At 38.0% G+C, this 53,481-nt stretch overlaps 1 protein-coding gene across 2 annotated transcripts; it reads right to left on the bottom strand.

The window, feature by feature from the left end:
* Positions 1 to 1,188: 1,188 nt before the first annotated feature.
* CEP120 (centrosomal protein 120) lies at positions 1,189 to 53,144 on the bottom strand. Of its 2 annotated transcripts, none has more exons than XM_080372650.1 (21): positions 45,923 to 53,144; positions 44,244 to 44,400; positions 43,228 to 43,342; positions 40,487 to 40,628; positions 38,255 to 38,403; positions 36,857 to 37,054; positions 34,634 to 34,855; positions 34,165 to 34,369; positions 33,038 to 33,148; positions 31,606 to 31,780; positions 26,211 to 26,360; positions 25,176 to 25,358; positions 22,727 to 22,823; positions 22,485 to 22,637; positions 21,725 to 21,814; positions 21,136 to 21,228; positions 19,339 to 19,500; positions 15,689 to 15,811; positions 14,167 to 14,265; positions 4,057 to 4,202; positions 1,189 to 3,314 (listed from the first exon to the last, which is right to left on the bottom strand). In XM_080372650.1, the coding sequence occupies exons 1-21, from the start codon at positions 45,972 to 45,974 to the stop codon at positions 3,077 to 3,079; spliced, it is 3,060 nt and encodes a 1,019-aa protein (XP_080228776.1). In that variant the 5' UTR covers positions 45,975 to 53,144; the 3' UTR covers positions 1,189 to 3,076. The 2 variants fall into 2 exon arrangements, with proteins under 2 accessions (XP_080228776.1, XP_080228775.1); XM_080372649.1 differs by lacking the exon at positions 45,923 to 53,144 and adding an exon at positions 45,303 to 45,910.
* Positions 53,145 to 53,481: the final 337 nt, after the last annotated feature.

Genomic DNA, 53,481 nt, shown 5'->3' with positions numbered 1-53,481 from the left:
TCAGAAAAAAAGTGTTTCTAACCTTGTCTGCAGATGGGCTAAGTGCCTTTGAAAAGACAGAATTGGACAAATACAGGATATAATCAAAGTTTCCTTATCCAAAGCCAACTGCAAGTTCTGGGCCTGAATCAGAAGGCAGATGAAAGCTGGAACTGATTTGGCACTGACATAGAACAGCCCCCACCAGCACCCCCTGCCTCTCATTTACTAATTTTCATTGGCATTGGAGTTCACAGAAACATTGGTAAGAGTACTTGTTCTGAAATAATTCCATCAATTTTCCTAGTGAAATCTGGGTACACTATAATCAATAGCAGGAGTTTGCCAGAATGCCAGGAGGGTCTAGCTGTTGCTTATCTTCCCACTCTAAGGCATATGGGAACAGGACTGAACCTGTAAACACAGGTTTCGTTTCCAAGAGTTTTTATGCTGGGTAAATTAAAATAAGCTTGTTATCTCATGCGTCTGTTTCAAATGGCATTTCTTTTGCCATGAAAAGAGATTAGAATACAAGTTTTATGAGATTTTTGATTAAAAATGGTATTTGGTCTTTCCACTGAATAGCTATAAGCTTTAAAATGGTTTTGAGGCAATAAAAAGGAAAATGGAACCCAACATAAAAATATTTTTTTAAAAAGATAAGCTCATCTCTGCTCTGGGTATCTACTACAACTACAGACTTTATTTCTAGAGTACTTCAGACTGAAGTGCATAAACTGCTGGAAAAAACGAAAGTGAAACATTAAGCTTAAAGTATGATTAATTTTCTCATTTGAATACAAACAATGAACACTAGGAAGCAATGACTATACAACGGAACAAAAAAGCAACAGTATTTTTTTTAATAAACACAAAATTCATGCTTCTTACCTTCTAAACAAAGGACAAAATGGACCCACATAGCTTAAATTATCAAGGCTGTAACTGTTTAAATATACCTTTTTACTCAATAGTTGATTTATTAGAAAAACCTCACCCAAGTAGTTTCTTTTTAAGCCCCACAGCAAGATGACTGTTATTTTCTTTAAAAACCATGGAAGAGACTCAATTAGAAATTGAAAAATGAAATTAACTTTGAAAGTGAACTTGTCAATTTTATGGATTCAAGCACTGAAGACTGTCATATTACCAGAAATAACAACTTTTTTGTTCAAATACATACATTAAAAATAAACACAAAGTCCTTAATACTCAAAACTTGAATTTTATTAAAGACACACCTGAAAAGTCACAGAACGCTAGTTCAAAAAAAAAAAAAAAAATCACCAGTTATGAAAACTCAGTCTTTGTGATCTCTAAGTCTAAGGCACCCTCCAGCGTTTGAAGAAGAAGTTACACTTCTGGCAAGCAAGCATTAGAAGAAAAACAGCATGAGTGTCTTCCTGTCAAGATAGAAGCTCCCTGATTTATTTACAATAATTGCATATGATCTTGCATCGGTGATATGATAAATCCATGATGCAAAAACAAAAAACCCACCTTGTAAAATTACTCTTCATGGATTTGTATTGGATTTATGAAGGTGTTATTTGCTAGTGCAGAGGGATCTCTTTAACAACACTAATTTGAAAAATACAGTAGAGTGTGCAAAGTATTACAAAAGCATTTCTTACAAAGTCTGGTATTGATAAGTTTTAATTCTTCACAGAAAATGATCTCTATGTTTATACAGCTTGTTTAAAATGTTACTGAGGAGTCTAAACAAAGTTTATTTAACAGGAGATATGCCCATGGAAAGGAGGAGGAAAACAATGTACATAGAAGCAAAGCCAGAAAAAATATAAAAAACCCCAAGATTTTCTAATTAATTCCATACAAAACAGGAAGGTCACATGTATACAGCCATGTCTACGAAAGTTCACTGATTTTATGCAAAAATAAAAATAAAGGAATTTTTGCATTGGTATTTGTTCATTCTAGAAGTAACAAATCTTAAGATGTTTTTAGTATTTGACATTCAAATAGAGAAACATTTGTGCCTACAGGACAGAAAACATGCCTATTGAAAGAACAGTGTTTTAAGGTAATGTTAATAGCTAGATCCACAAAAATGATTTTAAAATTACAGAAATGGAATGAAGGCTGGAAACCAAAACTTTTTCAACTGTAAATATGCACAAACTTAACATTTCTAGTGGATTTCTCTTCTGGCATTTAACACCTTGAGACTATGCCATGTTCATACCTTCACAATCAAACAAACTTACATAAAATTTAAGTGGTAATGAGATAACATGCTTACAAAATACATTAAGTAACTGCAAAGTAATTAGGTCTTGATTAAGGACATAATCTTTACTTAGAAAAGCTCTTGGGTTTTGTGTGTTCTGAATTTAAAGTGTATACACTCTGAATTAGTGCTTTCCTTATTAGGGATGGATGTAAGAATGCATGTATGCTTCTGAACTAGGTCTTTACACTCCTGGGTTCAACCTTATAGGCCTATGTGCAAAACTGCTAGGGCAACAAAGGGATCTTCATCCTGTACAATCAGGCTAGTTACTTAATAATTGATTTTAGTTTCATAAGGTTGGAGAGTTTCACACACAAAATTCTTGTCTCCTATTTACTGCAGAACTTAGTTATGTTAGCTACAGTTGGAGAAACAAAAATTGATTACCTTATGATTCAGTAAAGAAGTGGTATTTGGTTGGTGTTGCACTTTGGTTCAGAACTAAGAGTTCTGTCAGGGAAAACAGCCGATGTCACTTTTCCCTAGTATATCTGAAGACATCTTTTTAAAAACTGAAAGACATTATAATGAATGAGTAAAAAAATTACAAATAAACCTAGACAGGGTGATGCAAAAAGAGGTAGAAAACCTTTCAGAAGAAAGTACACAAGATAAATACATTTACATATCTGTATCTACAAATGAGTATAAAAACATATAAAAAACAGCCACTGTACCCGTAAAACCTGCAACTGTGCACAACTTCACATTGCAGACATTTACACTGACTTCAAAAAGAGCTAACGGTGTGCAAAATTAAGCATGACCTTACATATTTTGTAAACTAGTACAGGTTTATAAATATCACTGTTCAAATTTTGGCTCTTAACTTTTTGCAGGCTTTTATCTAGTGATGTTCCTTTTTGCAATAGCTTCTCTGATTTGACGATCAAGTTCACTTACAATATGGTCTTCATGATTATATACCCCTGTTCTCAAAAGGGTATCCCTTTCTTCTATCAGACGAGAGAGATAATCATCCATGTTCTCATTTAATTTTGTAGAATGAAGGGCATCCACTCTACCACCAGAATTATCCTTAACATCTTGAAATTGCTTTTCCTCTTCTTGTTGCTTTAGCCTGATGTTGATAAAATGGAAAGAGTCAGAGGATGAGCCATATTAAAACCCACTCTAATTATTTTCACACTAAGTCTTCAAGTTATTTATCTACTGAAGTACTCAGTAAAATAAAGAAATCCAGAAAAAGTAATAAATTATCTTCTCTCTATGGAAAAAACACTGTAAGTAAAAGAAATTAGTATAATAGTTAAATTATTAATTAAGTATTAATACTCAATTAAGTATAAATATAATTAAGTATTAATACTTAAATTAAATAATACTTAAATTAAACCTTTTCTGTATGCATATGCAACTATAACACTTGCCACCAAGGCTATTTTGGTAACACAAACAGTACTCAAAAGGGTTCAACACACAACCTATGACAGACAGTTTTTGGAGGACAACATTAGGCAAATTTAAAATTTTAGTGGATTCAAAATATGAACAGAACTGCTGCATTAAGAAAGGCATGTAATCCTTAGAAGTGAAGGTTTAAAATAGAAAAAAGCCTGGCGCTGTATAATGACTAACAGAAAAAACGGCTACAGTGGCCTTAAACACAGATTTTCTATACTTCAGTACAGCTGCTTTTGAAAGTGTGCAATCTTTACCTAAGAGACACTAAACTGCACTCCTTCACTGGAGTGACGCCTAATTATAATCTTGATTTAATGGAACTTTCTCCTATTTTGAGGCAGACAGCAAGAAAGGGGTGGGGCAGGGGTGGAGAGAGAAATCTTACAAGTGGTTTATACCTGTTAAGTTCATTTCTGATATCCTCCAGCTCTTGTCGGTCTGTTTTCCCCAGCTCTTTTTCTTCTGCTGCCAGATAGCGTAACCTCATGTGCTCCAGCTCTTGTTGCTGTTTTTTAAGGTGAGCCATTGCATTATCTTGTTCACGCTAATGTGGGAACAGGTAAAGACATAACTCAGTTGACTACATGATTACATGTAAAAGTTATAGTGACATGAACAAAATGTCAGGAATGAAGTAATGACAATGAAGTCTCCAGCAGTACTGGAAATGCAGGCGTTGAACAGAATGTCTTCGCTGTTGTTATCCATAATGCAGTAAGACCAGTCACTATGATAGTTGCAGTAAACCTGCCCAGGCTGCATCAGCTGAAGCCCAGTCACAGGTATCTTCCCATTAATAAAATGGTGAAAATGTTGCAAACACTTTCACAAACTCTGGCTTAAGCTGGTAAACATAAAACTTACACCTGTGGAACTGCTCAAGATACTGAGATTTATTCCTTTGCTACACAGTATTTTAAATGATTTTTTTTTTTAAGAGAGAAACCCCATAAAAATGCTAAGTATCTGAAGGAAACTTCCATCATCAGCCCCACAGTGCCTAGTGTCAAAGCTTCAATAACTACTTTTAGAACTTGCAATTTGTAGTTAAAAAAGCCTTGAAAACAAAACTCTGGTGAGGTTTCCTTTTACATTTGTCTAGTTCTATGCGAAACTTTAGGTAACTTATTCTGTGGATTTAATCCAATTAATCTATCCACTTTAAAGAAAATAGAACAAAGTAAAGCTTTAAAGTTCTAACCAGACACTGTAATAAAACTAATGTTTGAGTCCACTACCACTTTGTGAATTTAAAGTATCTTAATGAGAAGCGTCATCCTTTGTCCACTTGTTTTCCTCCCAGTCATTTTTAATATGACCTTACACACTAACTGAATACAGTTGGTCTTTGACTCTGAATGCGACTGAAGACTTGATATCAAATAACATTTCTTCCTAAAGTTAAAAAAATAAGGCAGGAGTTTACACAGCCATCCTGGATCCAGACATATTGTAAAGTGCAAGGTTACCTTTGTAATTTTGACATTGCTTTCACCTGAAGTATTTGATTGTTAATACAATAGGTTTTATATTTATTATAGGAATTAAAAAAAGATAACTGTTTGATATGTGTGACCATGCTCATTATATAGTCAACCTAATATATATCTGGAAGGATGTAGTCAAGCATCTCCCTGAATCTCAGTTCCAGATTTTAAGCACTCCCTGTTGTTGATCAAGAAGGGATAAGAAAACTGGAATTTCACAAGAAATTGGTATAAACAAAGACCCCAATTGTTAATGTGAACAGGTAATGCAACAGCAAAGTACTTGACAAGAAGTTATAGCATGTACATAACCCCAAAATACTTAATTTTTTATACTAAATCCAATATACTAGCCAGGCATATTAAATGTTATAACTGCAGTGAGTTAAAAGCCTGAAGAACAATTTTTTAAAGCGATACATACTAACAATAAAACCCAAAGCAGGAATCCTGCCAAAGAGCATACAGCTGATACAGGATTGAAGCATAAAAAAGGCACTTGAAGAATGTAAGGCCATAGTCCTTCCTTCCACAATCAACATTCATTGCAGAAGGACATGTCCATGTGAGAGGCATCATGTCATTACAGGGGACAGGTTTAAAGAACAGTCTCAGACTGAAGCAGAATAGGTTTTAGAACAGAAATCTACAAATACATGTAGGAAATATTAACAAGTCTCTGCAGCCAGCTGATATTTATCGAAGAGTTTTCAAAAGTTCTAGCAAAACTCAAACACAAAATTGCAAGACTAACTGCAATTGTAATCAGTCACTAACATCAGTGCTGACACCACAGGAATAACTGTTTCCCCCTTTTTTATTTTATTCTTTCTTTAAAGTAGACACCTTTGAAACATCCAGGAACTACCAGCAGGACTTACTTCCACAGTGGCTAAACTGGTTAAAACCATAACTAAACCCAAAACTAACAGGATGTATGGGTACACCAGGAAGAATGAAGCCAGCTTTTGTAGAAAAGTCACACTTCCAATTATTCTTCAAAAAATCCACCAAAACATCATACCAAAGAAACCACCTACAACCAAACACAAAACTAAACTGTCACAGAGAAGGACCTCTCAGATTACTCAGGGTTTAGAGTATCAGAGAAAGGACAGAAACTGATCAATTCCACAACAGCAAGAAGGTAACAGTGGACTCTACAAGAATCTACTCTTTTGATATATTTATAAACAAGGGAGTCATTCTGGAATAAACAGTTTGCTGCCAATACAAAATTACTCAGTGGGGAAAAAGTGGATGTGAAAAAGTGATATATTGTGGGGACAAAAATATGAAATAGCTTGAAAAGGAAACAAATTAAGAATACTGATGTCTGTTAAACACAACCACCTGAATGCAACCGCTGGCTCATGATATACTTAACTAATTGACTGAGGGTACCTGGAGGATATTCGAAGATACCCAAGCCAGGTTTCTAGATCTTGTGCACCTTCTGCTGGCCTCTGTATGGGGCTAGATTGATATTACACATCAGTTAGCTAGTTTGGTTTTTTTTTTTCCTAGCCAATGAAAAGTTTTGGCTGAAAGTTTAATTTACCTAGTTTGGTAAATTATAACTACAGACATGATCCAAGTTACTAAAACAATGAGATTCATCACGCAATACACCAAATGCATTAAGAGCTTCTTAATCACAGAATGTTTTGAATTAAGATAGACCTTTGTATTTTAACGCTGCAGATCAAGCATTACTGTTGAAGTACATAATAAAGAAAAGACAGGACGATTTTCTTTTTTCTTTATGAAGTCCCAGTGCATATCACAATGGTATTCTCTGGTTTCCCAACAGCTGAATAGGCAACAACATCCAGAGAAAGCCAGATTTCAAATATACAACAGGCTACAAGGAGAAATGGAATTATATTAACTATATTGCTAGTTGTACTTAGCCTGAGTTGTTTGCTAAATGCAGTAGTAAGATGAAATGCTGAGCATGATCTAGCCTCAGATAGCTTGGTATAAAACCAGTACAACTTATACTACAAGTTATAGTACAAGTGAAAAAGTGAACAGCAGATCTGATCAATTACCCAAAATCTGGAAGTATGAAGACAAGCTAACATTTACATCTTTTCAAGACCACCAGTATTTTTGGTGCTCCCATTCAGTCTCCTAAGTTAAATCCTTTTCAAAATGAAGCAAATTAGAATATTGCTCTTTTTCAGAAAGTTGATACTAATACCTTAAAGGCAAACATGAGACCTACAATTTTGAGTATACTGTCTCCTTTGTAGTCTTCTATTTAGTCGCAGGAGAGGAGTTGCTGCCCTGCACATGTAGAACAAATCTAGAAATTTCTACTTCCCTATAGGTAAAGAATCCAGTAATTCAGTCTGGTGACTAGCTACTTTTCCTGATTAGACAAGTCTAAACAAATTTGCTATACATATCCCTGTAGTACGTGCAGTACGCCCTGCATTTCCAAGTTCTGTTTTCAGAATTAATTTGTCTAGTACAACCTGGTCTTCCTGTTGACATTATCTAACAGTTGTAAGAGTCTGTGGCCACACAATAAGCTATGTAAGAATGCTATTTACAAGCAAGCTGCCTCAATCTGTAGGAAAGATACCTCATTACCATGCAGGATGAGGCTGACATCTTCCTCAGATGATGAAAAAATTAAATCTTTTACAGAACAGAGGACTTCTAATTGCCATTATCTGCTTTTCTAGCCTTTCTACATATGCTGATTTGTAAATTATGATTAGCTTCAGTCCAGTGCATTGTTGCAGAGTGATGAAAGGATTAATATTGGAAAAATAATAATATGTTTTTGCTCTGCAGTTCAGTTTCATGCTCTAATTGTTCCATTTTAAACTATGGCTATCATGGGAAACTAGGATACTAATGTTCAAATCTGTATTTCAGTAATTCTATGAGAAAATTTTTTGAAGGCATGTTGGACAAACTTCACCTGAAAACTAAAGCAAAACAGAGTAGCACTTATTACTAGCACAGCAAGACTGTAACACACCAGCAGCAAATTACACCCCTGCCTACTAGTGAAACATTATAATGCGACATGTAATACACATAAATCATCAAATAGCTGTGACTACACTGAATAGAAGTAGTCTAATCCAGTCCTTCAGTTTGTGGAGTGTATTACTCCAATCTATAAGGAAAGAGTTTGAGTGTTCACACAGCTGCAGCTTCAGAGGAAAGACCTGTGTGCCGGCCATAAACAGCACATGGGACTACAAGTTTCATGATAAGTTCATATTTTACTATTTGAGGCAGGAAAGCAGAGTTTCTGTTGTTCAGCAACATGCTCACAGTGGCAATCTGATAACAAAAAAGGCATTTTAAACTCAGAGAAATAGCATACATTAGAAGAAATACATATACTGAACGTTAATAGAATAAAGCCTGAAACTCAGACCAGGAAGAAGACCGAATATTCCTAATGCTTTCCTATTGATCAGAAGGCATTTCATTTAATACCTTGGTCCTCTATGCCCTCACTGAACTAGTTTCGGATTTTTTTTTTTCAATCCAGAAACACCTTTATAGTGAGGTTTAATAAAACCAAGAAAAGGACAAAAGAGAATGATGCAAAAGCCAAAGAGATGTAGGAAAGAATTCCTGAAGAATCCTTTGTTCAGTTCCTATTCCTTTTGAGGTTTTTCTCTGGAAAAAAATCTGTCACTAGCGAGCATGCTCATTGCTCAGGATAATGTCCCTACATTTGTAGGGAATTAAGTTTGAATACTGGTTGCCGGCCAGGGTTAAACCATGACAAGTGCTAAGTTCTTTTCTTCATAGAAGAGAAAAAATCATATTAGTACATTTTGACTCCAAGTTAGCATTGGATAGGATGTCCTTTCAGATAAACCTGATTAGAAATTTAATTTGATTACTAATACAGTTGTGGTGTAAACATAACAAATATTTGGCATTTCCTTACTTGGGAGGTGTAAGGGAACAGATAAGATTACTTTCGTTGTTACGCAACTAAAATTAAAGAATTTCTGTAACATGCCATGCCCCTCAGTAATTACATTTAAGCACAGTAGTATTAATTGAAAAACAAAAATCAACATTTTATGAGGCAAGAGTTCCCTAGCATTCAGTTTAAGACAGTCCAACTTGGAAAAAAGACATGAAAGCAAGTGAGAAGGGATTTTGCACATTCTTTTCTGGTGGATGCTGTCTGCAATCTCAGTTACACACTTCATGCTCTGTGATTTTCAAATGTTTTTCTGAACAACAGACTTTGACTACTTTAAAAGTCTGTCAGAACAATTGGTAGGATGCATAACAGAAATTTGCTCTATTTAAACTCTTCATAGCAGAGCAACAGAAACCCATTTCCTAATAATCCATCAATACAAGAAGATGGCAAAGAATTTAAAACAGTTTGATAAGAAGTGAGACATGCTGATTTTGAATTAATTTATATACAGTTTTGTTATGATATGTTGAGAGACCATAAAAAGACTGTCTTTTGTTAGTATGAGTGAAAAGGATGGATTTCTTCTTCAGAGTGATGAAACTGGTGCCACTAACAGAGACATTCAGGTATTAAGTCCATTTTTTTCTAATCACAGTTTAACAACCCATTGGGCAATAAGCACTTTTTATTTTTTAAAACCAGAGAAGGAACCAAAATCTATTGCACAGTAGTACTTGAAATGTAGCAGAATTTACTGTGACATCTTTGAAAATGAAAAAAGATTTTTTAATAAAACATTTCTGCACATTTACAGTACCAGTAAGGCAAAGTCCAGCATTTCTAAACCCACTTGTTACATGTTCATTTTATTCTGTGTATACTTAAAAAGTATACTTCAGTGCTCACAAGTTTATATATAGTCACACGCTTAAAATTCTCGGTCAAGACTTTCTGATATACTTTACATTTCTAGAGAGAATATGCTCCTTTGATATATCATGAAATAAGGAACATTTCAGGTCTATTCTCAACTGCTTATTGTAGCCAGTCATGCTGTTTTAAGCCTCAGTAAGAACTTCTAGAATTTTAAATATATTATTTTTAGAATATTGCATTTTTAAATTTTAGGTAAGGGAACACTGAAACCATCAGCTGCTGGCCTTAAGGCAACTTTGTGGGTAGAAGATAAGACCCTCTAGAAACTCAGAACACAGAAACTTCACTCTTGCATCACCACCTACTTACTATCAGCCACTATCCCACAGTGCAGCAGGTACAGATAAACCAAGAGTATCATAAAAAATTACTCTGAAAATTTTTGCAATATCCTCCTAGTTGGCCCATGTACCTTCACTACTTTCCCAGCACTGCTAGTCACTATTTCTTTTGCTTATTTTCTTTCCTCCCACCCCTCTCTGTAAAACTTATCAATATTGTTTTATCTTATTAATTTGATATTTTGCCATCCTTCTCTTAAACCCCCATAAACAAAACAAATCCAATCCAAACAAAGCCATATACTAGTTATCAGATCATTTGCTTCAATGTATTATTACTTTTCTTCATTAGTTTGCATCTCTAACATAGTGTTTGAGACATGGAATACTGTTTTAGGAGCTTGCATGGTGGGAACTTCAATGACATTTTGAAACCTACGGTACTACAGGAGTATCAGCGTTAAATAAAAATTAACCACTCTCAAAAATAAAACACTCTCAAAACTTCAATTATAATCAGATCATAAAAGAATCCCTGTATGCCACCAGGTGCTCTAGTTAAGAGGCTCTCAATCAAAGAAGCACAATCTTTATTTTGCCATAGCTGCCTATAAATCCAAAAGGAAGATGTAAACATACATACACTAGACTAAACAATGGCTAAATAGCAGCCACTATTCACTCTCCCACTCACACATACCATGCAAGTCTGTGGGAAAAACTTACAATTGAAGCTAAGGAACTCAAGTAAAGTTTTCTGAAAATAACCCAGAGCTGACAAGTCAGTAGGAGGGCCTGGATGGTTTCAAGACACAGTTTTTAACCAAGATGTAGACCTCCAACTGGTTTTTTGTTTTGTTTTGCAGCATTCTTGGTTGTGGGTTTTTTTTTTTTGTTTGGGAGGGCAGATGGGTTGTGTTTTGTGTTTTTTCAAAAAAAAATATTTACATCCTCTCCTGGGCTAAATTACTTACGAATTAATCAAGTTAATTACTGAGTGGATAAGCGAGACACTGGGCAAGACATGAGTAAATGTCAGCCAGCCAATACAGTCCATGTTGTTTTAAACAGATCTGTAGGGCACAAACACATTAAAAGACTTAAATATTTCTCCCAGAACATTGAATAATTGATGCATGTACATTTTGAGGTTTTGACTTTCTAGATTGTAACAGAGATTATCAACTGCTGGAAGTGACACTTCTGCCAGCTTTGATTTTTGTTGATACATTGTTTCTTGCACCCAAACAAATACTGAATTTAGCATCCAAGGTACCTATAAGCACATATGCAATTCTGTCTAAATGGTTTGATTGCTCTCAGAAATAATGTTCACATACGTAAAGACCATGGAGGTCTCATTTGCATAGCACTAAGATTTCCCAGTTAGAAAACTCTGAGAGACAGTTTTTGAAACCTCTGGAGGTGATAAAATCTACCTGGGTGCATAGATAAGTAGCTAACTTACCGACACTTTTGTCTTCCTAAGGCTAAACCAGGCACAGTGAATGAAGCATTAATACAGACCTGCACTGAGTAACAAAGAGGGAAGAAGTGGTGAAGTCTATTTTCAATCACCTTTACAAACTGTGTTTAAATTCAACTTCTGTATTTTGTTAAGCACAGGTAAGCACGATGTATACATGTCCTCATGTACTTTAGATCTTTTTCAAAATCCTAGATATTGAGAAGTTTAAAACATTTTCTATTAACAGTCCCATACTTTAATTATATACTACATATCTCATTCTGCAAAACAAGAAAACCATCACAGATGTGTGCTAAGAACTTGTTCCAAAGTAAAAAGAAATTTTTTAATTAAGGAAACATTGACTTTTATGGTTGCAAATCAGAAGAACATTTTACTAAATGCTTAGCCTGTAGATTACGCTTTAATTCACAAATTGACTGTACTAGGTCACCTTTGAGTAATGGAAATCTCTGTTTAAACATTTTTTGGCAATGGGCACAAAGCATTAGATCTCATTTCCAAGACTTACCAGCTGGGTTTTGTCATTAACATTTATTAACAATCTAAGATATGGCTTTCAGCGTCTAATCCTCACTACACAAATGTTTTGTATAGTTCTCTAGAGAGCTTTGGTGTGACAAATTACTGGCAAAGATTACAGCCCTGTGGCTATTCACCAGAGGCAATGCAAAATTAACATGGTACTAATCCAATTTAAACAAGAAATTGGTCAAACTATGCACAATTGCACAAATCATCTGAACTAAAGCAAATCTAGAATTCCTGAAGCAACAGTTTCCAAATTTATATTTAAAACACAGTAAATGGTTTTTGATCAGCTCTGCTTCAACTTTTATTTGGCTTTTTAAAGTCACTTAAATCCTTTATCAATAGACTAAAGCACAAGATGAAGCACATGAGTATAAAAAACACAAGAAACTACTTTGAAAGGGTTTGTTCTGTAGTAGAAGTTTTAGGTAGCATAATTCATGTACTTGCCAACTTATTTTATGGTTCAGACTTTCAGCAAGAGGGTCAGCTGAAACCATCCACATATATTACTAAATTCAGATCATCAGGTCTATGGTAATGAAATCTAAAATAAAAACTTGACAGTGATATACACTAGTGTTGATCTGGCAAGCAAAATTCTTCTGTTTTATTCTACAGGAATTTTTAAATATAGCAGTAAGAAAAAACAGCCTGGACATTCAATGGCTCCTGAATAATTATTAATCAGAGAGGTAAGATTTATATTCTTTCCTCTATCATCTTGTCAAGCATAGATGTTTCAGAAGTTGGAGATGAGGATTCATCACTCCTTTTACCACTAGGCAAAAGAGAACCAATTTGAAGACAGCAAATAAAGATGAGGGTTTTATTATTAATAGTGATTATATAGTACATTCACTTTCTTCAAAGAAAAATACAGAGTAAGAAAGGTAATTATCAATTAGGAGAGGGTGGACATAGCTTCTTACTCTCCCAAAACTTAATACTCTAGCAGTAGGAATGAGGTAGGAACTATAATCCTCAAAAAAAACCCTTTTCCTAAAGCAGGAAGTAGGTGTAAATACAGGTAATAAAAACCTTTCACTAAACTTGGAAATCTGAAGTTTTATCTGTGTCAACGTTTGTTCAACAACATGGATTAATGATTTACTAATTTGTTTGTCAAGGCTAATGAAGATGCTTGCCATTCTTAAGTATACTGCTTAGCTAATGTTTACTGTAATTCATGAGACAGGCAATGACAAAAAGCACAGAGGCATATGGATTCAGTGAGGATGAAGCTGCTACTCCTGTTAAGTTTGAACAGAGTATTTTCAAGTCATATACATATGACTATACACACACAGGCTCTGTTAAAACACAGCAGTAAAGGCATACCACATTAGTATAAGATTAGGATTTCCAAAAGCAGATTGAAGTTTCACTTCCCATTTAAATTTTCTGCAAGCTTACTTTACAACATTCAGCAAACCTTAAACAGTTATTTTGAAAAGCTAAGATTTGTTTCTCACCTTTACTCTTCATTCATTTTACAGTTAAAACAGAGAACAGTTAGGACTAACCAACCAAGATGGTTGGGACAGAAACAAAACATTTTCTCTGGAAGTGCTGCCTGAGCTTTATCGGGGATGAAATTAACAAAACTTCCATTTTTTGTATCATGCCTGCTTTTCATTACACCAATCTTTTTTGCAGATCTGAGCCTTGGTCTTTCCTGAGTTCAGTGTCAAATTAAAATGAGTTTTGCTGTACTCATTTTTGTAAAATGTATAGCTCAGCTTAAATTTGGCAAAGGCAAACACTAATAAAATGAAAATTGCCAGTATTTAACAGTAATTGTAAGTAGCTTCCAACACTGCGTTAACTTGGCTGTCTCATATGACAAAAGAAAACCTGCATACCTGTTTTAACCTTGCAAGTTCTTTCAAAGCTCTTGTCCATTGTTGTTTGTAGTGGAGCTTTGACTTGGTAGCTGATTCTAACTTTCTTTCAAGTTCAGCCTAAAAGCAATTAAAATCATATCAGCTGAAGCAATAACAGCAGTAACAATCACTGAAAGATGTATATATACAAAGGGTCTGGTTTAAGAAAAGTGTTTATGTAGTGTAACATACAACATCATCTAAAGCTGTTATACAATATAACATAAATATTATGGCACATGAACATTTTCTTGTTTAAAATATAGCCTTATTTTTATTGGATAGCTGTCTATACAGAAGGATTGGTTTCTAGCACTAAATCTGCTGACATAACGTTTAAATTTAAGATTCTCAAATTAGCAACCCCTGCCTTTTTTTTCTAAAGTAAGATTATAGACACTAATTTAATAGAAACATTGATAGATAAATCTTGCTTTTAAAAGGTGTGTAGTTTTTTTTCTTTCCTGCAGCTGATTGAAGATATGTACTACATTCTTTTCTCTGAAATAGACATCTGTTCAAACCATTCTTTAAAATCTACATATTGAGTGTGAATCTTTGATCTTATCTAAATCAATCTTTAAAAAAGTTATACACCCAAAAAATTCATTGCTTTCAATGAAAAAAAATTAAAAGGCAAACAGTTATGAAGCACACTGAGTACAGTAACCTCAAAACCCAAACATTTTTAATTAACAGCTATGAGGCGTATTTTCTTTCAAACAGACAAAAATTAGGTACCACTGAATATGCGAAGATCTTAAAGCACTGATTTTTTAAAAGTAACAAAAATAAGAAATCTAGAAATATTTTAAATAAAGGTTTTATTTATAGACAGAAACATATTTTGAATAATTAGCTGGCATTAGAAGTTATTCAAACACACAGTAACAAGCAGACTGGCCATATAACTGTGTACATTTTGTGCCAAGAAGCCTGGTCCATTTTTTCAGCTTATTCAGTTAACAGTTTAACTCAAACCTCACAATAATTTGAGTATAAAATGCCTGTAACTGTGGTTTTAATTAAGAAAAATATCCTCTGCTGAAGGCATGCATGGTTTCTAAGAAATCAACTTATGACAGTGATTCCATCCCTCTGAGAATAACACAGTCTTTTCTGACTTACTTTAAAAAAAACAAACAATGCACATGATGGAATACCACTCTGGATTAATCCTCATAAGAAAATCTTCATCTTTATTTAGTTTGATAAACTGAATGCTCAGCCTCCCTAGCTTAAATCATAATGGTAGCGATTTAAATATATAGGTCAGGGTTTTTCCTGCCTTATCCTCTAACACTACTGCTTCCTCTACAGATATAAGGCAACTACTGGCCTTATTTGTGTCTAAATACTTAAAGTCTGAGGGAACCGTCTGAAAAAATAGAACAGAATGGACAAATTACCCAGTTTATCATGCAAGATTATTCCACGTGTCCCTTATCAGTAAGTGGACCATTGTGACAGTTTTTAAAGACTAGAAAAAAATCCAAGGTACCTTTTCTAAAGTAAGAAGATTTATTTCTGATTGTAGCTGGATTTCTGGTTTGCTACTTTGCTGTTCTTTGTATTGGTGGAACTCCTTCTCCAAAATTTTGTGTTTATTTTCTGCTTCATAAAGCTACATGAAAGAGATCAAAAAATAATGCATGTTAGCAGAAAAATACACTCACCGACAAAGAATTAGGTTACAGAACTCAAGTTACTCCTTAGTCCCTGGAACAAACATCTTAGTGTCAATTACCCGATATAAAACAGACACTGAAAGCTACACATTCATAATTAATCATTTCTTGACGATGGCATACAGCAATGTTTTAATAGGAAGAGTTTTAAAGAGGATCTTTGCTCCGTACTGGAGAGAAAAAACAAGTCTGTCCTCATATATGGAAACTCAAGATTTATAAACTTTGCTGTCCACATTTCTAAAAAGACTTGCAAAAGAAATACAGAAAACAAAACTATTAAGATTTATACACATATTTTAAAGAAAGCCAACAGTGTTATCTACTATATGAAGTTTTATTACTTACTCAATTCCACCAGCATAACTTGTTTAGGAATGTCTGGAAGAGGAAATAACTAGTACTTTGTATAGCCAAATGATTTAGAAGAAAGGCTAAAGTAGAAAGACCTCAGTGACTAATGACTTAACTCTACATACCCCTGCCCTCACTGCGTACTTCCAGTTTCACAAAGATTTTATAAAGAAACTTTGCTTTTCATCTTAAAATGGGTAATTTGAGAAATTATGCCAATAAATTCTTTGTAGCAAAATGATTGTGTAGTGTCAAACATTTAACAGTTTTTTATTACAACATATAAAATATTAAGAATTTTGTTTTCTAAAATTAACTTATGTTCTTCTTTTGTTACTTATTATTCAACTATAAATACCTTATACACACCTGATACAAGTGATGCATTCCTTCACAGAATAGGATCCCAAATGCTGCACTCTTATTTATGTCAACTAGTTAATGCAACTATTTTCATGAGATTTATCCAACAGTTTAGAACACTGATGAAAATGGTTAAGAGAATACATTTGTGTTTCAAAGCCTACAGCTTCTACTGGTACATCAATATTTTAGTTCTTTGAATGTCCCAACTGGGTCACATCTATTTTTCTTCCAAAGTTTCACTCTCTGCACCTATTATTTTTATGGAATTTATGTAAGAAAGTAAAGATGCTTCCTAAGGAGCCATGCAAAAGCATAGTTCACTGCAGTTACTTATCACATATAACCACAATAGCCAACTTTGACAAAAGATAATGGATACCGTTTATGACAATCCTATTTTTACCGATTTCTTTTTAAAGCAGACATACAGACATGATGCCGATGACAAAGGCAGTAACTAACCAACTTCAGCAATGAGAAATGCCAGCTCTCCCTAGAGCTTCTATAATAATGTTTAATTTCTTGTTTGGTTCTGAAAACACTTTCAAATATTGAATTTCAGGTTCAGGTTGTGAACTGTTAGGGAGCTGCATGAATCACAAAGCACAACCTCCTTATTCAGGAAGTAAAAGTGATGTTCTTCAAGATGGATGCTTCAAGGACATTCTCTGGAATATAGTGGGGCTTACCTCCCAACAAAGTTACGCATTTAGAGAACTCTACAATACAAATGTGAAAATTGTGTATTGACACATCTCCTTAAAGGTAAGGAGTAAGGCAAAGCCTATTGTTTAGAACAATTATGATTTGCTGTAGAACATTCCTTGTTAAACAAAACAAAACAAAAACCCCACACCCAGGGAAGGTAAGAAGAAAGACTCATCAAAACTAATGGCAACAGAAACTTTCTGCTCATACACTTTACAAAGGGAACCATCCTACAGTGAGACTCCAAAGCAAAAAACCAGAAACCCATCCCACCCCCAGTAAAGCAAAGAAAAATGCTTGTCTTATGTGCAATACTCCAACAACCACCTCACACTGAACCATGAGACTCAAAATAACAGGAACAGCACAAAGAAAGACAGCAGGGATGATCACCTTGAAGGAATGGCCTTCATACAAAGCAAGACAAAACATAGCCATGTTCGGAAGACACAGTATGACAGACACCTAAGCAACTAGGAACGGTATGTAGGTAGTACAGGCACTAAAGGCCTCCTCATAATTATTAAGCAACAAGCTTAAAATGAACAAAAAGAAGTTTTAAAATATACAACACATTTTAGAACTCACTGCCACAGGAAGTTGTGATGCTAAAAATAGAAATACTTTTTAAAAAGGATCAGATGAATTCATGAAGAATACTTTCACCAATGGAGTCATAAATATGAAATGCTGCCTGTGGCTGAGGGTACATGTAACTTTTGATGGTTTTGTTGGATACACCAAAACTGTATTTTCTCATTGTCCCATTTCATATTTTCTTGCCCTTTAAATCCATCCACTGCTGCAACAGAATGCTGAGCTAACTGGATCTCTGGTCTGATACAGTATGTCTGTTCTGAACAGAAAAGAAAGTCATTGTGATACTATTGCAATCTAACTAAAAGTCAGTGGGACTCAAAACAATGAAAATGGAAGTAACTCCTAGATGGGGAAATTTGGCCACTTGAGCCTGAAGAACCATTGGTTATCTTGTCTGGACTGATACAGCATTGGTAGCTGCCAACAACACATCTACGATGCAGAGAAGTGATGCACTTAGCAGTTTGAAGAGAATTGTGTTCTGCAATCTCAGTTCAAGGAGTGTTCGCTATAATAGTGATGATTAGCAGCTTTTTTATATTTGCTATATTTAAAGAGTTCACTGTACTGTGGTTAACATGCTGACATAAAAATAAGTAGGTTAATATCAGTGTTTAATATTAAACTAAAAAACCCACAAAATCTCAGCACAACTCTTCATACAAAAATACGCATTTGACTGATACAGTTCAACTAGTCAAAGCTATGGTGGCATTATCACTATCACGTATCACAAATGAAAAGCACCAAAGCAAGTAATCCATCTACATAAAATAAGCACTTTGAAAAAAAAACTTACATATTACTAAGATTTCACTTACTTAACAAATTGAGTATCTAATATTGTAACTGCTCAAAAAAGCTAGTATTAACTTGAAATTTTACAGTATGCTTTAACAGTCAAGAAAAATAGCTAGACTAACCTTATTGTTAGTGCAAAAGCTAACTTACAGGACCACAGAATGTAGTCTAATTTTCTTGGTTTAATGAAATGCTACTTTCAGAAGATCATTAACAATAAAATTCTCCCCCCATTCTGCCCCTATTAAGATAGAAGAAATAACTCTTCTGCAATGCAAGAATAAAACAAACTGCATAGTCAAGCTGCTTAGGTGTTTTCCTAGATGTTAAAGTGCTAGTAATTTGTTAAGTCACTGAAATGTATACTGCTCATCAGGTTCTACATGTAACATGCACTTGTAATAGCTGTTTGATTTTCAGTGTTGGAAAAAAATTATAGCCACCGGCCCTACTACTGACCAAGACTGACAGAGTGATCCCAGCATGTAGCTCACCAAACAAGGGAGATAAAATGTTTAATGACAAAGTTGCCAGAACACGCTTGCCTCAAAACTATTGCTCAACTTAGTATACTTATTTCAAAAATGCTTCCTTAAGTAAAAAATGTTGAGGCAGAAAATCTAAGTGTACTTACCTGCTGCTGTAAGCGAAGCTTGTCTTCTTCCAACTGTTTCATTTTTGACCTTTCTAGCTCAACCTGGTGCAAACATTCTTCTCTGGCTCGCCGTACAGAATCCTGTAGCTCCTGCAGATTTCGTTCATGCTCTGCTTGCACCTCCTTCTTTACTCTTTGCAGCTTAGAAGTGAGACATTTATATTAATCCATAGGTGCAATAGCTTTAAGAGCCTTTCTTACAACTGTTACTACTACTCATGACAGAAAAAAATTGTTATCCACTTTATAAATTAAACAATAGAAATTCCATTGTTATCTATATGTTTGCTATATATTTTTAATTGGCTTTCAGTTTAACAAATGACAGTGATTTGCAGGTATCTGGGCTACAAATATACTCTTGCTTGACTATAGTAAAAAAGGAGCTATATATCTATCTCTCTACTGTACTTTCTACGTGGGCTTGCTACAGGCAAATTTTATATCTGCCTTTCAACTACAAACGAAAAAAGCTAATTATACCCCTTCACTGCAGAAACAGTGAAGCCACAGCTACAGCCAAGAGGCCTTTAGGTCAGTAGCATCACACTTTCCAAACTGAGTATACTGAGAGAATTTCTAATTGAGCTAAACATGAAAACAGTCCTTGACATGTTTGAACTTTGTAGAAAGATTTTACCAGCCCAGATAACTGCTAGCTGAATAGAAACCTCTCCGAACAGCCCATTTCTCAAACTAAGTAATTGCTAAATGAACCTTACATAGTTTTGTCAAGATTTTTTGGAAACTACCAGCTTTCATTATTTCTATACACTCAGGTCAGAATCTCACTAATTTGAGAGCAAGTTTTGAGACAAACATGTATGAGATTCAAAATACTTTTACTCAGACTGAAATGTTTGCCAAACAACACCATTTCTTTTGCATAGATGCTAGAAGTAAAGTCAGGCATTATTTACAGCATAAACTACAACATGAGGGGTATAGACAGCCTGAGTACAGGACAGGATGCAGACTCAACCAGCCAGTCCCTGTGCTGGGAGCTTTCTTAGCTTTGTTCACAAGCACAGGAGGGATTGTTAGGATAACAAGATTAATCTCAGCTACAAGTGGAATGTGAGTTTGTTGGTCAGCTAAGTCACCACAGCTGTTCACCTATATAATTTTGAGTTTGTCATAAAGTACAAAAATAGGCAATTTATTTTCCTTCTTTCTCTTTTCATACTACTAGCTTCCCTGAGGTCTCCCACACCATTTTCTCATCTTGAGGGTGCTCAGTGAGATCTAGAAACAGTGGTAGCTACTGGTTTCTCCCACATCTTTGGCCCTGTCACTATGAAAAAAGTAAGACTGGAACTCTTATCAAATTGCTGGATAACAAAACCTGGACAACTGCAATTTCTCCCAGCTCTCCTTGTCACCTTCTCCTATTGCAATGGTTAATCTAGCGACTACTTTTTTAAGTAAAGCACTCTTGCATACATGTACAATGTTCAGTTGACCATACCAAATTTAAAATGGAGATATAATAATGTTATATAATGTCTCCATGACACCAATACTGTTAAAAATAGAAAACTTAAAGGTTCTGTAAATGTAGTAAGCCATTTAAGAGATCATTCAATTTCCATTTCAATAAAAATGTGGAGTTGTAACAACACTTGGCTTAATTTTTTAGAGCTCCTCTGTATCAATATCAATGCAGCTACTTCAGTTCTTATACACGGGTCACAATTGTCTCTATGCGAAAATTCAACACCCCCTATAGAAATAGCTCGTGCAATTGCACTGTTTAAAATGACCAAACACTTTTACCTCTGATTCAGCACTAAAAAGCTGCCGTTCTCGTTTATCTAGATCTCTCAGAGTTTTCTGAAGTTTTTCTTCCAAAACAGTATACTCTGCTACCTAAAAGAACAAAAAAGGCAGTTTTTTCTTGCAATGAAAACTGGTTTAGGCAGGCAAAAAAATTTACTCTTGCTGTGGTATAAAACATTGACAATATTTGTTTGTAAATTTACATGTAAAACAAATCTACAGCTCTTAATGAAGAAATCGCAGTGGAGAGCCTTTTTTTCCTAATGCAATAAAGGCTAACAGGTTACCATGAACAGTGGGGCTGTAGAAGTAGTTTTTGACTATGCAAATGAAAAGCAGTTGAAGTTAAAAAAGCCCCCAAAGAAAGTAAGCTAACCTAAAGGATTGCTAACAAGTATTCTATGATTAGGGGCTACTTTTAATTTTCTGCACCGTTGTAGACTAGATGCATGTATACCAGTAGATGTGAAGACTAATCACAGACCCTTTGTTCCATGTTAGAATCATGAAATATTTTGTCAAATTTTTACAGTGATATGAGATTTATAATGAGATCTTTAGCAAGTATATGTATGAATTTCCTTACCTTTTTCTTCACTAATGCTTCTCTCTCTCTATCTCTTTTCTTCCATTCTTCTGCAAGTGCTTGCATATGGACTGTTTCCTTCTTCTTAAGCTTGTAAGAGCAAGAAAAGGAACAAAACCCCCAAACCAGAAAACCAAATCAAGATTGTTGGAAGCACCATTTAAAGGCAAGAGTACTAACAGAACTACGCCTTGAAACAAAATAACTGAAAATTAGGTTTTGTACACTGACATGTATAACTCAAGGTATGATTCTGATAGCGAAAGATATTTCTTACCCTTAAGTACAAAATGCAAAGTAAGCCCAAGTTTGAGAAAGATATCTTAACATATAGACACTAGAGTCTTAGTATTTTTTAGAAAGAAGCATGTAACTAACACCTAGAACGACATCAAGAATAGAAACACAGCAATGGATTTTGACTCAGAATAAAAAAACACGGTGTTAATATTTAACACCAATAATTTGAATCTTGAGTATCTCCCGTACTTCATAAACAGTAAGGGGAAATTCTGAAAGGGGTACTCTGTAACTCACTACCTAGCACCTACTTCGGTCACTTAACAGAAAACAATTAGCCTTCTTCCCTATGAGTACAGAATATATTTGTGCACATCTGAAGTTTGAATGTTCTGTATGAGAAAAATTTAGTTCTTATTCAAAACAGTGGTGAAGTTTAAGAAAAACAGCAGTTAATATTCCTCTCATCAACTTCCCTGGCAGTCATGCCATCTAGGAAATAAACTAAAAGTGTAAAAACCTGATTTTCAAAAATGTCCTCTTGCATTTCCTTCCACATTTCTAACTCCAGTGCTGCTTTGTATTCAAGAGTTTCTCGAGGTTCTGGGTGGTTTTCTGGAGGACAACGAGGCTGAGCGTGAGGGACATGCCGTTGCTGACCACCACCTACACACTGATGTAACAACAGTGGATTTTTAACTGGAAACCCAACTTGTCAAAGTAGTATTCAGGGAAGGAGGATAAAATTTATTTAAAATTTACCTGAGAAGAATCTGACACCAGAACTTCTTGCATTTTCACAAGCCCGTAGTCTTCCAAAGTGATAGCATATGAAAGCTCTGCTATTCTGTTGCCTGCCCTATAAACAGCATTAGAATGCTTTTAGTGAAACCTGTCTTAAAAATACAGGAAGTGAATTGTAAGACAACAGCAAAGTTTTGTGCTAAAAGGTTCTACATATGCTCCGGGACTCTAGTTAGTTGCCTACATGACAGCTCAAACATGTTTCCCATGTATATTGTTTTAACTTCGGGATCAATTTACACATCTACAATAAGCTTTCTGACTTTAACAGCTTACTATAATCAACACATCCCTGTAACAAATGATCCACAACTGCACCTGCAGTGTGAAATCTTGCTAACAAACATACCTGTTGAATACAGGTATTGTTGCCAACTTTGTTCCAAGATACTCAATGAATTTCATTAGTCTTGCTTTTTTAAATGTTAAACACTAATGTTCTAGTTATCCACAGTACAGTAAGTCATGTAGCATATCATGTGTCACAAGCTGCCCCTGGATTACTAAGAACACATTTCTGGAAGCTTTAGCACAGGGAACTGACAAATTCAAATCCACCTACAGGTCAGATATCTACCTGCTCCTGTACAGTGAAAAAAATCTCTAGATAACAGATACTTTAATAAACTAATTTGAAATCAGTTTCAGTTTCTACTTAAGGGGAGCAGTTTGTCTCTGGCCATCTCTAATCATAGACAAAACGTAGTAAACAAAGGAAGGCTTTGGTTTTATTTTGATTTTGGGTGGCTTTTTGTTTGCTTGGTTTTTACCCAGAAAGATATTAACAGAAGGAATAGACACAAGTCATGTAACAAAGTTATCACTAGTCTAACATTAAAGTATACTGTGGTCTACACCAGTACAGAATTGCGTATCAAGCAATTTGCAGCAAAGGGCTGCAAGAATTAACCAAGGCTGTAGTTTTCATAGAAATTCTCTTCCAGCAAATACAAAAAACCAACACTAAAATATTTTTAAAGGTGCAATCTTCTGCACTTATTTGCAAGGGAAAAAAACGAAATATTTGTACTTCACTTAAGTTAAAATGAATTACTATATTAAATTCTTACAACTTTCTATCAGTCACTGATTAAAAAAGAAAACAAGATTCAAAGTAATGGACATCAGAAATCTGATTAATTAAGTCAGTTTAACATATCGGCATAAAAAGGACATTAGATCAACTACAGCAAAGCTAGAGAGGTATCAACACAGCAAAACAGAGTGACCTGATTACATTTTGAGAATGCCATCTAGTGGTTATTAAGTTTTACGCAAAACCAGGTTTCATTTTAACAAACTTACTATGGGTGAAAACGTGAACCTTAATTTACAGTGAGATCATAAAGTAACTCCCCACAGACTTTCACACAAAAAAGTTTAAATGAAGTCAGAGATCAGTTTTCTGTCAGTTGTGTCAATAACCTGAAGTTTCCTGTGTGTCAAATATAGCGTGTTTTACTTATCTGTAGGATTAGACCAGGGGTCCTCAAACTGTTTAACCAGGGGCCGGCGGCGGATGCAGTGGCAGGCAGCCATCTGCGGCTGCTTGGTTTCCCCCCCCCAAACCCTGGCGGGGGGGTCTTTAAATACCGGGGGCCGGATTGAGGACCCTGGGGGGCCGTATCCAGCCTGTGGGCCGTAGTTTGAGGACCCCTGGATTAGAGGTTTAAAACTGCTCTCAATTTTAATAGCAATTGTATTTATTTCTAAAGGCATAATCAAGGTCCATTATCACACACAAAACGATGAGGGTCCAGACACTGATTGCTAGCACAGTTCACATTCACATCTTCAACAAGACAGAATTATAAATTAAGTTTCTTCATATATAAAAAAAGAAATCACTCCTCTATGCAAGTTAATTCAGACAGAACAGTATAATAACAGTGCTCTTTCTGATGTACACAAGCTCAAACTCCTGCTACTATCACAGCACATAGGCCTGAAACATAAAACCTCTCCACTCTACAGATATATCTGTCCTAAATTTCACTGAAGTCTGTTGCATCTAAAAGCATACTGTGGACAAACGGTCTTAACTATTGGCTGCAACATCAACAACTTTTTGTAACTGTTAAATAACTCAGACTGGAAAATGCCTCGGTAACATTTTTTCCAATTATTTCTGTCTTTTGTCTGTCTGTGAAGCTTACCCAGTATCATTATTATACAAATGTTTAGTACAATGATTCTGGTAGTGGTGTGGGGTTGCACAATATACCTGTGGCAATTTAACTTTTAGTCTTTTGGATGCCTATTCCCACCCCCATACTGCAGTACATTGCAGCCTGTTTACTTACTTCAAAAAAGTAAACAGGAAGAGCTTGCCCTCTTCCAGGGAAATGTTAAACAAACAATTCTACAAAACTTGCTACAGAGTAAGTAATTTTCAAAATAGTTTTACCCTTGTGCTGCTGTGACACTGACTGTTTCATTAGAAGTCTGACGCCAGCATTGCTCACCATTACCACCCAAGAATCGTGTTTTTTCTGAAGACAAAACGTTTGAAAGCTGCAGTCTTGCCACCCCTAGAAGTAAATCTTTAGCCGTTTTATCCTTGTGCCACAATTCAACCAGCAGAGGTAACCTGAAACAAAAGTAGTTTTAGTGTCAGGCATCAACACAAAAGAGGAAGCACTCCTATTCATATGGGAAAAGGACCTCATACTCTAAAAGCAACTTCCCAAATCACTGATATTCACAACTGTCAAATAATGAGATGGATTTACTGGCTCTCACTCACAGAGGAATCTGACAGACTGACTTTCCTTCTCCATCACTTACTCCCTTTGGTCAGATTATCATTCCTTTCTCCAATTACTAGAAAAATGCTGCAGTGAAAGCAATTGACTGAATAATCTTAACAGACCTAGGTCATCTTCATTTATAAATACCTATAAACAAATTTTAGTCACTGCCACTCATAGACTACATCTCCTCCACCTCTTCTTTCAAAATACTACTACTTCAGTGAATCTTTATTCTCTATCTTAATCAGTGAAAGGTGGTGGGACTACTGGGAAAATTGTGACACAGCCCTCACCACTGTACTCTGCTTCCTAGGTACTTGCTCTGTTTTCAAAGATATTGGTTAGTCATTGTGTATTAAAAAGAAGAATAAAAAACTTATTTTGTTTGAAGTAATGCTTTGTTAAAACTATGCTATCAACCTTTAAATTAAGAACTTACAGAAACAACCCTTTTTTTCTGAAAACAATAATGCCTGTGTAAGTACTCAGGAGAACAGCAAGAATTTGAGAGTCCCTGACTCCAAATGTAATAATAGAGAAACTGGAAAATCAGCGTATTAAATATTTGCTGGCACTGACACTTGGATTCTTTACTAAATTCTCAAACTGATGATCTTTTTGAACTTGTGATTGCATTTATTAAAAAAAAGAAAAAGCGTAATTAAGATAAAAAGAAGGTACGTTATCACCTGAAGAATGTATCTTGCAGCTGATGAGGTATAGTTGCAAAGTCAAACGCACAGTAGGACTGTGGAAGAAAGACTTCCATGTTCTTTCTGACTTCTACAGGTGGGCTTGTCATAATAGGGGCTGCACTGCCAAAAAATGGATACGAGTACCTAATAAAAACAATAACAAAAATAATCAAATTGAATCATAGAATGGTTTGGGTTGGAAGGGACCTTTACAGATAATCTAGTTCCCACCCTTCTGCCATGGGCAGGGACACATTCCACTAGACCAGGCTGCTCAAAGCCCCATCCAGCCCGAACACTGCCAGGGATGGGGTACCCACAGCTTCTCTGGGCAACCTGTTCCCGTGTCTCACCACTCTTAGTGCAGTGCTTCTTCTATCTGATCTAACCCTATATGCCCTTGCAAAAAGTCCCCCTCAGCTTTCTTGTAGGCCCCTTTTAGGTACTGGAAGCCTGCTGTAAGGTAGTAACTTAATAAATAGATACTTTTTTCTTAAACTTCCACCAGAACACCAGTTTAGACATGTTTAGACCAGTTTAGACTGAAGCACAATTTGTACTGAAGTTGCAAAATCTGCACAAATATGTCCAAAACAACAGGATTTTCTTCTCAAATATTTGTTATTTACTTCAGCACTAATCCAACTTCATTTATTTTACTGTTATTTTGACAAAAAAAGCTTCAATAACCTGTATGTTTACAATCACACAAATTGATCTTTTAAATAAATTCTGCAATTAAAGTGAGCAGAGAAATAGAAGAAACCTATTATATTCAGATATAGATTGCTACTTAAAAACATTTAAAACTATATGACATGTCATAATCTATCACTAAGTATACATATATGCAGAATCAGAACCATTTGAAAATTTCAGTCACATTTGAGGAATTTAGTTTTTAATTCCCACACTAAAGGGAATGTCAAATCATTTTACCATTATGATTTCTAATGTGACCTGAAACTACTGTCCTGGCACAATTCAGTGTATGATAAACTACAAAGGGAAGGTCAAGTACCTCTTGAACTTTGTTTTGCTGAAGCTGATGATGCCAGTTGTCTGCTGAGTTACTAATAAATTAAATACTTCATCAAATGCTGCTGCTTAAAAAAATTCTATACTTAACTGTTTGAAGAGCTTGTTTAGAACCGAATGAAATAATGCTTCCAATATACAGTGAAAAGGCAATTTTTTTTTACCCTGCAAATTTTCTTAGCATTTATGTTTGGATGTTTCTTCTTTTCAGCTTCTTGCCATATTCACCACTGACTGTAAAATTCAAAGTGCATGAAACAGCAAAACCTACTTCTTGTCACTGTTCTCAAACAAATCCATTTTTGGAATTTTATGTGAAAAAGCTTTCACAGAAGTACACCCACTTTACACTGTGTTCCACTTACCATTTAATAATATACATAAAATATTATAATGATGCAATCTCTATTAGTTGTGTGTTAAAATATTCCACCCCTACACCCCAACCTCACCTTTTCACCCTAGTTCAAACAAAGTTTAAACTCCAAGAATCATTAACACGAATAGACTTCCTGGTAACCAGTTGCAACTGTAATGAACTCAACTCTGTCAGAACAACAAATGCAAAGCAAATGCAGATGCACCTCCACAGCCAAAAACATTCAACCCTCTCAGACCAAATCACCACTTAAAGATATGCTATCATGTGCACCAAAAGGACCCTAACAGAAACCAGAAGACAAACTATAACTGCTGTGAATCGCTGAATTCCCATATACCATCAATTAAAAAAGTCCAACTCATGGAATACTTTTTTTAAACAAAAAAGTCATCCTGTCTGGTTGTAACAAGTACTTCTTATGATTTGACTGGTTGTTTCTGTGGAAGACTTGTTTTTGTAAACATTGGCTGGCTGAACTACAAGAAATTATTCCACAGTTCCTGCTTCACTAGAGGTGTAGCAACAAGACCAGGAACTTACTTTTCTTCTAAACTTTGAAGTACTTAACGAGCACCACAAGAAATGTGAGTGTAACAAGGTAATTCGATTAAAAACCTTTTCTAATGTCAAGTTACATTTAAACATTGATTTTCCATAACAAGTTTAGGGATATTAAGAAGAAACTTCATGAAAAGCAAAGTTACTTGCTTAGGCTGGTAACACTTCAGTCTCTCCAAGTTCAGTCTGGTCTTTCATGCATTAGGAACATCAGACCATTTGCCAAAACCACCAGTGGCATTAGCTGTAGTTACTATTCAAAGCAACTAAAACAAGCTTCATACCATCAACTTCTCTCAAAACAGGGAGCATTTAGCAAAGTACACCTGAAATTTATTCGAAAAGAGTTTAATACATATATTCCAACTCTTATCATTGACAGAAAACTGCAGCGACATGTTTCTGTAATAGAGATAACAATTTAATTGGAAGGAAATGTTGACAGGTGTTCATTAGAGGCTTACATCTAATTAACTACACACTTAACTACACACTAGTCACTTTGCTTAAGCATTCAATATTAAATCACACCTGCTGGCTAATAAGGGCCTATATGCATATATATCCACATTCTTATAAACATGGTGTTAAACATGATACTGTCAAGTCTCCTTTAAGAGAAGATTTTAAGTTTGGCAGTTCACTCCATGTTTCTTGCAGATATTTTTGAATGAGTGTTTTTTATATTTTTTTTTCTTAGGGGGCAGTTTGCTTCACTTTTTAAGGCTGTTCATTCCACCAAGACAAAATTAAGAAACTCTGTTCTATGGAAAATTTGCATGACAACCTAAACAGAAAAAGACTGATCTCCTATCTTTTCTCCAGCAAAAAGGCAGGAGCACCTTAATCAAACCACCTGTCACTCAGCCTGAATGACATTTTTCTAACCTAATCTTCATTCAGCAACGAAGCATTTGCTTTCTTGCAATACTACACTGCAGAAGCTCATAAAGCATCTTTGATTCCCCTGAGGTTAAACATAACATGTACCTGGTTGGCAAATCAGTTACAGGTGATTAGCGTTAAGTTTTCCTTTTCAGTTAACTGAATTTCAAACATTAAGCTATATTGCCTTTACTCTACGTAACGAAAGTGGCTGGGAAGTTTTAGTAAGCCACAAAGCATTTCCTGAAGGCCCAAAACGCTGCAGCTTTATCAATTAGAAGATATCTGTCAGGTTTAAAATATTTATGAACACTGCAGTTTGGCAAAGTGAGCAATGACATGTCTAAGGCAGCACTGCAGCAGTTCTCTGCTAAGTCCTCAGGTCCTACAAATGCATCACAATGCCATGGGAAAGTGATGTTCTTACACAACCTAGTGCCCATTTTGCTGTTAAAGACACAAATGCAGAACAAGGTCACTTTTCCACATTCTTCTCACCACTCTATTTTAACCCAGAAACCATTCTGATTGCCATCAGCTGAATAAAACAAATTGCAAATAAATTCTTTAACATGTACTAGGACAACAGCAGTGATAAGAACCATAAACACCTTCCTTCCTCAAGGCCTTTCTCCCTCATGAGCCTCAGAAAATCCTGAATAATCAGAAATAGATTTTTAAAGTTTTAAAGTTTTTAAGTTAAGGTTTAGAGATAGCATAAGGGAAGCATCTAAAAACGCATAACTTTGTTGTATGTATGACAACACAGAGGTCATGAAGATGCATGGGGAGAGCAAGAGCTAAGAGTGCTGTCATTAACTGACTTCCAACCTGGATGTTTCAAGTGCAACCCCACTGAGCAAGTGCCCAGACAGCACAGAGAGAATGCAAACAACTTTTGCACCCTTTTAACATGGCCATATAATCCTTCATTAAAGGTTGGCAGCAAAACATGAGGTATCAGTTGGTGGTATCTGTACTGGCTTTTTGGGTTGGAATCCCCATGTCAGGTACTCCCAAATCCATTTCAACAGAAATGGTGATATATTGATCACTGTGCAAACTTCTGACAAATCAAGTAGTACATAGCTTGTTAGACACAACCAGAACAGGAAGGAGAGCTACTAGACTGCAGTGACCTAATGCCTTAAATGCACAAAGGACAGCAGATGCAGAGCAAATGGGAATACATCTGAAGCTGCTGCTGCTTCCAGAGGAAGTTGGAAATCTGCTAGGTTATCTTGCTGAAGATCTAAGTAGGAATCAAGAATCTACAACCCCCTGCAAGGAGGCTGTAGCTAGGTGGGTGTCAGTCTCTTCTACCAAGTAAGAACTGACTAGACAAGAGGAAACAGCCTTGAGTTGCACCAGGGGAGGTTTAGGTTGGATATTAGGAAAAATTTCTCCACTGAAATGGTTGTCAAGCATTGGAACAGGCTGCCCAGGGCAGTGGCTGAATCACCATGCCTGGAGGTATTAAAGACTTGCAAGTGTGGTGCTTAGGAACACAGTTTAGTGGTGGACTTGGCAGTGTTACGGTTACAGTTGGACTCTGATCTTGAAAGTCTTTTCAGCCTAAATGATTCTATGATCTGTGATGCCTGTATCTATGAAATCATGCTCCTAAACTCTAAGAAAAAAACTAAAATGAAACAACTTGGTATAAGAAAGCTCTCTCTTCACTGGCAATGTTAAAAACCAAACCTACAACCTCCCATACAGATACTGGTTTCAATACCCTTTTAATTGGTCTGCCACCTTTTTAGTTCTTACTCCTCCAACTTAGCATTCACCTCCCAACTAACAGCTGCTTAGTATCCAAAAAGTGCTCCATACTCTCATGTTGACATCAGTAATAAACTAATCTCTAAGCAATTCCTCCAAACTAGCACTGGCAGTTTTGCTTCAGGCACAAAACTCACGTATCCAAGACAGCTTGTCTTTTTCGTAACTCCAGGAATTTATGTAACAAAAGATGCTTCTTCTCCCTGCTAAGCTCTACTTCTTGTACACAGAGACTATCAAAAAACGCTGATAATACCTCTCAGAATGATAACACATCAACTACATGGATTCCTCACTTTAAGATTAGTATGTGCTTTCTTTAGATTCACTGTCACACACAAGCCAGGTGATCTGTCTCTTATTAAAATGCTACAAGGACTTCTTGGTGGAGACATGGAAAGCTACAGAAATCACTCCTTTGATCAGCTGGAAAGGCAGCCAGAAAGTAAAAGAGGCAACTGATCCTCCTTTTCCTCTAAGGACTGAAAAATTATTTTTATTGTCTGAGCACAGGTATTCAAAATAAAGTTAACTCAAAGTGCAGGTGAAATATTACATACTATCTTTAATACTCAGAAGTCTACTGATATGCCAGATGAACATTCTGAAGTATTTTGCTACTGAAAATCAGCTATGTAAAAGGCATCAGGCAGCATAATGCCACCAATCATTCAGATTACGAAGGCCTTGTATTAAAAAGATAGATACTGTTATTACGAAGAACAAAAAAAAAAATTGTACCTTAAAATGCAATTTATTGGAAAACCAACTTCCAGACCACGTATACTTCGTAAGTCTATTGAAAAGCAAAAATGGTGAGAGGCTGCTGGAATGACAATTTTCTGTGCTGACACAGGCTCAGAACTGGATGTACCCACAGGGTTGGGTTGAGATGCAGCTACAGGACCATTAGCAGCTGAAAAGATAGAAGAGAATTTGTGTGCGTTTTTAATCAGCTGTTCTGCCCAAAATAATATGTTAAAGATAGGTCTCACATTTTAAATGCAAGAAACAGATAGGTTTCTTCCCCAAGAAATTTAAATTCCTTGTAACTTAAGCTAGTACTATGAAAAAAAGCCACTCTATTTCTAAGTTACTGCTTCCAAAGGAGAAAAAAAAAAGTCAGAACTGTGATGTACGTAAAAACTTCTTAAGATTCTGTAATATTATTCATTTTTTTATTAATCTTCAAAGTTATGGAAGTCTATCTCACTGAAGAAAAGTTCAGACTGAGATCCAAGGTATTAAATTGTTCAGAAGGATGTTACAAGACTGCAGCTTCAACAGTTTATATCAATATATATCACTCAATATAACAGATACATTGAGGGCATGCAGAAGACGTGGGCTACAAAAAAAAAATCCCTGGTAGTAACTTAGTTTGCTTTGAATTAACTAATGCCTTTAGTAGAGGACTGAAAAAAGACAGAGCAGCAGGTCACTTCAGTGATCATGTAAGGCAGCATCAACTATTGGTCCCAAGCTGAGGTTTAACTATTGAAAAACTAAAATACTCTAGTTATGTCAGTAAAGCATATCTGCTCACACCCTTTGATCAGAACCCACCTACTGCAACATTCATTTTTTATTTTAGGAAGCAGAAAGTACAGTGAGAATGCCTGTCCAGTTGCATACAGGCTTCTCAAGTCCTTACACCGGGACCCAATACTGCCTTCAAAGAGTATAAAGTCAAAATACAAGTTTTACAAACAGGGTCTCCAAAAGTGTTTTAAGAAAATAAAGCAGAGAAAGAGGTAAAGAAACTGTCAGAGAACTCAACTGCCTTTTGTGTTAGTTGTTCTGATCCTCTTTCTTCATAATTACCTAAAACGTTTCCATTTCTCTCATTTTTAAAGAAATACATAATTGCTAGCATTGACTTAATCTATTTTCTGCTTGAGTGTTTTGTTTGCATTAACAGAAAAAATACAAAAAATAAAAGTTCAATACTACTTCAGCATCAGCTAGTAAGCGTAACATAAGAATAAAATCATTATTAGTGATTCAGATAAAACGTCACTAGATTGCTTGGTGCAATGAAATTGCTGAATAGAAGCTTAAGGCCACAGACAAGAGAACAAAAATTGTATACAGGCTACTGTTAAAATTCACATAAGTTCATATTATATTCATATTTAATTCGGTGTACTGAATTTGATAAATTTTGCCTTACTGGAATTTTGGACATGTGACAAAGGTGACTTTGCTCTGCTCTGTGATGTAAAAACTGGAAGCTCTTCAGTATGCTGTTTGTTAACCTCTTGTGAGGACTCACCCACCGGCCCTGAAAGATAGATGTGATATGTTTTGTGTCTTACCAAAAGAGAGTTATAAAATTATTACTATTAAAAAACCCGTGGATTTCTTAACCACAGATTCAAACTAGCTGCTGGGTTCACAATACTTTTTCTTGCTAAGTTCCATAAAAAAGGACTTAATCCTTGCTTAAATAAGATCAGTTAGGATTAAAAGCAAATTTGGCTGAATTAGCAGACAAATCCTGAGAGCACATTCTAGGACAAAGATTTTCCTCTGCAGAACTGGGTCTTTAGGACCAATATCAACAAAACAGTAATACAACTATCATAAGAAAAATCATTATTGGGCTTTATTCATTTATTATCTCTTAATATTATGCATGTTCAGTAATGTTTAGCAAACTAACATTCTTTCTTTACCCTATCTTTATAGTATTTCTTCCTCTCTCATCTCTGTTCCTCTTCAACTTCTCCCCAAACCAGTCCTCAAATCAAAAACAAGGTAAGTCTTAGAAAGCTATGTGGGCTACCAAGTCCCTTATAAAAAGATAATGCAAAACCAAACAAAAAACCCAGCTGCTTCATTTTGTCCAGGAATCTGGACAGTACAAACACTTGTTTTCTCAATTGATTATTCACATAGTAAATTCCTCAGAAAACTTAAGAACCCCACATTTCCCCTGCCTTTCTATTTAATCAATATGAACATTAGGATCATTTCATCTCCTCATTGAGTAAGTCAGTTTCTCTATGGGTGTCATACTGAACCTTCCCACTCTCAAAATTCAGAGAATTCCAAACATTTCTGGTATTATTTTACAAGCTGATGACCATCCACATGACTTGTAACCTACACACCACCAAATCCCCATTCTTGCTCTTCCAAGTGTTTTCAACAACAACCATGTTCAAATTACAACATTTATTCTCCTCTTGTACTTGTTTTTAAGTAATTATTATTTGCCTTATCATTGCAAATTAATAGCATGTGATCCAAGACCACACTTGACAACTGGGGAAGAAAAGATTATATACCACATACCCTTCTTCTTTAGTATTGTGCCTTTTTCACACCTAAGACTTTCCACTTCACTTTCTGTTGCTTCATCTTCTGTTGAAGAGGGGTCAGCCTGAGGCACAACATTCTGGGATCTCTGCTGCAGGACCTCCGTTTTTCCACTAACAGGTGAAAGAACCTTCTCCTGTAGTTGTTTCGGTTCAGTTGGAGCATTTAAGGGCATCAAAGGCTGAATGAAGCAATATAGTTTTCTTATTGATCACAGCTTGTACTGAAAAATTCTGTCTACAACGTTTTTATAGTTTGAGATTTTTTTTTACTGATAGAGAAAAATGAAGCAGTGAAAGGTTTATTCATATAAGGCAACTTAATCTTTCAGGCTTTAATTTACATACTGAAGAGTTAAATACAACTTAGAAACACCAATTTTTTTTTTTTTTAACATGAAATTGCACAACTGTGTCTAAACCAAAAAGAAACAAGTAAGCTATACCTGGGCTACCTCCCTTTGCAAAATTACTGATACTCCAACAGCTGGAGCCATATCCAAAGGCAACTGTGGCAGTTTCTGTTTAGCTCTATTCGGTGGGACAAGGACAAATGCTCCTTCTATTGCCACAGGGTGTTGATCAATCTCCACACTTCCTTTCTTCAGCAGTCCAGACAGAGGTATTTCAGTGCTTCCAAGAGACTGGTCCCCACAGCAAAGATGGATCTGCATACATACAAGAGCACTATGAAGTAACTGGCACGTGCCTTTCCACTTGAACTGTCTGTTCACCCTCTACTAAAGGTGGCATAAATACAACAGATAAGTGATCATCCCTAGTGTAGTCCCTGTTTGAGAAGTGTTTTGTGCTGTATAGGAACAGCTATAAGATTTTAGTATTAAGCAGGTAGGATTAGTCCCATGCTAGCACATAGCCGATCACTGCACTGTCCTTCTGAGGACTTGTCAGATCATCCGTTCTGGAGGACAAATTCAATAGCCTGTGGCTTCTAAACACAGCACAGATTCTTGTCCTTAATGTACAAGCATATATACTGCAAGGTAAAGAAAAGTTATTTGCAAGCTCAACCTCTGTGTGTATGTTTAGACACCTCTTAAACAGCAAGGACTTTTGGAATTAAGTAATTGTGTTCTTAATTTTGACAAAGTTTGTCTCAAACTTTGACTCAACTCTTCCTTCTTTCCACAGCTTAATATTTATATACCTAAGTAAAAGATGGATCTTAAAAAACACACACTAAAGGAATTTATTTTCCTCAGTGAAAGTTACTCTTCAAAGCTTACATACCAATTTGCTCTTTCCCAAGTAAGAGCCACTCTCAGCTCTGTTTTAGCAGATCACAACACTGTACTCTGATCCTTAATATTACTACATTTAGTGAAGGCTTTACTACTAAAAGGTGTCAGCTGCCAATACACACACCCAGGTGTGTGTATATGTATGTACATACACACACATACAATATGTACATACACACAACCCACCCTAGTCTGGCAGCTAGCACCTTTTACAACTTTAAATACAAGTCTTTATTTTCAGAAAAAAATATGTTGAATATTAAGGATCATAATACAGTGCTCTGATCCTATATTCAAAATTTTAAGAAGCTGAGAAGTCAGAGAAAGAAAACTGTAAATAGAGATGTGGCTCTGACCTCACAACAACTCTTGTTCAAACAGGCATTAATACAATCAAAACACATGTAATTCACTGTATGTATATATATGTGCTATATTAAATCCTTTGTTTCAAGACCATAGACTAAGAAAAAATTCCAAACATCAATGCATGTTTCTCCAAAAACTGTAATTAGTAGAATAGTGCAAGCTGAGACAAAAAACAGATGAAACAATTTAAGATTTAGACAGAAAGATTCTTAAACTAACTTGGATAACAAAAGTAGAATGGTTTGAACAAGCTCAAAGAAAAGGATCCAGACCCAAGACTACCTCATAACACTGTCTCATTTACCAGCTATGTTACTAAAAACCCTATACTACCCTCAACTAAATAGTCTTGTTTCGTAATGAGTTAAGTGTGAGCCAGACAGACTGCCATAAATGCTTTCAATACTACCCAATATTTAGAATCATGGAACCATTTAGGTTGGAAAAGACCCTTTAGATCAGAGTCCAACTGTGAATTTAGCACTACTCCACCACTAAACCATGTCCCCCATCTAAAGACATAGCTAAAGATAAGCTATATCCCTTAACAGCCCAAATATGGCTGTACTGTATTTAAAAATAATATCTGGCTAAGGAGCAGGAAAAAGCCAGACCTCCCTTATTATTCACTAAGAGTGCGGTAGACAGTGATTTTAGAACTTAAGCAAGAGTGATGTGAGCAGCTGGTGTGGGTGAGGTTATCACAGGTAGGTCTGTGGGTTGGAGATGGTCTGATTGCAGCGTAGCTCCTAGAACTCAGAGCTCTTGAGAATACTGCATTAGCTTTTTGGAAATGTCATTTAACCTAACTTACTATAGGGAGCATACTAAAACGACTGCCACTCCATCTGAGCTGGGAAACTGGCTGCTAGGGTTTCCTTTATACCAGCAAGAGAATCAATTTGTATTGACTCAAAAACACTGTAAAACAATCTGGTTTTGGAAAGAGAAATGTTTTCCGTTTTCAGCCTGAGCCATATTCCATTTTTTAAATTTTCATTACTTATTTTCATTCACATTTGAGAAGAAACTTCTTACCTGCAATTTTGACTGTGCACCAAGGTAAACTTGAAGGACATCAGCTGTACTACGTATTCGAACTGAAGCTCTTTCTGGCTCAAAGTTTGGATTAATTAAATCAGTGAAAGGTTCATTTGTGACATCATTTCCCAGTAACGAGTAGTAGAAAAAAAACACAGGCTGTTGTTCAGGAAGCTTCACAGTACTAGGAACTAACTGAAAATGATGCAGAAAAGAATATCTTCTCACATACTGTACAGTTACAGTAATCCTTAAGCATTACCTTGGGAATTAAAGAGCTTAAATTTATCTCAAACTACTGAGCAGATGACCTAAATCCTAGCTTGCAGTACACACATAAAATAAACAGAAAACTCTTATATTAGTACTCAAACAGAATGAAATAAACATGCAAGCATACCAATAACTTGCTAAATGACCCATTTTGAATTACCTTTAAGATTTATCAGCACCAAGGGCTCTAACTGACATTATATATTCAATAGTGTCAAGCACTGCACAAGTACTCAGAAATAAGCAACCTCTCCACAAAGTATTTATAGTGTAAATAAGCAATGTAGATTAGATACTGAGTTATATAATAAATTCTGTTATTTAATAGAAGACTGGAACAGCCAGAAACAGCTACTTCACCCTGTAGTCACTGCAACTGTTGAGTTTGATGCCTAAAAAGGCACAAGCTACCCCAGACTGTTCACAGTAAGCTTACTTCACAAGGCCCTTGAATTGACATGGAAAATTATTTTCTCTGAGAAAAAACATAAAACAATACTGGGGAGAGTTTATCATAAACTATGAGTTATAGATCAGTTAAAGTCACACTGGCTTTGAGTCATGACTTTCACAGTAAATCAGGCATACCCGTATTTTTTACATCAGACAGTTTATCAGTGTAGTACCGTATAAACACAGAAGCTGAGGTCTAAAGCTGAAATTATCACATTAGCATGGCACTTCATCCAAGCTTCTAAGTCCTTCCCTTAGGCAACATATAAACTCTACTGTTTCATATAGCCTATGGATCTGAAAAGTATTTTGTCTTGTTTGAACTTCAGCACATGGGCACCACATTGAAGACTAATATAACGCATACACAAACTTTTAATACTATATTGTAATAAAAATGTATGCATTTCATAAAAGTGCATAATTTAAAGTAAACACAATTTTAGTGCTCCAAAGAACTCTGATCTTTCATCTGTAATTTGACATGTAAGCACTACAGACAGTTTTAAAATTCAAATTAATGTATATTAATTCAACATGGGACAAGGATATTTATTGCAAGAAACTTAAGACAATAACAAAATCTTAACTAGAAATAAGGCACTGGAGGGCAAAAATACAAACATAGGATAGTACTTCTTAATGACTACACATAGCAAGGAAACAAACCTGTTCCAACTGTGTGGCAAACACAATTGTTACAGACAAGACAAAGTAGTCTCTGCAATACTCTGCTGGTCCAATTTGATGATAGCCCTCTTCTTCATTCAAGACAGGTACAATACTTTTAGGGTCTAGTCCAGAAAGAAGGGCAGGTGCTAACAGAGAAGAAAGTTAAGAACTTGTGATCTTATTAATTGCTGCAGGAATCATATAATTGTACAATAATTAAAGGTAAAACTACACGTGGAGAGAAAAATCACAAATAAAGATCTCAATGCTTGGTTCCAAAGCATTTTAACACAAAAAAGTCCCTAAGTATACTCAGGTATAGCTAAAAATAAATAATCTGATATTAATTTCTATTCGGTAGGCACAGATGTTATTTTGAACACTATGCTATAGAATGCTAGTGCATATTTTTAATTATAGTTACAATATGTAACATTAGAGTGACTGGAACTTGATTTCATTAGGTTAGAGTCTACCATGTTGTTTCTTTACCCATTAAAGGAAATGCAAGACAGTAACCGCATATGACACCCATTCAACTGCTGAAAGTATGTCATCTCATTCCACAGACCTTTGGAATATTTAAAGATTTTTCATCTGAAGTCTTCAATGCATTAAGCACTAAGTTCTGGTTTACTAGTTTCTACTCTATAGCATCAGTAATTCAATGCATTTCAACCAAATAGGAACAATCACACAGCACTTTTGGTTGTGAACAAAAAAAGCTCTATTTCAAACACTGGAAACTTTAAACCACTTAGGGTTCATACATTTGGTTCTGGAGTTTTTGGGGGTTTGGGGGGTTTTTTTGTTTACTGACCTAAAAGGAAAACATCTCCTTAACTATCTGACTAGACCAGAACTGGGTAGTCTAGATTAGTCATACCCAGTGCTTGGAACATCAACTTTAAACCTGTAAAACTCTAAACGTTTGTCTCCCTCCATGCCTAAATATAGTATCAACTAATCTTGAGATGACAGAAGAAAGGGAAAAGCTATAAAACTTGTTTGTATCAATATTTCCACAGAAAGCATAAAGTGGAAGACAGTCCTCTGTGAAAGCAGAGGGGGACTTGTATTTTTTGTGAGTGCCTTGAGGGTAGGAAAGCTTGCAGACAGTTCCTTGCCTCCTTTACAAATTTTACAGCATGCAAAATTCCCTGTGCTTTGTCATAAACCTGAAAGGATAGAGTAAGCTAAGTGATTACACTGGGACTTCAATATTGCCTTAACCACTCTTGCCATGCAGCCAAGTCATTGAAGTCTGGGCCAGAAACCTTGTAACACACTACTACTGACCACTTTGTTTTTACAAAACCACAGCCACAGATCATGATAAGCAGATGATGTATTTAGAATTAGGAAAAAGTTACCCTCAGAGCAAGAACATGAGTAAGATAAGTATGAGAAAATCCACTAGCTGCAACAGAGGCTCAGTTTTTGAAGATTAAGTAGACAGGCTTTTGGGTGGGGATGAGGGGAGAGGTAAATCTGTTGTTTTAGTTGGGTTTTTGTTTTTTTAATCAAGCTGCTAAGGGTTTGGGTTTGATGTTTGGTAAAGTTTGTTCTGTGTTTTTTTTTTTAATTACTAACTTCCATTAAAGAATCCCTAATTAAAAAAATTGCTATAAAACACAGCAAAGACACCTACTGGCATTAACATTTGAGTTCTAACAGATTTTTTACACACTTCACTAATTACTTGAGAGGAATGTATAAGGGAATCCAGAAATGGAATGAATTCCAACAGTTAAAGCAGATGTTACCACAAAAACTTATCAATAGAACACGACCTAAGTACTATATTAGATTAAAAATGCATCAGAAAAGAGAAGCCTACCCAACAAGTGAAATACTGTATTATTTTATAACTCCGAGCCCAAACTACTGAAATTGCATTCTGTAAAGAAACTCCTTTCAATACAGAACTTCCTAAATCCCTGAAATGTGAGTAAAATGCCCATAGGAGTCAACTATGAATCCCCAGTTCCAATTTTAAAGATCAGTTGGTTTCCAACCCTGTCCACCTGGAAGTCAGTTACCACAGTAAAATGCTCTGCTAAGTTATTATCACAAGGTCTTTAAATTAGCTGTAAAGGATTTGCATCTGTAATACTACAAAAATAAAATTCTTTGGAGACTTCAAACACCACATTTGCAACAAGTGATATGTTCATCTGGCATAAGAACATTGTTGGTTCAAAGTGAGAGAAATTCTGTGTTACTTACCCTTCCCTTCTCTAGGGGGTGCCTCCTTCGCTTTAAAACCATGGATCAGTGCTTTTGAATCAGTCTCCAACATGACACCTACTTGTATTTCAGACTTAAATTTTGTGTACTTGTTATTAAGTAGAGGATACCATTTTGGTGCCTACATAAATAATAATAAAACCCAAACACATTTTAAAACCAGGAAGACAACATTGCTACAGAAAAATTAAGACTCATTCTAGCATTTCTACTTCATTATCTATAGAAAAATAACTTCGTTTTTATTTCAAAAAAATTGGCCTATTTTGAGTACACTGTTATACTAAAAGGATTTTACAGAATGAATCCTGGAAGACTAGCTGAACATCCTCTTTTCCACAGGTTCATACAGTAAACGAGTTAGCAAGAAAAATATGTCATAAATCTTTTCAAGCTCTCAAGTGAAAGAGCACAGGCAAATTATATGGATCACAAATCCTTAAGAAGTGTGATGTCAAAAGAAGACACCAGGGTCCTGTTGTGACCCATATCAGAGTTCACAGAATCACAGAATGGTCAGGGTCAGAAAAGACTTCTTGAGATCATCTAGTACAACCCACTACTAAAGCAAGTTCACCTACAGCAGGCTGCCCAGAATCACAGCCAAGTGGGTTTTGAATGTCTCCAGAGGAGATGCCACATCTCTGGGCAGCCTGTTCCAGTGCTCTGTCACCCTCAGGGTCTTCCTCATATTCAGATGGACCTTCCTGAGTTGCAGATTGTGCCCATTGCCCCTTGTCCTGTCACTGGGCGCCACTGAAAAGAGCCTGGACTCATCCTCTTGACACTCACCCTTAAGATATTTGTAGACATTGATAAGATGCCCTCTCCCATCTTCTCTTCTCCAGGTAAAACAAACTCGGCTCTTTTGGCCTTTCCTCACAAAGGAGATGTTTGCAGCCCTCTGCTGGACCATCTCCATTAGTTCCATCTCTCTTGAACTGGAGACAGCACTCCAGATGTGGCCTCACCAGGGCAGAGTAGAAGGGGAGGATCACCTCCCTCGACCTGCTGGCCATGGTCCTCCTAATGCCCCCCAGGATCCCATTGGCCTTCCTGGCCACCAGGGCACACTGCTGGCCCATGGGCACCTTGCTGCCCACCAGCACTCCCAGGTCCTTCTCCACAGAGCTGCCTTCCAGCAGGTCACCCCCAGCCTGTGCTGGTGCCTGGGGCTGTCCCTCCCCAGGGGCAGGACCCTGCACTTGCCTTTGCTGAACTCCATGAGGTCCCTCTCCACCCAGCTCTCCTGACCAGGTCTCCCTGAATGGCAGCGCAGCCTCTGGTGCATCAGCCGCTCCTCCGGGTTCTGTATCTTGCTGAGGGTACACTCTTCCCTCTCATCCAGGTCACTGATGAATGAGTTGAACAGGACTGGACCCAGCACTGACCCCTGGGGAACACCACGAGCTACAGGCCCCCAGCCAGGCTCTGTGCTGCTGGTCACAGCCCCCTCAGCTCTGCCATTCAGCCAGTTCTCAATCCACCGCCCTGTCCACTCACCCAACCCACACTGCCGGAGCTTACCTATGGGGATGTTATGGGAGACAGTGTCAAAGCCTTGCTGAGGTCAAGGCAGACAACATCCACCGCTCTCCCCTCATCTACCCAGCCAGCCATTCCATCACAGAAGGCTGTCAGGTTGGTCAGGCATGATTTCCCCTTGGTGAGTCCATGTTGACTACTCCTGATAACCTTCTTTTCCTCCCCATGCTTTGATATGACCCCCAGGATGAGCTGTTCCATCGCCTTTCCAGGGATGGAGGTGAGGCAGACCAGCCTGCAGTTTCGTGGGAACTCCTTCCTGCCCTTTTTGAAGGCTGGAGTTATACTGGCTTTCCTCCAGTCCTCAGGCACTTCTCCTGTCCTCCATGACCTTTCAAAGGTGACGGTGAGTGGCTCAACAGTAACATCTGCCAGCTCCCTCAGCACTCATCCCATCAGGGCCTGTGGATCTGTGGGTGTCAGGTTTGCTTAAGTGATCTCTAACGTGATCCCCCTCAGCCAGGGGAAAGTCCACCTTTCTCCAGACTTCCTCTCTTGCCTCCAAGGTCTGGGATTCCTGGGGGCTGGCCTTGGTGGTAAAGACTGAAGCAAAGAGGCCATTCAGTAACTCCGCCTTCTCTGCGTCCTCTGTCACCAGGGCACCCACTTCATTTAGCAGCAGGCCCCCATTTGCCATAGTCATCCTTCTCCTGCTGAAGTACTTGACAAAGCCCTTCTTGTCCTTGACCTCCCTCACAAGATTTAATTCCAAACAGGCCTCATTTTTGTTTTGGCCGAGCATAACATAGAATTTTGATTAAATTTATATAAAAAATTGTATTACGTTTACGCTGTGTTAAGGGGCTAGAACTTCTGATCACCTAACACATCCTCCACAGAGGCTGATTAAAAAACCCTTAAGACTTGATTGGATTATGAAGACTCAATTCAATTGCTCAAAATCAATTGCTTTGATAATTTTTTTTCAGGCAATTAAATCACGGAATTGCTTAAAAGTGTTTTAATTCTCAAATTCAGAAGTGCAAGATTAATACAAAAGTATTCTCATAAGCCCATGTTCTTATACAGAGTCAAGACATCACTAAGAAAAATAAGCATATGATCAGCTAGGAGCCATACTTGAAAGTTTTGCCTGTGCCTTAATTCAAATCCTACTATCTTCAACAGTAGTGTTGTCAAAATAACTTTCTAAAGCTTTATAATCCATAACATACCTGTTTCTTTTCCTGCACAGCCCTTAAATCAAGTACTATATAGCCTATATTCTCTTTAGCTGATGATACAGGATCCAATGCAAAACACTGGAGTTTAATAGGTGTTCGCTGCAGCCTGAAAGAACAACTCAGTTGAAATCCAAAATGTAAAATTTATCTCTGCAATTAGTTCACAAAAATAATTTGTAAGTTTCAAGCATATCAATGATATAAAATTAGTTACATAACTAGTTTTAGTAGGTCAGAAACAGAGTTTTTAATTGAAGGTCTAAAAAAATCATCATTTTGTGAGAGAAACAGGTGGATTAATGTTGCAAGAGGAGTGTACATGAGTCTCACAGAGCCTCAAGTGCTATTAAAAAGATGTTACTGACAAATTCAGTCTCATCCACATACAAGAAATAAGAACTGCACCTCACATGAAATGGGAATTTCACTTGTGAAGGTATCTTATAAACAGTACTTATGCAAAAGATTTTTGGGTAAAGCACCTATCATCACTTAAGACGCATAGGCAAGGTGTCTAGCATAAGGTATGTTGAGACATTTTTCTCTCATCAAGCATGAAAGAAAATACAGCCTTTTTATCATGTTTGAAAATAGATAAAATACAATAATAAATCAAAACCAAATGACAGTTATTGAAGCCTTACTCAATTTCTGAGGTCTGCTATTTGACATTTTCAAAAACACTTTACATAAACTTTTCAGCCTTGAAGTTAATTCTGTGTCACAGTATACATAAAAAAGCTTGACCTATAGCATTATTCATTTGCTGTGAGTTCTTTGGTTTCTTTCAGTAGTGTAAAAACACTTTAGAATTTTTAAACATCACCGATCTTGCCACATGCTAGTTCTGTTTCTTATGGCAATATTATGGTAAATCAGTTCACAAGTAAAAGAGAGTTTCTAAAAAAATATTCAGATGACAGCAACACAAAAATTGTATTTCAGTACCTCTGAAGACAAGAAAGTCAAATACTATCTCCAAACTAGACTTAACTTTCTAGTGTTACCTGTGCTGATGAAGCGCTTTCCTATCAAGTTCCCAAGCCAATTCTGTAGCAAATTCTGGCTGATCGGTATGCGTTACAGGATCAGTAGCCAACTGTTCACCATCAAATTTTGCTTCAACTATAAGCATGTGCTTGGGTCGTTTTGGAAAATAGCGCCCTGTAAAAAGAGTAATTGCCACTTGCCATCACTAAAAAATGAAGTGGGAGCTCAGATTTATGCCACAAACCAATTACATAAAAATACATTTCTCATATCATCTTCTCGGTGCTTATTCTAAAGCTATGTTCTTCATATATAATAAAAACGTCTTACTATTATGCAGAAATAAGAAAGAAGATCATAACATGACACAGACTATTTGTGAAATACCCAGAAATATCAAGATATTAAGTAACAAAGACAGAAAAGACAGAAAGAAACCAGGAAACTATTATAATACTGGTAAACCTATGAATCAGAACAGATCAAATGAACAGGTGAGACAGAGACTGAACATTTTGCCTCCACTTGAGATTTTATCACCATCCCGCACCAAAGCAGGAAATCACAATTTAATGAAAGCAGTGAAAGATGTTTTTCCAACTACTTGCAGAAAAATCAGTACTAGATTAGAAGAATGCCTAAAACTGTACAGGATTTGTCCTGGGTTCAGCATCATCCCATATTCTGATTAATAGTTTAAATGACAAAATGAAGTCAACACTTAAAGCTTACGTATGCCACATTGTGTGTGTAGCTACACGCATGTCAGAGGACAGGATCTTATTTTAAAGCTACCTTGGCAAACTACATAAATGGCCAGAGCGACAATAGAAATCACTTGACAAAGAGAAAGCTTTCAGAAAAACCCCAACCACAACCAAAAAACCCCAACCTGAACCAGGAAAGCCAACCACACAACATCCCCACACTCACACACTAATTACACCTCAGTAAGTGTAACCTGTAGAAATAAAAACAAAAAAAAATAATTACTAGCTAGGTATTTAAGTTAACACTAAAAAAAAAAAAAGCTTGCAGTAGATTGCCAATAGGGGATAAAACCACCAGGATACTACCTTTTAAAAAAAGAAGGAGAGGCAGCCACATGAAACTATCCTGATCATCATCGTTAAGACACCGGCTGGGCTCCAACATTTTGGTCCAAATCTTTCTTCAAGGGTGGCACAGCTGAAAGGGCTCGACGGCCATCCAGGGAGAGCTGGGCCTCCACGGCCCGTACGGAGGGGCTAGAGAGAGGACTAACAGGGTGCGGGGCTCTCTGCCTACATACAAACTCGATACAGAGGGAGCAGCGGCAAACGATTCCTTGCACCCACTGGGAATACCAGCGATATAGGGTTTAAACAACAGCACAGGCTACGCGAGTTCTGCCACGCAAAAAATATTTTTTCTTCAGGAAAGGAAGGATACATTCACGATTCACTTTTAAGTACCGTTTTGGGCGAACACCTCCAGAAACAAACCGGCGGTAGCCTGGCCAGGCTTTAAGGTATGTACGCCCACAGATTCATTAATACAACCAATTTGCTAAGCGCAGCTTGGCTTATGCCGCTCACGCCATCAGAGACACTCGCCCCTTCCCCCTAGAGGCAGCGATCACCCCTCACTTTCCGTCCGGGACGGAGACGACGGCCAGCAGCCGGGAGCCCGCGACCCCTCCCAGCCCCCCACTTACCTTCCAGGACGGAGACGACGATGAGCAGCCGGTCGGCAGCTCTGGAGACCATCTCCCCGCTGCACCTGGGGGCTGCGGGAGCCGGGAAGCACGGTCGTTCCAGAGGAAGAGGAGAGAACGGAACGGGAACAGCACCAGCCCTACCGCCACTCACCGCCCTTTTACCGCCTCCAAGCCTTTAAACGCCAACGCCCGCCCGTCACCGCGCTTCCGCCTGGCAACGGCGGCCCCGCCCCGGCGCGGTGCGACACTTCCGGCGCGGGCTGCCGCGGCACGGCCACCGCCCCGCCCCGCCCCCCCGGGCTCTGGCCGCCCGCCGCCGTCCGCAGCAGCGGTGGGGGCCGCTGGGGCCGTGGCTGCCCCCGGGGCTGCGGGTGGGGCGCGGCAGCTGCCTGTCTGCCGGTCGGAAGTGGGGCGTGGAGGCCCGGCAGCTGCGGTGCTCGCTGCACCGGGCCCGTGGCGCGCGCGGGTCACCGGCGGTGCCCCAGCACGGACGACGCGAGAGAGAGTGGCCGGCAACCTCGTACGCGCAGGTGAAGATACAGACATGGCACCGGCGCTGCTGCCCGCGCCTGCCGCTGCCAGCTGGCAAACACCAGCTACTTCAGGGACATCCCGTTCATCGGAACTGCGAAGCGCCGTTGGTGCTGCCCCGCCGCGGCGGGCCGCAGGGCAGGGCCGCGCAGGGCGAGTCCGGCTCCAGCAGTACCCGGCACGGCCGGCTTGCGTAACTTTGTATGAATTAATAATCGGTTAAGCAATAATACCAGGAATTAATGTCCCCCAACATCCCAAATGACAAGTATGCCTTAACTGCATGTCTTCCTCGAGTGACAGTCTTCCCAGCGGGCTTCTTCCATTTTTAATTACTTTTGCTTTATTATGCATTGCTTACTTGAATAAAGACTTGTCATTTTTCTCATCAGTCCTTTTTTGAATAAACAGTCTCAAGTTCTAGAGTTCTCTGTTAGTCACGTTTTCCATTATTTTATTAATTTCCGTTGCCCTTCTATGAACTCTGCATTACCCTTCACCCTTCATCATTGGCAGCGTCTGTAGGTGGATAGACTAAAGGGAGTGCTGCCCTAGTGTTTTATACAACAGATTTACTATGTATTTTCCTGCATGTTCTCTGTTTTTGGTAGGAAAACGATCCCTTCTTGTAACTGTAACTTGCTCCTGGATTTGCTTTTTAACCATTTAGCAAGCTGAACTGGTTCAGAGCAAGGTCTGACAAATGCCAGAGCCAGCACAAAAGAGTGAGAGCATATGGCCGGCAGCACTGGTGTGGGGGTGTTTGTATCTACACGTGGCAGAGCACCTGAGGTCTCCCATTTTGGCAACAGCAAACCATTAAATCGGATATCCTCTCCCAGCCCTAGCCTGGCTTTTATTGTTACCTTGCAGGTATTAGCTGTGCCAAGAGCCTCATCACCATTAACCTTTTCCAGTAAAGATTTTAAAGAAAAAAAACCCAAAACCAAACACCAAATATGGGGACACACACACATTAGGAAGACATTAGGACTCCTTAGTCTTACCAGCTTCATTTGTTTTGTAGTACACCAAGTCTTTCTCTAATCTTCCTATCACCACAAAAGACTGTTCCCTTACTATGCTTTCATAGTCTTGCCTAGTTGTATCTCGCCTTGTGCATTTGCCTGCCCAGGTGCCAGGCTGCAGGGTGTCCCCTACCTTTATGCCAGTACAGGACAGCAGCAGTGGGCACAACTGTGGAGGTGCACTCAGGTAGAGGAACTCCTCTGCTTAGGTGACAAAGCTCACAGAGGAGGTCAGTAAGAAGAGTATGAGGGAGTGCAAGAGAGAGAGAGTGAGTGGCTACTGGAACCACACCCTGTCTTCCCTGGGACAGATGCAATAGGCAGACAGGATACATGACATGGTGCATTCCCTATCTCTTCATCCAGCAGGACACGGTGACTTAAGGCATAGGTGCAACGGCGACAAGTTCCTGCGTAGCACAACATCTTCTCTGTGACTACCTCACTTTCCCAGGTGCCCTTGCATAATAGGTGCACCTATGGAACCTGCTGTGGAAGTGGAAATGAACAATGACAAGGACAGTGGTTCATCTAGGTCAGAGGTGTTGCCAAGGTTAAGTCAGCCTATGCCCTCTGTTAAAACTGCTTCCATAAAGATAAAGAGATGGGTCTTTGTCATAGGACACCCTCTTCTGAGGGGAACAGAAGGTCCAATATGCTGACTGGACCTGCTTGTTAGAGAAGTCTGCTGCCTCCCTGGGGCCCAGATTAAAGATGTGATGAGGAAACTTCCTCATCACATAAGGCTGAGGTACAACCCTCAGATTGTTATCCATTACTGCTTTTTCATACAAGCAGCAATGAAGATGCATAAGAAGTCCAAGGGCAGTCAAAAAAGACTTCAGCATTGTGGGACAACCAGTTAAGGTATCAGGAGCACAAAGCGTACCCTTTCTATCCTTCCAGTTGCAGGGAGTGGTGAAGGAAGAAACAGGAAGGCCTAGCAGATCAATACATGACTCTAAAGAATGGTGTCACTGGCAGAATTTTGGGGTTTTTGGTCATGTGTCAGCCCACATGAAACCAGGCCTGCTGGTGACAGATGGGTTATGCCTGTCTTAAAGGGGGGAAAGGATCTTTGTATGGGAGTTAGCAGGGCTCATTGAAAGAGTTTTAAATTAGATTTGAAGGGGGAGAAAGTGAAAAAACAGGCTTGCTAGAGATAAACCTAGGGGCGGCATGCCAATGTTTGATGGAAAGTGTGCTAGGGAGGTCTATCTCACACAACTGGAGTGATGGTTATAAACTCAGAAGGGATAGGCAAGGAAGGAGAGGCAGTAAGGTAGCCCTATATGTTAGGGAGTGTTTTGACTGTCTAGAGATTGACAATGGTGATGAGAGGGTCAAGTGTTTATGGGTAAGTGCCAGGGGAAAGGCCAATAAGGCAGGTATCATGGTGTGAGTCTGTTATAGACCACCCACCCAGGATGAAAAGGAAGACAAAATATTCTATAAGCAGCTGGGAGAAGTCTCACAAGCTCTAGCCTTTGTTCTTGTGGGGAACTTGAGCTTACCAGATGTCCATTGGAAATACAATACAGCAGAGAGGAAACAGTCTAGGAGGTTCCTGGAGTAGATGGAAGATAACTACCTGACACAGCTGGTGAGTGAGCCAGCCAGGGAAGGCATACCACTGGACCTGCTGTTTGTGAAAAGAGAAGGACTTGGGGTGATGTGATCATTGGAGGCTGTCTCAGACACAGTGATCATGAAATGACAGTGTTTTCAATTTTTGGAGGAGTAAGGAGTGGGGTCAACAGAACCACTACCTTGGACTTCCAGAGGGCTGACTTTGGCCTGTTGAGGAGCCTGGTTGACAGAGCCCCTTGGGAGGCAGTCCTGAAGGGCAAAGGGGACCAGAAAGGCTGGACATTCCTCAAGAAGGAAATCGTAAAGGTGCAGGAGCAGGCTATCCCCACATGCTGAAAGACGAGCTGTCAGGGAAGAACAGCAGCCTGGCTGAACAGAGAGCTTTGGCTGGAAGTGAGGAAAAAAAAGAGAGTTTATGACCTTGGGAAGAAGGGGCAGGCAGCTCAGGAGGACTACAAGGATGTCATGAGTTTTTTCAGGGAGAAAATTAGAAGGGCCAAAGCCCAACTAAAACTTAATCTGGCTACTGCCATAAAAAGACAATAAAAAATGTTTCTATGAATATGTTAACAACAAATGGAGAGCTACAGAGACTCTCCATACCTGGTTGGATGTTGGGGGAAGCATAGTGACAAAGGCTGAGGAAAAGAGTGAGGTACTTAATGCCACCTTTGCCTCAGTCTTTAATAGTAAGGACCAGCTGTTCTTGGGGTACCTGTCCCCCTGAGCTGGAAAGACAGGGACAGGGAACAGAATGAAGCCCCCACAATCCAAGGGGAAATGGATAGTGACCTACTACAGCACTTAGACATACAGAAGTCTATGGGGCAGGATGGGATCCACCCAAGGGTACTGAGGCAGCTGGCTGAAGTGCTCACTGAGCCACTTTCAGTCATTTATCTGCAGCCCTGCTTATATCGGGGAGGTCCCAGTTGGCTGGGCAAACATGATGCCCATCTACAAGACGTCCCGCTAGGAAGATCCAGGGACCTACAGCCCTGTTGGTCTGACCCTGGTGCCAGGGAAGGTTATGGAGCAGATAGATCATTCTGGGTGCCATCACACAGCACGTACAGGACAACCAGGGCATCAGGCCCAGCCAGCAGGGGTTTGTGAAAGGCAGGTCCTGCTTGACTAACCTGCTGCTGTCCTGCTGTGACAAGATGACTGGCTCAGTGCATGAGGGAAAGGCCGTGGATGTTGTCTGCCTGGACTTCAGTTGAGCCTTTGACACAGTTTCCCACCACATTCTCCTGGAGAAGCTGGCTGCCCATGGATGGGCGCACTCCTCGCTGAGTAAAAAACTGGCTGGATGGCTGGACCCGAAGAGTGGTGGGGAATGGGGTTACATCCAGTTGGCAGCTGGTCACAGGTGGTGTTCCCCAGGGCTCAGTGTTGGGGCCTTTTCTGTTTAGTGTCTTTATCAATGATCTGGATGAGGGGGTCGAGTGCATCCTCAGTCAGTTTGCTGGTGACACCAGGTTGGGTGCAGAGTAGAGTGCTGACGTGCCTGAGGGCAGGAGGCTCTGCAGGGGGACCTGGGCAGGCTGGAGCGATGGGCCCAGGCCAGTGGTGTGAGGTTCAGCAGGGCTCAGTGCCGGGTCCTGCCCTGGGGTCACACCAGCCCCACGCAGCGCTACAGGCTGGGGCAGAGCGGCTGGAAAGGGCCTGGTGGGAAAGGGCCTGGGGGTGCTGGGTGATGGCCGGCTGGGCAGGAGCCAGCAGTGTGCCCAGGGGGCCCAGGCGGCCAGCAGCACCCTGGCTGGTGTCCCCAGCAGGGTGGCCAGCAGGACCAGGGCAGTGACCGTCCCCCTGCACTGGGCACTGCTGAGGCCGCCCCTCGAACCCTGTGTTCAGGTCTGGGCCCCTCTCTGCAAGGGGGACATTGAGGGGCTGCAGCGTGTCCAGAGACGGGCAGCGGGGCTGGGGAAGGGGCTGGGGCACAGGTCTGATGAGGAGCGGCTGAGGGGACTGGGGTCCTTTAGCCTGGAGAGAAGGAGGCTGAGGGGAGACCTTATTGCCCTCTGTAACTCCCTGACAGGAGGCTGTAGCAAGGTGGCTGTCCTCCCAAGTAACAAGTGACAGGACAAGAGGAAATGGCCTGAGGTTTAGATGGCATATTAGGAAGAACTTCTTCACTGGCTGCCTAGGGAAGGGGTTGAATCACCATGCCTACAGGTATTAAAAAGACCGGCACTTAGGGACATGGTTTAGTGGTGTACTTGTAGTATTAGGTTTATGTTTGGACTTTATGATCTTAAAGGCCTTTTCCAATCTAAATTATTCTATAGTTCTTTGATTCTAATACTGTCTTCTATTTTTGTCTGCTTCTCATACTCCCCCTTAATAGTGTAAATAGTGGAAGAGCTAATTTAGCTAGAACAATTCTTCCCATTCCTTGCACTGGATTACTTGACCTGTACATTCTTAAGAAGTTTCTTCTAGAACCTACAAACTGTCCTAAACCACTTTTCTAATAAATATATTCCCCAAAGAAATCTTACTCACTTTTCCTTTCAGTTCAGTAAAATCTTCTTTCTTGAAATTTGTTATGCCTTTTTCAGAAGGTGTTTTTTGACCCCAAACAGACAACCTAATGACTCTCAGACTTCAATAAACAGATTAGAGTTGGAAGGACATCTAAACAGAGCGGTGCAAAGGCAATGATTATATTAATAAGATTTTACATATTATTGCCATGCAGTACACTCCTTTAAATAATTTGTGAGGTGTTTTTTAATCTATCTGAAAAATATACACTTAAAACCTCCAGGATATAACTTTCAAAAAATCATCACTAATAACTATCGAAGTTTTATTCATAAAACAGCTTGTGTTTCAATTGCAGTCAGGTTGTATAACATTATATGAAATTCAATGTGTTTTTCCATTTTCTGAGTTTGTTTATTGCACGTTAGGCAAATTAATGTCATTATTTAGCTACTGAATTAGAAATCTAGCAGTTTCAAGATTTGTTTGTGAATTTATAATCCAATTTCTGTGAAGTAGAGTTTGTCTAGTATCTTGTGTTTCATTACTATCTTCACTTATCCCACATCTCTAAGGAAACTATGTAACTAGAATTATGTAAATACAAATGATAAGGTAGCTTATAAAAGCAAATCAAGTAGTGAGTATTAGGTACGATATTTAGGCTAGCATCAGTTATGAATTTTTTTTTCATACAGCCAATAGTTAAACTAATTATTGAATTAATGAATTATGACTACCATTTTTAAGTGCTTTAGTCAAAATTAGTTGGTTTTATGCTTATTATGTTATAACAGTTCTTCATAATCATTAACTGATTTTCCTTGGCATGGCTGTTTTCAATCCCAGCTTCACTTTGCATTGATGCCACATTAACTTTGTTTTCAAATATTAAGTTATGCCACATTCTACAAGGTTATTTACTCTGCCTTTTTTACTTCATTCTCTTAAATAAGTATTTTTAAATTTATTTCTATTAACATTGAAAGATTTGTACTTGTTGCATTCTGTCAAAAATTACAACTAAAAGAATTGACTTGTTCCTACTAAAATTACATCTTTGATCATTGTGTTCCATCTACATGTTAGGTATCTGTTCCTACACGGCTTTCATCGTTCTAGTAGCCAAGTGAAATTAAGGCATTAACTATTACAGCTATCATGTCTTAGATGTTTGGCCCTCTCCTTAAGAATATATACAGACAATGTTTGCTTTGGAATTATTTTTTATAGTGTATGCTTATATTAAAATACCAGGGGGTGAGCTTTCATGTAAGGCAAGAAGGTGATGAGTGTGGTGAGTGTTCTATATCGCTTGCAGGTTGACCCCACTCAGGGCAACCAGTCCTTTCTCATCAGCATGCCTTCTATTAGTTTGCTGAAAGTGAGAACACTGTATTTCCTATTACAAATCAGATGAGCAATCAGTTGGCTGTAGTATGGCATTACTGAGGTTTCACAGCATGTTGCAATAGCTTCAGAGATTCTCCCTTGCCACCTCTAGCAAGCTAGAATGGCATTGTCACATGTGTAGCTGAGAACAGGTCATATACAATTCAAACAGCAACGAATTATCCTCTCTCTTCCTGAAGATCTTTCTGCTTGGAGGCTTGTATTGTTTCATTCATTATTTGTGTTGGAAGGGGTTCTATAAATGTAATCCCCATTTAAAAAAGTGAGTGGTGCTTGTAACTTCATGTTTCCGGTATTTTCACTTCAAAATGATCATACTTGTTTCCAAATTAATTAATGAATAACCTTAGGGTAGCTATTAATTAGAACAGTTTTAGTGGTGGACTTCGCATTTTTAGGTTAATGGTTGGACTTGATGATCTTAAAGGTCTTTTCCAACCTAAATGATTCTATGATTCTATCATGTATTTACTTGTCCTTTTAACTGTCTTGTATCTCTTTTTA

This window comes from Falco punctatus, assembly GCF_963210335.1.
Source record: "Falco punctatus genome assembly, chromosome: Z".
NCBI lineage: Eukaryota > Metazoa > Chordata > Aves > Falconiformes > Falconidae > Falco > Falco punctatus.
The sequence above is the reverse complement of the archived record's forward strand: the minus strand, read 5'-3'. Positions and strand labels throughout refer to the sequence as shown.

Excerpts from the sequence above, each read along its gene's own strand:
- CEP120 (XM_080372649.1), bottom strand. The coding sequence starts at position 45,381 with ATGTTGGAGCCCAGCCGGTGTCTTAACGATGATGATCAGGATAGTTTC. Across the intron at positions 38,404-40,486 it reads ACCCCCTAGAGAAGGGAAGG|CACCTGCCCTTCTTTCTGGA; the intron begins GTAAGTAACACA and ends CTTCTCTGTTAG. Across the intron at positions 14,266-15,688 it reads ATCTTCTTACTTTAGAAAAG|GCTGAACTTGAAAGAAAGTT; the intron begins GTACCTTGGATT and ends AATTGCTTTTAG.